General features: G+C 36.5%; 4 protein-coding genes across 5 annotated transcripts; 2 read left to right on the forward strand and 2 right to left on the reverse strand.

The window, feature by feature from the left end:
- Positions 1-2,468: 2,468 nt before the first annotated feature.
- LOC110453858 lies at positions 2,469-14,128 on the forward strand. Its single transcript, XM_021503042.1, has 11 exons — positions 2,469-2,573; positions 6,478-6,516; positions 7,630-7,709; positions 8,091-8,162; positions 8,790-8,886; positions 9,869-9,951; positions 10,236-10,307; positions 11,371-11,506; positions 12,482-12,637; positions 13,089-13,118; positions 13,849-14,128. Exons 1-11 carry the CDS (start codon positions 2,543-2,545, stop codon positions 14,046-14,048), a joined length of 996 nt encoding a protein of 331 aa, XP_021358717.1. The 5' UTR covers positions 2,469-2,542; the 3' UTR covers positions 14,049-14,128.
- Positions 14,129-18,342: 4,214 nt separating this feature from the next.
- LOC110453854 lies at positions 18,343-36,633 on the forward strand. Its single transcript, XM_021503038.1, has 15 exons — positions 18,343-18,426; positions 20,099-20,155; positions 20,952-21,034; positions 21,473-21,544; positions 22,619-22,712; positions 23,467-23,549; positions 24,579-24,650; positions 25,532-25,679; positions 26,142-26,297; positions 26,825-26,860; positions 28,407-28,442; positions 33,411-33,524; positions 34,134-34,151; positions 36,062-36,245; positions 36,527-36,633. The coding sequence occupies exons 1-15, from the start codon at positions 18,390-18,392 to the stop codon at positions 36,576-36,578; spliced, it is 1,242 nt and encodes a 413-aa protein (XP_021358713.1). The 5' UTR covers positions 18,343-18,389; the 3' UTR covers positions 36,579-36,633.
- Positions 36,634-42,823: 6,190 nt separating this feature from the next.
- On the reverse strand, positions 42,824-53,639 carry LOC110453855 (G patch domain-containing protein 4-like). Of its 2 annotated transcripts, XM_021503039.1 has the most exons (7): positions 53,541-53,639; positions 50,297-50,370; positions 49,462-49,554; positions 48,368-48,469; positions 47,261-47,352; positions 46,649-46,708; positions 42,824-43,659 (listed from the first exon to the last, which is right to left on the reverse strand). In XM_021503039.1, the coding sequence occupies exons 1-7, from the start codon at positions 53,593-53,595 to the stop codon at positions 42,966-42,968; spliced, it is 1,170 nt and encodes a 389-aa protein (XP_021358714.1). In that variant the 5' UTR covers positions 53,596-53,639; the 3' UTR covers positions 42,824-42,965. The 2 variants fall into 2 exon arrangements, with proteins under 2 accessions (XP_021358714.1, XP_021358715.1); XM_021503040.1 differs by lacking the exons at positions 48,368-48,469; positions 49,462-49,554; positions 50,297-50,370; positions 53,541-53,639 and adding an exon at positions 48,233-48,358.
- Positions 53,640-55,258: 1,619 nt separating this feature from the next.
- Positions 55,259-61,813, reverse strand: LOC110453837. The gene is made up of 3 exons (XM_021503008.1): positions 61,580-61,813; positions 58,916-58,972; positions 55,259-57,474 (listed from the first exon to the last, which is right to left on the reverse strand). The coding sequence occupies exons 1-3, from the start codon at positions 61,655-61,657 to the stop codon at positions 56,485-56,487; spliced, it is 1,125 nt and encodes a 374-aa protein (XP_021358683.1). The 5' UTR covers positions 61,658-61,813; the 3' UTR covers positions 55,259-56,484.
- Positions 61,814-63,906: the final 2,093 nt, after the last annotated feature.

The raw sequence follows: 63,906 nt of genomic DNA on the forward strand, positions 1-63,906 counted from the left end.
ATTTCTTTGACTTAGTGAGAGAAATAGTATGTTTCTTGGACTCTGTGAGAGAAATAGTATGTTTCTTGGACTCTGTGAGAGAAATAGTATGTTTCTTAGAATTTGAAGAGAAATATTGTAAGTTTATTTAATCCTGTTAGAGAAATAGTATATTTCTTTGATTTTGCTTTGCCCTATTCATTGTCACATCAGATATGTTTCTTCAATATTGTTTCTAACTATTTTATATCGTTTTATATCGTTTGTTTATGCTTGTTGTGGTAACAGAGGCATTGTTGGATACAGGGACAGTGGGATGTTTTGTTTCTTTTTAATGCCAAAACATGCAAAAAATACGTCGTTTTTGTGTCGCCTGCGAAAAGCTGGTGACACATAGGTATTGCTATGTCGGCGTCGGTGTAGTCGTCCGCACAGAGGTTTTCGTGCGATAACTTGAGTTTCCTTGGGCCGATCAAACTCAAACTTCATGCAGTTCTTCCTTACCAAAAGTGTTTGCTTGGGATTCCTTTTCAGGTCCGAAGGTCAAAGGTCAAGGTCACTGTTACTATAAATAGAAAATTTGTTTTCCTGCGATAACATGAGTTTCCTTGGGCTGATCAAACTCAAACTTCATGCAGTGCTAAGCACAATCTCCCAGCTTCCTGCGCAGGCGACACATCCACTTCCGTGGAATTCTTGTTTATAGAAATTGGCAACGTGTGTAGTGAGAGGTGGTCTGATAATGCTTTCAAAACCCCATCGATCCGCCTCCGTCACAGACTGTCATTGTGTAACATTAAGTAATTATAAGTCGGTATCAGAAAAGTTATATTGTTCCTGTTTCATTCCTGTATTGTCAGTCATTGTTTGAATATTTTGATGTTAAACAGTGTGTATTACATGTATGTTGTTGTTATAACGTATAGTGCTCTCGGAAATGTGAGAAGCGAGCTTTGCCCCTTAGAGAATAAAACCAAAATATGTCGTTTGTCTTTCGTCTTTGATATATTTATTACATTGGTTGAACACTAATGTGATGTAATGGTTTCCTCTATAATGTCTTTCCAAGATGCTTACACTTCTGTATACCGGAACATTTTCGCTGCAGTCTTATTTTCGCTTTTTTCGCCATCTGGAATGGGGGAGAATTTATCATTACAGCGAACATTAATCAACTACATAATATACATAGTGATTAAATATGAAAAGCGAAATTCACACTGAGCGAATTTGGATTTCACAGGCGAAGGGTGAAAGTTTGACTGGGCGAAAACATCCGTTATATAGTATATGGAAGGAATATTTTCTCTTATAAATCACTACGTTTCCTTCTGTATCAAATGCCGAAATAATTTAGGAGTGAGAATATATATTTTTGACTGAGAAGTTATAATTATTTATCATCCCGTTCCCGTTACATACCAAATTACATGTTCAATGATATGGTACGAACTTCTAAATAAATGTCATGTCCTCTTTTGTCATGTCTATGAAATTAGGAGAGATTCTTTTCCGATAAATCAGATTTACCATGGTAAAGCTTTATCTCGACTGAAGGTTATTTCCTATACTATGATTTTTGCGCAACTCAGATAAAAATGCTTTCTCCTATGGAGACAACTTATATACTATCATAAAACTTTGGCTAGACATCTTATAAGAAATACTACCAAACATCACCGGCAATTGAAAAGTGGTTGGTATTAGGAAAGAGAGAGGTAGGCTTAATGGACTATAAAAGATATTTAAATAGAGAGGAAACCTACATAGTTGCCTATATAACAGTGTAAGAAATACATTTGACACCAGCAATGTTCTCGAATGAAAATGATCATAACTGGTTGTTCAACGAACGAAATAAAATTAGAATGATAACAACGTTTTATTTCGTTTTGATTTTGAATTCGTTTAAAAATAATTTGCCCCAAAGGCTGTATTTGACGCACATATGATTTCAGTTGCGCCAAAATCGTGATGATAAATCTTTAAATGAGACGACATTGTGTCAATCTGAACGTCGAAAGGTCTAGATTACCCCAAAATAAAGAATAATGAAATAACACTAGTGATAATCATTCTGGGTGTTTTAAATTGTACATTTCCTCCGCAATACCAATTATGAGAAAATAATTTAAATCGATCGTTAATCATGACAAAGATTGTTTTGCCGAGAACAATACTGATGGGTAAGTTCAAATGAGACCATGTGACGTCATGCTGTTCATAAGACAAATGATAAATAATTTATCATTTAGTCATTCCCCCATTGCTGTTTGTTTTATGTATTGGAAATAAAAGTCGAGTAAAGATGAATTTCACTAGGAATATTTTATCATTATTTCAAGTACAAAAAGATGGTTCTTGCTGGATATATTTCTATTTTTACATTGTTACATCGTAACCAGCAGACGTAGAACAGGGAGTGTAGTGTCTCCTACTATATGTGGACTTATAGCTGTTCCGTACTCACTGCCCTTATCTTGATCACCTCTGATAAGAATGTCTGGACATTCCTGTACACACTATTGTCTATATATGTCTACCAACCAACGTTAAACAAGTCATGGATATCACCGTTATATATTATTATCAAGGTAACGTTATCTAAATTTCATTTTACTTGTAATTGATCAGGATCAAAGACTTTTAACGGTGTTTTTTTCACGCACCTGTAGGTGAACCAGAATGTATGTCGTTAGGGTAAGAATTTGTACTTTATTCTTATTGTTAAATGGCACTATTAGATATTTTACGGACAGTATTTCCCCACAGTATTGGCCACGATTTTTCATAATTTCATATTTTAATGTCATTTGATGCAATAATATGTGTAGTGATCGAGACCCCGTCTCTCTCGGTACTCAGATGATAGACAGGCCAGGTAACGCCTCATCTATATCAGCCTGTAGTGAATATGCATATTTTGAACGCGGTAGAGGTCACATGATCTGTGACGTCACAGTGGCACGAATTATACGACACGCACTACGTGTACCCATTCTGACAAGACCCCTATTTATATATTATCTGCAAAACAGTTAAAGTAATGACAGCAACCAATATAATAATGATGTTGTATCGGTAAAATCATCAATCAGCAAATAAAGACATCAATTCTCCGAAAGAGAAGTTATACATTCGAGTCTGAATCACGAAAATCTAATTCCGTATCTGCATCAACTACATTCAATGTACACTGTACCTTTTAGCCGAGAGATGGTAAAACACAGTTTACACCCTAATATCTTACATGTGTATCAAAAGGTATGTTATTTACCTGTAGTTCTTACCCACTTAATACTATAGCCAAGGGTCATTTACGATACCTACCTGTGAATTTACAGGTGAACTAACTACCTCAGAGGTTCTTTATTAGCCAAAAGCCCTAATGCTTATAGGTACATACATATATGCATATAACATTCTATAAACATAATTAGAATAGACAGGAGAGTGACATCACAGTATACATAAACCACCGTTCAATAATGTGCATATAACAATACTTAATTAACCATTAACTATTACAGTTATGAAACACCACAATACATAAACCTTGAATTAACGCCTCTTAAATGCTTAATATAAATATTTTCCTAAATTGGATAGCTCTCTAACATGTGTTACCTGAGGCTGTGAATGTCATGGCGTAATGTCATTTCTAACCGATCCTCCAACTATCACAGGTAGAATGGTGTGCCGGCGCGTTTCTTTATGCCCAAGTTCAAGCTTTTTATTTACCAAATGCAATACAGCATATAGGTTATAAAGTTAATCACGCATGGTTCGTAATAAAGTACAATATACAAGATGGCGGAGGATAATTCATGGTTCACATTTAACATATACATTTTACTGGCCCACAAGGGTTTTCTTTTGGCGGTTACATACAATAAATATTTACCAAGTTTACTTAAAGTTTTGACATTTTTATATGCAAATAATTCAATCAATTTATAGACACTAGGATGTCGATAATAATATTGTTTTAAATATGTATTTCTCAACTCAGAATATGCTGGACAAAGTAGTATAAAATGCATCTCATCTTCTACATCATTTTTGTTACAGACAGTACATATTCTTTGGCCTCTAGGGACGGCATTGTAACGTCCTGACTCAATATTAAGACAGTGTGTTTGCATGCTCAATTACTCAATGATTGTTTGATACTAGAAGTTAAGGGCTTTGTTAAACAACAACAGTTATTGAATAGTTTAAAATACCAACATTAACATTTGTTTAGCAGCTTTTTAACAAAAATGTACGTTCAGGAACTCGTGATGAGTTTACTTGTGGCAAACTATTTCAGAATAAACCTTCCAATATTAGCACAAATCCAAACTAATCCAGTTCTTGTTTATGAAAAGTGATCTTTAAAACAAACGTAAAACCAATGTTGTGGAGCCTAGTTGAATTGAATACCACCAACTAGAGCGAGCCCGGCAGATATTCTTTTCTATTTCGAGTTTGAATTTCACGTATAATTTGAAGCTAGCGATGAGTCGACATTTTGGAACCTGTTTCTTTTCTGAAAAAAATATGCAAATAATACACAATACAATACAATATATTTTATTAATCTGTCACATGTCAATATTACAGGTGTATACTATACATTCGAAGTCATAAAAACATAAGAAATTGTATTAACATATATTGACATCCAGCCATGAGTTTGACTTGTGAGATACATGCATAGAATATCAAGCAATATAATATTTGTTTGTGTTCGGGGTTTGGGTTATTACTTCAAGCCACACTTGAGTGACGAATCTGTTTAATTATTTATAAAGATGTTGTAAAAAAAACTGATCTTAATTGTTGTTGAACGGAGTAGGCAAAAACTGCCCCAATACGGTTCACTTTTTATATGTATATTTCAATACCCATTAGAGAGAGAAACACTTGCTGGTTTTAGTGAAATTCATGAAGTGGGGAAGGGCCATTTTCATTTTCGTATCCTGATTTCAGCTGACATCTAAAGCGATATTTCAACGAAACAAATATTTTAAACTATCATATTATTTATATTTAATTGTGACAGTCTGATTGACACTAGACATAAAATGGTTGTTCACGTATACCCGTGGATATACAATTAAGCTATACTGTCCGGTGTTTTTACTTTTCAAGTGATCAACGTTCGCGATTATGACAAAACCAAATTGAATGAAAGTTTATGTGTTCCGTCGACGTGCTCTAATACTACACCAAACTCAGATCTAAATAAAAGCTGTTTAGTAAAACTTTCACTTTTAGACGTTAATATGTGGATAAGTAACGTTACATATGGTATTAAGTATACATGTATACATATATAGGAGGAAAACACACGATTTATTAGCATATTTTTAGAACATGACAGTAGATTACATTGCAAATATATGAGTCTAAAAAGTCACATGATTAAACTGGCTCTTACGTCACATTGATTTGTTTTAAATCAAGTAATATATTGAGTTTTCATTCTGTGTAACCGCTGTGCTATATGCGTATCATATATACGTCTTACGTCCCTGCCATATCAGAATCGTCCTCCGATGTAATTTTTTACGTAAATTGTGATTTGTCTTCGTCCTTTCTCAAACCTAAATTGGTAGAGAATTGTATTAAGAATGTAGTTAATGTTAATAATCACACTGTCAGACGTGTCCATTGAAACAAATCATAAATATACAGAAGGGGTGCAGCTCCTGAACCCTAGCTACTGTGGACCAGTGACCAAAAACGTGCCACTTTGACGTCACAATGCAAGTACCACGTGACCTGTAACGGAGCGGTCACATTTGATTGCCTATATCTAGATAACGGGACACTTCTGAACGCGCGTTGATGGATGATTCGTTATTTATTTAAGAATATTACAGGTTTCGCTTTTTTTTACGAGATGTAAAAAATCATGGCAAAAACCCTTAAATGATAGTGATAAGGCTATTTTAGGAGATGAACGGAAGCCGTGCATATTTCATTTGGTGATGATACTTTCTCAGCTCATGATAAGGCAATGCTTTCCGGACAATAATAATAGTTATGAACGGATTAGATGAAACTTATGTGTTCATATAATAAACATGCTCCAATCACGATCGAATATGAGCTAGCGATCATGGGTTACTTTATACTTCCTCAGTTGCGGTTAGCCTATGCATTAAAGACAATGACTTGCCTAAAATTTCGGTGGATTCAGTCTAGGAATATCCAATTAGCTATACCAACATCCTTGTCTTTCCGTAATATAGAGTTCCTGTTATTGTATGGGTTGATAGCAGGTTTGATGTTTGGTTGTATACTTCCTATGTCCAGGCCAATTTTGAAGATGGCTGAGTAATATACATGTATGTATTTAATGACATTGCAGACAAAATACGTTGACAACACATGCTATAGCTAGTAATACTCCACAGTAGGGAACATTCTTTCCGCATATTGCTGGTAATGGTATACAGAAATATATTTTTTGGCTTCTGTTTCATATATTCCCGTTTTTATTTACAGCATGGGCGTCTATATTTATTGCATTTGTTGCAGCACAAAGTGAGTATAACTTAATTAGACATATGACCTTACCGATATCCAGAGGTTATACTCACATACGTTCTCTGCACCCTTGGAATATGTCATGAAAACATCAAAGGCTCAGTGTACGCTACCTTGTCGATGAGACAAGAATACTAGTTTGATGCTTTGTGGTACATCAACAGAATCCCGCGGCCATGTAACGGTAGAATTGACTGACGTTGTCGGGTGTTACTCCTCTGTAATCTTCAAAGAACATTGTCAGCCTAGCTGTTTGTCAGTTTTCTTTTATATGTGACCAATCAAATTGGTAGCCGCCTGCCGTCACTTTTGATATTCCACATTCCCGGAGTGCAGAGAGCGTAAGTGAGCACGACCCCTGACATTTCGAAGAACTGTCTGCAATTGTCGTATGCCTGCTTTGTGGATTTTCTCACAGACAATTTTCTTCTTCCTCCCATAGGCTGACGTGCTGTAACTATCAACGTACATATCTGATACTTTCTCACGAGAAGGTGAAATTTATCTTCCTATCAGTGGTAGCTGTACTGTGATATACGTGTTGATCTGACATGTATATAGGGAAATGTCACGTATTTTAATTCCTTTTAACAGAGGGGTCCATGGGTCAAACTTTGATATGCTATACCAGTTGTATTTCTTCTACTATATGTATCATTTATGTTTTAACCAGATCTAGAAATACCAGGTACAATATATTTGTAAAATTCATTGTCATTCTCATAGCCATATTATAAAATCATTATTGTGTGCTATGCACTTTGTAACAAAATGGTCAGTACAATAGATAATTAATGATAAAGAATCGAACCATCCTATATCATGTAAGATAGTGGGTATAAATAGGGAGCAACGCTTTGACGGGGGATGTGGAATTGTAGATATTGTTAAAGCGCTTTTTCATCTAGTGGCGACCAGGTCCGTCATTGATGACATAGAGACAGGAACGGGAGAGCGTTAACTCCCCAAAACAGACAGGGGTAACTGTCATTGCCATATTGTACATCTAGTATTATTGTTTCGGGAGGGGAAAATCTACGTGTGTTGTTCCGTGTGTTGTGTAACAAAAATGTCCACTACTGTAAGTAAATTTCCGTTCTTTTATCATAGGTGGCCCATTGTGCTATAATTGTGACAGACTTCCCAAACAACGTGACTGCAATACTATTGTCCAGTGTGGACCAAATGAGGTGAGACTTATAAACGTCACAAAGAAAACAATTTTATACACGCAAGGAATACATGTATAAAATATGATCAAATTTAAACGATTAGAATGTTCTTAATATTTTGGAGAATATCCTATTATTACATCGGCCGTATCGGAAAAAGATATATCAAATGAGAGAAATGTTCTTAAAAAACATATGTAATTATGAAGGAGTACAATGTAGTTTTGATTAACAGAGTTTCCACAGTTATAGAGTTAACAAATAAAATGCCACCATGGTATAGAAGAATGATACAAATAGCCATATCAGAGGATATTGTGTGTGAGGATGGGGTTGATATTGTTACCTTCAAGCTACAAAACACAATAAAAAACATCAAATGCTTTTGTTTTATTCCAGAGGTGTTATGGCGAACATTACGTCACTTCCGGTGCAGTCCAGATGTTCCGTTCAGGATGCAAGGATACGGCTGTAAATATTGGTCTATATATCAAAAGAGCGATTCTACTGACACAACATCAGTACAATAATTTACATATTGTTATATTTCTATTTTCTCATGCTTACAACAGCATTTCAATAAACCAAATTGCCATTAATGATATAAATTAATGATCTTACACTCAGTATCATGTAATATCAACTAATTGAACGAGTTTAATAAATTCAATGTAACATGGACACAAATGTAAGATTCTATTTATCACATACCATTCATAATTTGAAAAAGAGAACACATAAATGTGTTATCAGCCGACTTTATATAGGTAAAACCAAAGTACTTAGATCATAGTATTTTAGTTCCGCGCAGTGTGAAGTAGTTTAAATTGGTTTATAATAATGAATATCTTTAAATGTAATGAAAATAATGTTGACAAAATGAACATTTCAAACACATTTAAAGTAACAGTAACTGTATAATGTAGTATAGTTAATAAAAGTACTACCTAATATGGCGTAGTAATTTGTTCCCAAGGTTTCGACCAATCGCAAACTTTTAGATCTTATTTAACATGCGTATTACCACATTTGTGACATGGCTGTATGACATAGTTATATGTATCAGTTATGTGATAAACATTGTGTTCTACCACACAGCACTGTTCCAGGAAAAAGAAAAAGTCGGAATCAACTCTGTGCACGTCGTGTTGTACACGTGACTACTGTAACATACAACTCTGCGACAGACCAATACGTATGTATAGGGGAACATTGACGCTATTGAACTGGTTTATGAAGCAAAACAGAATATATACTGTATATCCGGAAAATTGCGATGCATTTTAATTTTTGCCTTTTTTGCCCTCCGTAATGAAGGTGAACTTATCAGTACAGCGAATTTAAATAAACAGCATAAACTATTTATTGAAGGACGAAATCTACACTGGTCGAAAACTGATTTCATGGGCGAAAATTTAGAATGGGCGAAAATTTCCGGGTATACAATATATGTGACGTGAAAATAAAATATACTACAGCGTCAACACACACGGTCAAAATATACTACAACGTCAGTCAATACATCAGGACCAATTTTACCACGGTGTCAACACATACGATCAAAATATACCACAGCATCAAAACACAAGGTCAAACTATAATGCAGTGTTTAAACACAAGGACAAAATTGACCATAGCGTCAACACACAAGGGAAAATATACTACAGCGTTAATATAACAACAAAATGTACCACAGCGTTAACAAGATCGAAACAAACTACAGCGTCAACACCAAAGATAAAACATAGCCGATCAATATAAGAAAATATGAACAGTAAAATGATTCTGTTATCATATTTAGAAATCAGTAGAAATGAGAATTTCCCTTGAAGAAGACCTGAAACTTCTTTTGTTGTTTGGTCTTGTAAATAGTGTTGGTAAGAGAACGCACAAAATTAAAGGATTGTTAAAAGGAAAACAATAACAAGGAAAGGTTTTCCATTGTATCTAGCAGTGTGCTCAGTAATAAAGTAGATGATTTGACAAAGATTACTGCCAGTTTACATAGATAACAATTGTTTTGTATATATTATGAGTATGTTAAAGACCCACGTGTAAATTCAACTTACTACTCCTACTAATAGATAATAAATATAATGACTCTACATATGTGCTCGCTCACGTGTTTGCTAATAAATAAATACTACAGACAATCTTCATGATGTTATCATTTCTAGAGTTGGGTAAAAGGTGTCTTGCATGTGATGACGTCATTGATCCACGAATGTGTACACGTGACATACAATGTGATGCCGATCAGGTATGATATAAATGGTCTTGTTTTGAAGTTTGAAGTTTTTAATCAACAATCGTCTGTATGTATGCTTTCCGGACGCTCGGTTTTCAGAATTGATATTTAACTGAAAAACACACTCATTGCAAATATGTCTGTATTTGTGCTTTATTTGTGTAAAATTGTCGATCACAAAGCCTATGTATATATAAATGATCAAATAGACTATACCTACTATTCAATGGCTTCAATGGTAAAAGTACATGTATTTTGAAAACAAATTTGGTATTGATATTCTTATTCTGTTGTAGATGTGTTACGCAGAAGAGATTTACAATGTTAACAAAGAGAAGCGCTATCGTCTAGGCTGTGCACCGAAATTGGTAACGTATCAACCTGTTGTTCAGGGCATTCTGCAAGCATATGACATAACAGATATAATTAAACTAGAGTTGATTGACTAATTCCTGTACATTTGACTTATTGAATGAATTCGTTTTCCATATGATATCCTTACTTTGTTATTCAGCGAGTTCACCGGTGTAACATATTTTGCGTATAAATTTAACTCTCCATCTGTGATGTCATACAATGAAAATGACGTCCAGACGTCCCTATTATATAACTGATTACAATAATGGCGATAAGTACAAGGACAATTTTGATCATGGAATGTAAAAGTGTTTCGAATTTGTTTCCTTTTCTTATGATATTTATAAAACATTTCATGATTAGTTTAGCTCTCATAACGGCTAGCCTAGCCTAATGAAACATGCTTAAACTGTTTTTTTAAATCTCACAAGAAAAGGAAACACGTAACTGTCTTGCTGCATCATATGTGGATTAATATGAAAATGAAAGAAGAGATTATGTTTCCTGGTAACTACAAATGTATGTTATTCCACTTAGACTTGAAGAATTTAACAAGATGCATCTATCCCGGAAAATCAAATCTGCAAATTAAAGTGTTTATAAGACTTATTGAAAGTGGAATACTATATTTAAATACGTACATTATTTCAACATATGTTAACAGTATGTGTATTAATATTTAAGATAGCGAGTTGGACACCATGTGCTTCTTTATCGGCTTTCGTTTCAATTTGAAAGTGTGGGGGAAAAAGGTGCGTTTCATCCAATGAAAGTGGACTAGTCGGATGGAGAGTATCGTTACTTAGGGATTATCCCTTAATCATATAGTGTTTACACTTCGTCATAAAGGAGTTATTCCCAAGTCATATACGGGTTATCTTTACGTCATATAGGGATATTCCCTCAGTCATATCGGGATTATTCTCAAGTCATATCGGGATTATCCTCAAGTCATATAGGGATTATCCTTAAGGGATATTCCCTAAGTCATATAGGGATATTCCCTAAGCCATATATATATACATGACTATTGCTGGTGTATGTCTTTGTGACTAACAGTACACATCACTTTAGAGTTGTGGATATTTCGGTGCTCCACAAATTGGCCGGCGACACGTGACGGGTTCGAGCCACTCACGGGCGACTACGTCATACTGTGGACAGTGCTGCGACACTGGGAAAAACTGTAACCGTGATCTGTGTCGCACAGGTTCGTATTGTTCATCTTTATATGTGATACCAATATCAATGTAAATAACTTCTCTTCAGGTAACTAGTATAACCACCAATATGCATTTGTATACTTCATACAATCCCTTAATGAACAATGGAGTAATCGATAAATTTGCTACTTTGTCTTTAATAATTGTTCCTTTCATTTTTGCTATTATAATTAATATCTTAAAGACATATTTACACAAACATGGATTTGTTATGGGTGGCTTTTGATTATACGACATGCATTTGTTGGTATTCGGATTTTTTTCTCTCTCAAACATATAAGTTGCGATCATGAGAAATCGACGGCAACCACTACATTTTTAGAATATAACAACCGTCATATCGATCTGTTGCCATGCACGTTGGACCAGCGAATGATTAACGTGACAGTGTTTTATTCCCAAAAAAACAAAAAATACATATTAAGTTATTAAGTTTACCATAACATATAGGTATGACCATATTTGAGTTTATAAGTAAAGTTTCATAATTTAACATCAATTTGATATCCCATGACCCGTCCTTAATAATGCTATTTTGCTAATTTGCTCCTCTTTTTCCGCACATTAAGTTCCATTATTTGCATATCCGCTGACATTTATGGCTGTTACGACTTCTTAACTAATCCTTAACTTGGAACATATCTATTTTATATGAAATGTTACTTTTTAAGGTTGTGAACCTAGTGTGTTTTCCTTTATATAGTACTATTGTACTTCATAAAATGTAACCAGCTGCAAATCTGGTATGCAAACTAGTTTGGCTTATAAAGCTAAAATCGGGCCATATTGTAAATTAAATGTAAATCTAAATATATTACCCTGTCTAAATAATTGATTGTATTATTATTATTATTCAACGTTATTGAAATAGATTCTAGTTAACATATTACTGATAAACCACTTTCGGCTGTATTACTTTTTGTTAGTTTTATGTAATGTTTATCGATTTGACTTCCCATTAGGTGCCGTCGGATATGACCTGTTGATGCCACCTCCTCTACAGAACTGTTTCGACTACGACAGTTCTTACTGCGCAGGTCTGATAGCGTCTGACCCGTTGGCATGTAACGAGCGTACGGTCCGCTATCTCATGTGTCCTAGGAGCTGTAGCGTCTGTTGTAAGTTCCTTCCACCAAAAATGCCAAGTTAACCACTTTAGCATTTTTGTCAAATTAACAGATTTGGGGAGTGAAGACAAATAAAATGAAAGAAAATTGATCTTATCTATTTTTTTGGCCGTGAATGTTAGACATTACAATTCTACTATGAAAGTCTAGTTTACCAAAACATTACAAGAATTGTGCAGATTAACATTATTTTTTTCGCAATCAATCATGATAAAAAATGAAAAATATATATCAAAAATAAGTAATCATTATGTTTGACAACAATAACTATATCGGATGAAAAAAGAAAAAAACACCAGGATGCGATATATTGTAATTGTGGCTAAACTTGATCATAGAAAACTAGTTCTAAACATTTAAATGTATCGGGACTGTATGCCTCTTTATGTTGTACTATACTTCCATGACACATGGTAACCTTGATGTTCACTTTACGTCTTAGCGGGAGCCGGAGGTATCCCTGGAAACCAGGGTAAGTAGCTGATTACTGCTCTGTATTTTATTTGTTTGTATATTATTTTCATTTTAATAACTTAATGGTTTTCATCTTTGAATGGCAGATGTTGCTAAGCGCGGTATATTTTCATTTACCAGTTTAATAAGGATTAATGTGATTAAGTCTTTCAAAAATAAACTGGAACAGAATAATAGTTAACAGTTGATCATGACTCGTACTGATTAGGATTTGTTTAACTTTAATCCTATTTTCTATGACGTTATATTTCACATGCAGGTTTTCTCGGTGTCAAACGATGTATCACGGAAGTCAATAAGACAATATTCTTTAAACAAAATTACCTGTGTGTAACCTAACTCATTCGAATTTATTTTGAATAAACAAACTATGCTATTATAAAACAACTCTTGTATATATTGTCAAAAATGGACAATAATGATTAACGGTGCGTTTAGTTGGCGTTTCTGATTTTACAATTAATTATAAGGACCGACAAACAGTTATTTACAGTTCCTTCCAATATATGCTCTATAACCTCTCTTTCTCTCAACCTACCCCCTAAGAAAACATATGGTAATTCCTGAAATAAAAACTAAGCCTACTTATAGTTGGAACCGTTAGTTCGGGGACGATACAAATGTTTAATATTTACAATGGTATTAATAGATAAAACTTACTATTTACTATTAATGGTGAAACGAAATATCTAACATTCTATAATATTATATTTTTTCTTTGTGTCAAGCAACCACTGCAGTCCAACCGAAAACGACAGCGACACCAAGCGGCCAATGTCCGCCAAAGTTCGAACTGCAACGTTGTCAGGTGATTGATTGTGCTATCGGCTTGTGTGCTGACCCTATCCTACGACCACTATGTCCGGAGTACTGTTCAGGCTTGTGTATAGCCGTGGATTGTTCAAATACTAAATTTGCTAATACCTAAAGTTAATTTCGATCAAAGGTTAATGCATACATTATGTTCTTTGTCCAAAGTTCTGTACATCCTTCCAATAAATTATTTGTCACAAAGGTGTTGTCGTAATTGTCTTTCATCAATTTCATAATAAGAAAATATCTGGCCTGTGTGAGCTGAATTATCATCATATTTTATGAAAAATATAAAAACTAGCGTTAGAGAAACTAACTGGTTTTTTTGTTCACACTATACCCTTTAAGTGCCAATTTACATAAAAAAATATTCACAATAGTACCCAGGTAAGTGTCTGTGTCTTTGGCTATATCGGTCAAATATGTTGATACGCGGGAAAATAAAGTATTTTTTTACATTCTGACGATAATTCTTACTTGTCTACTTACATGTCATAACATCAGCAGTAGAAACGTTTAACTGATTAACCAGAGATAGTAAAATATCGGGACACCCTAACATCCTCAACAATAAACAGAAAGTACAACATTAGGTAATCACCAATTACAGAAATATGTACAATACCGGGTCTTTACGACCTCATTTCGGAATGATAAATACAGTATCAACACCCTTTCAACAGAGAAAATACAATCGTTACTCCCATTCGGGTAATGACAAGTTCATGATATGATATGGTATCATTGGCGCATACAAGAAAAAATATAATATAAAGACCAATATAAATTCAATATTTGATATTTTTGTGACTTATTATTTCAAGATTATTACAAACCAACACGTGTTTCTATCCACTATAAAACAACATGAGAATACCGGAGTGTCAACAAAATAATAATTGCTACTCAAAATTGAAAAAGGCAATTGTGCTTAGGTAAAAAGGAAATGAAAAGACTTACATGGATAACCCTCGAATTCTCAAGAAGACCTGCTCTTCCGGAAGGGTCAGTGGGTTCTACTTCATCGACGACACCCATTAATTAAATATATGTCAATTCTAGGTAATGTCACGTCCTCACACCGCAAACACGAGCAGTGACAACAAACCTACAAGGCAAACTGTTGAGCATAATGAAAACCATCGACCTTCGTATCACACAAAGAAATACCATAGCTCTCTATGAGGTAATGATGGCGACCACAACACTTATTCATAGTTTTCATCTACCTGTGATGTGAGTTTGTCAGTCAGCATCCCACGTCCGTCACGAAAGTCGTGATCTTCAGAGTACGCTCTTGAATCCGAATCGACTGCAACAAGATCGAGGAAAGCAGCCAAGGAAGATGATATTGTAGTGTTCTAGATTTCAAGCTCACGAGAATATATACGATCAATGTTGACAATAAATTTCTTCTTATTCATAGACTGCAAAATCATCGACATATCTTCATGTGAAATTGAAGGGTTCGGCTGGATTTTGTTTACAGTCCTAAAAACCTCATCAATAAATTCAGTCTCAAACAAATCGGTCAAAAGAAGGTTTGTTCCCATAGAATGTTTACTGTCTGAAGATCTTGCCACCGAACTCGAGAAAAAATATTGTCAAACAGGACATAAATGATACTCACAACTTTATCCTCATTATATTTTATTTTGGTCTTTGATGTGCTATTCACAAAATATGCTCCGAAATAATTTACTGTCATGTATTTAAATCGCGTTTCGCTTTTTTTGGAAAGAAGGCTCCCATTATTAAATTCGTGACTGAATGTATGGCAGACGGTGCTTCGTGGCACAAACATGTTCGTCACTTCCGCTGACAATTACAACAAAATGACGTACTTGTTAATTTAAAACGTAAAATCCGTACACCGGCACTCGAGTCTTATCTTCACTATCATGTTTTTTTTTTTTTATAGAAGTAACTATTTAAAGGCGCCTACTGTTAGAAAGATCATCAGTACAACTACACAGAAAATAGCTTTTTAAATTCGAGGACGTTCATGCAGAAAGCAACACAAAGTTAACATTATACTGCACCCATTGGTAATCTCGTCCATCTTCTGCTCATTAGTGGAACGAAATGTCAAACGAATGGGGAATCAATATCCAACGTGTTTCGAAATGTATGCAGAGAATGACGAGATTGAAAAGGTGCTTTGGAACCTTTTATAGGGGTACGAATGAACGTCCTTTGGCAACTGTTTACATTTAAGAAGGTATTTACTAGGATATAGGACACACAATAACGAATGTAGATGACGGAGACACGAATAAAGAACTTATATAGGTACAATGGCCAGTGTGATCAGCACACAAGCACGAGACGCCTATATGTTGCTCGATGTCTCCCAACTTTTCCATTCAATTAAGGTTAAGTGTCCACCAAATATGAGACATTATTGTTAATGATTGGCAAAGTTCAAGAGGGACATCAAAAGGGACATCAAGTTCGAGAGGGACATCCAAACTCACCTCTTCACGTCTGCATTTTAGAATCCTTGCAAGGACGTCATGTACATTGCTTGTTTAAATGTATAAAAGTGACTGTAAGCCTTTTGTTTTTTGTTTTCCCAATTATAACCATTACTATTATCCATATGTTGTAAAGCGCTTTAGAGTAATTTTACAAATTATATAGGGCGATATATAAATGTTGTATATAACTATTATTATTATATAAGCAGGAAAAAACCATAGGGACTAGTATTAAATAATAAGTTATGGATGGTGTTACAGCAGTAAACCAAAAGTCGTACCCTGATACCCTCACCACAGCTCCGGTCGTAGAGTGAATGATACACCCCTAGATTTTGCCGGTTATACTTGGTTTGGTTTGATTTGTTTGTGTGTTACGTCCTATTATCAGCTATGGTCATTTAAGGACGTGCCATGTTTTCGTGGCGGAGGAAAGCCGGAGTTCCCCGGAAAAACCCCACCAACCTGCGTCCAGTACCTGGCGACTGCCTCACGTAGGCCTCGAACCCGCGACCCAGTGGTGGAGGGCTAGTGGTAGCAGAATGTCAGACGCCTGAACCACATGGCCACCGCGGCCCCGCCGGTTAAACAGTAAGGTGGGGGTTCAGTTAAAAACCAAATCTTCAAAATTCAAACTGCAAGCTTATCGTATTCAAAATATTATTCACTCGAATATATTGACAAATATAAAACAAACAGGAAGGGTTAATCACCCTTATGTACTGATGGTGCTCTTCACAGACTTAACTGTTAGGGTTATTCACTTAATTAACTTGTGTTGAAAACAGGCTTTCCTGGTAGAGTGGATCAGCTTAGTGTACTGATAGGGTTCGTCACACACTTAACTAATAGGGTTATGTACTTAGTCTTCTACTGGGATTATTTACAGACTATGCTTTTGGGGTTTATCAATTAAAGTACTGACGAGGCTCGTCGCAGAGATACTGATAGGGTTATTCACATGATGTACTGACGGGACTATTCACAGAGTTAACTGATAGGGTTATTCACTTGATGTACTGACGAGACTATCCACAGAGATAACTGATAGGGTTATTCACTTGATGTACAGACGGGACTATTCACAGAGTTAACTGATAGGGTTATTGACTTGATGTACAGACGGGACTATTCACAGAGATAACTGATAGGGTTATTCACTTGATGTACTGACGGGACTATTCACAGAGATAACTGATAGGGTTATTCACTTGATGTACAGACGGGACTATTCACAGAGTTAACTGATAGGGTTATTCACTCGAAGTACTGAAGGGAATATTCACAGAGATTACGGATAGGGTGGAACAGCTTAGTGTACTGATAGGGTTCTTCACTGACTTAACAGATTGGGTTATTTACTTAATATACTGATTGGACTATTCACCGACTTTACTGATATGGTTATTCACTTAGTTTACTGATAGGGTTGATCACTTTAATGCACTAATGGGACTATTCACAGGTTTGATTGAAATGGTTTAACAAACATATAAGCGATCTCGTGTCAATCGGTAGTGATTTTAAAGGGTCACCGATACAGTAGTAGTTATCCATCAGGTCAATGCCAACAGATGTATGAACATAGACAGGAATCATAAAGAACAAACAAATAAATCTCTCCGCAAATTACAGTGACTTTCAACCACCCTTAACACGAAATATTTTATATATTGTTCTGCTACATGAAACAATGTAGTATATTACAAATATTATAAGAAAGGTGGATGATCATGTTCCTATCATATGTCCCTAGAGTAAAAATAAAACAAACATGTTGGCGTATGTTTAATTGTATGGCTTATATGGTCAATATTTTACTTTTTTTAATGATGTCATGACTTGTTTTAAATTCGTGACTTCGATCCATATATATGTATGTCAGCGACAGGGTTACCAATCAACTTACACAATCAGAATGAGATAAGACTAACTCTTGACCCTTTCGTCGATAACGGTTGCCATTTTAAGACAATATGGCCTTTCTGGAAGAGACATACACCAAGCATTCAGGTATTTTATCAAGTCAAGAATTGATATTCGTATAAATCATTGTTTAATAAATAATATATTTTGTGGTCGTCTGGTAACTGCAGTACAACTATTGGTATTATTATCGTCAACACGTGTAGAATGAATTGCCATGGAGTTAACAATGGCTGGGACATGGCACAGATAATATCATATTTCTATAAACATTTAAGGACCACTGACCATAGCGGGCTAAACACATACAAATTCCACTGCAGTTTTCATACACACAGTAAAATCCTCTTAATTTCGTAATTGATATATAATGGCTTATAATGGAATTTAGTTGGTAAGAGCGAGAGATATTGTGATAAAAGGTTAAGGATTTGACCTGGCCTGATTAGCTTGTAATCTACGCTTAGAACAGTGTTGTCATATCTTTTTATCATTATTCTATTGATATTTTTTCCTAGTAGTCACGGCTCAAATGAAACGAGAATGTTAAGGCGACGATCTCAAAATATTCACTTGTGTTTCTGTTAAAATTCGCGAAATTCGCGAAATTAAGATCCTCGTGAATATTAGCAACTACGTACACAGTACTAAATCTATCACATGCAAGTAAAATATTTGCTTATTAAGTTTTGACAGTGATACGGGAACCCTTAAGGTTGATAGTTAATCGTTAAAACGAATTAGTAATGCTAAAGCATGATGCTCATTTGGTGTGTGTGGAAAACCACATATTCACCAAGAACCATATGTGTTTTTTTCTTGTTAAATGTGTACCTTATGTAGTCCGTATACTATGAAATAGAAACCAACATGGTGATCTAAACTACCGTTTATTTTATAAATTATTTAACCTCGTTAGCTTAGCTTGACGAGTCATTAACTGTAATTTTTAAAATGTCATTTTTTTTTTTTAAAAAAAGCTGAAATTAACAAGCTTTAATTATATCATGGTTTCATTAAAAGTCGATGAACAGTTGAAGTTGTGGATTTATATACATGCAAATTTTATTCCGAAATTCAATATTTTGTGAAGGTATACAACAAGAGATTCCCGAAAATATTACTTGAAACTAACCAGGCTTCAAACAGATAGATTCACGGCCCGGTAGTTCAAAGCAAGATTTGAGTATCTATTGTAATATTTTAATTCATAATTTCATTTTTTTTTACATAATAAGAACAACTTGGGCCAGAATGAACCCGAATTAACAAAGGATTGGCTAATTTGATTTTGAAATGTTTATCATGCTATCGACAACTAAGGTCATTTAAGGACGTGCTTCCACTTGTGTTGTGTAAGTACAGGGTATGTTGGCGTACTTGCCTCCTTGTGATAGCGCGGATCTGATGCCGACTTTATAGTGCTACGTCACTAAAACACCATGCCGAAGTCACCCAGCACAGTATTTCACCTGGTTACATTATACTGACAACGGGTGAACCAGTTGTTGCCATTACTGTAAATGCTGAACATTAAGCGGGGAATAACAACTACCATTTTCAGGACTTCAGTACGCAAAGCATGTATAAACATGTTTACCTTGTTTGACCCTGACATGCCTGTAATGTGAACGGGACATTAGAGATAGAATAACAATACATTAAACCATGATTCTCAGTTACACCAAGATAATCCAGGTATTCAATATTCCAAATATATAATACGGCGTTCGTCTTTACCATATGTTTTGTTTTGCAGGCCGACTCCTGATTTTGTGTCTGGTTGGTTTACAGTACGTCTATTATGTCAGTGCAGGTATGTAAAAGCAAAACATCTACTTAGGGCGATTAAAGACCTGACACCGTACATCCTTACTAACATGTGTCTCAGTGCACATTGTTACTGACTAAATGTCCTGTTCACTGCACATTACCTTACCGATTCCAAATTAATACAGTATACCCAGACATTTTCGCCGTGGTTAATTTTCTCCTTGTGTTTGCCTTCTGCAATTAGGGCTCATTTATCACGAAGGTGAATATAAGATTACAACATACTATAAATAGTAATAACGCGTGCAGGGCGAAACTAACACTCGGCGAATATTTATTTGACAACTGAAATGCGAATATTTTGGTAGGCGAAAGTTGCACGGTATACAGTTAATCAACTATACTTAATCTACTTTCCATCAGTGAATTTATTAAACATCACCCATTTCACTACATATTACTGAACTATTTTTTCCTGCATCACTTAATTTCCTTTAAATCCATCACATTTTTGTTCATTACTCAAATGTATTCAACTAATTTCTATCAATACTTAGTTCCGTTATCTTTTTTTAAGCGAATTATTAAAATTCAAAATATACGACAGTGCAATGGTGCAAACAAATTATCTCAAACGAATTTCATTAACACCTAAACAAAGAAACCAGTTTCCAAAACAGCAAATGAAATACGAACAAATTCTCCTTACAAAGAAACTTTTATCTCAAATACAAGTGTACCCGTATGTAATTTCATGACGCATTGTCGGTTTGCATTTTCTTGTGTATTAATGTGTATGATTTTATTACACAATTATTAAAATCATTATGTGTTGGTAGCGCTTGGCCCTCTATGTTACGAGTGTGACCACATGCCCCATCAGCGAGATTGTGGGAAAATTGTACGATGCGGAAGTCACGAGGTAAATTCTTCATCTTGCTTTAGTCAGATACAGCTGTCCCGTAGATCTTACCAATATTGGTGTTTCCTGAATAAGCCTTGGTTGAATCTATCAGTTCGGCATTTTAGCTTTCGAAGACATCGTCAAGGTAATCCTAAAGATAAGCATGGAGGACACGCACTGCGTGTTCGTAGGCCTTTTAGTGGTAACAGCAACTTTATCGTCGAGAAGTCTTTCGAAAAACATATTCAAGTGTAACGGCGGCGACGCGTTCGCCAGCAGCCATTGCGAAAAAAAACAAAAACATATAATAGCTAAAAAAATATTGTTTTCGGGTTATACGGTAAAATAGGTTATACGATACAGCCTGAAAATGAATCATTATGGAAACAGGCAAGGTTAAAACATATTTAATCGATTTGTCTTTGTTTTTATACTACTTGCTTTCACTTGTTGCAGAGTTGCTACGGGATGAAATACGTCACCACAGATTCCCACATCTTCTACAGGTCGGGCTGTAAGGATACATCGGTGGGTACAAAGATAATGCGCCGTTGACTCAAATTAAGAATACTAGTTATAGCCAGTCAAGTGTAATTTAAAACCAACATAGTACAGGTATCAGGGCTTTCAGTAAACCATTGAGAGTATTTTTTGTCTCTCTAAAATAAAATTTGCACAAAACAGCACATTGTGTCGTTATTAAATTGTAGTGCAACATCACTCAATCAGAATTTAGAATTACAACATCATTTTGGTGAACGACGTTATCAATATTTTACTGTTCAATTTGAAAGAACATGTGTATTTGACGTGTATTCGTCCTATTAGGTTTCAGAGAAAGTTGATTTCACATATATGCTTAATGTTCAGGGTCAACTGAAAGCCTCGACAATACTATCGAACACATTCATTATAACCGTTTGAAACCCTCATCTAGTAGATTCAAACGTAATACAAGCCATAACAACAGTGTGAATCGCGTAGGGAACAGTGCGAACTTACCGATGAGTCGAAACAGCTACATGATGCTGTGTAATTCATGTTAAGCATAACTGTTTCCACTTTCATTATTTAAAGGTGAAATCATCTGAGTTTGTTTCGTTCAACTTATTGTGCGTTTGATGAAATGTTTTAACACATTAACACGTAACACAATTACAGATGAATATTACAATTTACTACAGTCATATTCCGTCTTTTCGTATTGCAGAGTTATCTGCTCTTGTGAGCAGGTATTGCTTGTTACGTCATTTGTTTGTGAGAGTAACGTCATCAATTTTTGAGAAAACGACTAAATTTTCTCACACAAACCAATGACGTAACAATCAATCCCTGCTCACAAGATAAGATAACTCTGCAATACGCAAAGACGGAATATAAGGCAGGTGAAACTAAACCTTGCAGTTAAATATTGCTTTGATTAAATGATTCACTTGGGAATAAAATTATTGTTATGAGATCGGCATTTGAAGTTCTGATCAGGTGTCTACTGTATATCTCTTACACAGAGAAAATTTACAAGCTATAGCATGCACTCAATTCAATTGTTTATGAATCATCTTTGTGGATATTAAGATAATTAAATGTCCATTGATGTTGTAGACATGCGGCGTGGGAAAGCGTGATGATCGAACACTGTGTAGCTCATGTTGTACATCAGACTTCTGTAACATACAGACTTGTGACCAGCCAATAAGTAAGCGAGATCAGAAAAAAGTCATCTTGTTCACGAGTCAACAAGTTAGCAAGATATTTAATTTTATTTACCTTTTATTTAATCCAAACCCATGTCAGGTTTTATTTGAGCAAATTCTCAAAAACGCAATTGAAATATTGAAGGGTAAATAAAACAAAAATTCGAAATCAGAATCGATAAAGCTAGGGCAAAATATGAACAAAGGAATGATGAACATGGGGGTCCTGGAAAAATACAAGGAGAATGAGACCAGGTGTTCCGGAAGGATAGGCAAGACATGAAATATCATTTATCTTCCAAGCGGTCAACAAGATATGAAATATCAGTAGCTTTTCAAATCAATCAATAAGCAGGATATGAAATTTTCGAATGTTCAGTCAGTAATAACGTAAAACAAAATATAAAAATAAATCAACGATTATCACTGTTAATTAGAACATGAATACCGTTAAATTTCTGCTAATTGTCACATAGAAGTATGGTTTTATTAACCATATCCAAAGATAAGTGATCTTAGTTCAATTTTGATAAAATAATATTACACGTTAATTCTTACATCGTCATTATTCGATATACCATAAATGAGTATTTAAAAAAAACACTGTATCAGCCAGTTTTTGAAGGCTTTCACAAATTACTTCATATCTGGTTTGTTAAAGACAAAATTAGATAACGTTAGTCGATTACCTGATGGACATGCGATTCTGTGTCTATACTTCAATGTACAATTTTTATATTTTGTTTCCGGTTGCAGAACTAAAGCACAGATGTCTGGCTTGTGACTATGTGATAAGTCCAACGGACTGTGACCTGTCGAGACAGTGTGATGATGATGAGGTAAATAAAGCGTGCATTACAGATAAATACGGAGGACATGCAAGTGTAATTAAGGTTAATAGGTGCGGTAACAATAACCTGACGTCACAGAGCTATTTGAGAGCTATGTTTTTATTGCGAAAAAAACGTGTTATTGGTTGATATAATAAACAGATGCGGAGGATATGACAAACAGACACCTAAAAGAAAAACTCTTCTATATCCACATATAAATGTAGATTTTATATATATCGAACACATACATGTCATGGACATTGCTAATCCAAAAGTGTCAACACGGCCATAAGTCAGTTAAAAGACTCACATCGCGAAAATGCACACACGCGAAAATGTCCACAGTTACAGAATATAACTAGACGCTATCTGATCGGTTCCATTGTGACACACAAAAACGAACACGACGATAACGCCTACACTCGTTCGTCACTCATGTCTTGCTATGAATAAGTCTAAGATCTGTCAACACATACAGGGACAATGTTCCCTGTATATGATTTTTTTCTCTGTTGTCTGGAATCCTAGAATTTGTGCTCTGTTGACGAATGAGTAGCAACACCATCGACGTTCAGTAATTGGTAGGTGTATATCCTGGAAAAATGCGAAACATTTTGTTTGGTATTTGTATGGATTGTTAGTAGAAGTTTGCATTTATATTGCAAGTACATGCTTGTTATATTTACAAGCGGTTTGATATAGCAGGTAAACAGTTTATGAATGTATAGGTACATATATGCTAGATTTACAAGGGCTTTGTATTGATGTAGTACGTAAACAGTTATTCATTTTATATATGCATGTATGTTATATTTACGAAGGTGTTGTATTAAAATTTAAATTTGTATGGATGTGATATTTACGAGGTGTTTTAATTGATGTAGCATGTAAACAGATACTCACTTTATATGTGCATGTATGCTATATTTACGAGATGTTTTATTGATATCGAAACACTGTAAAATGTATTGAGATACAACATGATAACAGACTGTAACAGATGATGAGTAAATATATTTCGTGTTATTGTTATAGACATGCTACACGGAAGAAGTATACAACGTTAACGCTGAGAAACGGTTTCGTATGGGATGCACAAGAACAACAGTAAGACTATATGCTCTAGGACATGTGCTGATTTGTAAACTTTCATATCACAATAAGATGCATAATCAAGCCACATTACTTTATACAGAGTTACCACATTATTATAGCAAAGCGTGTACAGATGACAGCATTGTTTTAACAGTTAGAATTATGATGCGTACAAAAAAAACGTCAACATATACAAGTTCCCTACGAGTGATGGTTGGTACTCATGTTTATCTAACTCGAGTAAGTTAATTTTAAAATTGTATCAAGACACGAAGTTTACCGCGCGTCTTTTTCAATTTGAAAATTTACTATCGAGTCTTAGATAAACACGATGATCAACCATCACGAGTTTGGGAACCTTTTTCTCCCACAACGTTCAGACGTTGTATCTAGAAAACCATATGTTTCTCTTTGGAATACATTATTCTTTTTTTCGATCAGGGAAATGATTGCTATTGATTTTGACGTCACAATGAAAGATGACGTCGGAAAGCATTGTTACTTGACATCATAATTGAAAAATGACCAATGGAGTAACGTCCCGGATGTTACCCACTGGTGAGTTGTCAAAAAGTGGTCACCAACTCCAAGCAGGCTTATCCAATGAGTCAGGCATGATGAAACCTATAACTGTGGTGGGAGAAAAGATTTAAATGTGTTAACCTCGTAAAAGCCCCAGTTTAATAAGTTAAAAGTTTTACATACCGGTCTACATCGTGCATAATGATGAATGTAATTGGTAAGTATTTAAGTATCCGTTTTATCCGGTTCGTACTAGTGCTTAACTCATTCACCCCTGACATATCTGAATGAACTATTCCAACTTTTTAATTGGAATGGTTCAAATGTGTCTTCAGTGATGAATGAGTTAACACGGTTTTCATGTTTTTCAGAGCTGCAGATCACCACCTCCCACACTCGTCGGCAAACGTAGCGGTGTGTCGGTTCGTCAGATACCTTCCAACTCGCTTCCATTAACAACGTCCTACTGTGCCGAGTGTTGCTCGGGCGAGAACTGTAACAGAGCTCTCTGTAATGGAAGTAAGTCAAATACTAAATGTGCCACAGAAATTGTCGCGTCGAGTTATCTCCCATGTGACGTATATCTATAGATGTTGCCACATTTATATGCAGTTTCTGAAGCGACCACTCAAAGCTCAAAGCCAATTCCGTTTTTGCGTATTGTAGAGTTATCTTCTCTTGGGAGCAGGTATTGATTGTTACATCACTTGTTTGTGAGAGTAACGTCATCAATTTTTGAGAAAACGACGTAATTTTCTCACACAAACCAATGACGTAACAATCAACACCTGCTCCCAAGAGAATATAACTCTGCAATATGCAAAGACGGAATAGGAGATGACAAAGCAGAAACAGATCGTGAGTTTCGTTTATTTTCTGACGACTGCATAAGGTTTGACTTTTAACAGACTCAACAGTTTGTCAGCGGCTCTTAAATCCAAAGGATCATTCATATAGATTGAATATTAACATTAACTACAGGTAGCAGTGGGACCGACCTGCTGATCCCGCCGGCACTCTTGTTGTGTTTTGACTACGATGAGGTAGCCTGCCGTCTGCTGATTGCTGACGATCCCGCGCCGTGCTTTGACAGAAAAATTAAGAACATGCTGTGTCCGCGGACGTGCGGAACATGCAGTAAGTCTGTACTTGTTCAAGAGCAAAATGATTCCAAGCAATGTATTCAAGATTGTTCTAGATAGATAAATAATTTAAAAAAAGTGAGTGTGTTTTTTGGTTCCTCTCTGAATGTTCAAAAGACGATTAACTTTATCAGTGATTAGTGAAGATTTGAATTTTTGTGTATCTATAAAACACAACCATCGAATAAGTAACAACTTTCTAGATATCAAATGTTTGTGAGAGTTTACCTTGTGTATTGATGAAATTATTAAACGTTAACAAATGTCGTAAAACAGTGATTAAGCTAACTAACTTTTGAACAAATGAGCCCAGGAATTTAAATAGGTGATATGACGACGTGTTTCTTTGGCACATTGTTAGGGAAGAAATCTGCTACTGATTCTGTCGTATATTCAGGCCTGCTATTTTTGTTTTGCGTATTTTAAATCTTGTAAAGATGTCGTCTGATTAATAATTGTGGGTAGGGTACAATTATATGATATTTGACAAAACGTTTCACTATTGATCATGTGTTGTTTCAGCTGGAGGCGGTCCAGGGATAAGTGTTGGATCTACGCGTAAGTATGCAGTGTCATGAGGAATCCGGACATTTGAGCCAATTTTCACAAACGTTACGATTATTGGAGTTCAGGAAAAATCTTAAGTNGGGGGGGGGGGGGGGGGGGGGGGGGGGGGGGGGGGGGGTGTAAACTGGGATCAACTTGACCGTCTGTCCGGAGACAAACTTTGTCCGGCTATGCATTCGCTCATTTTTCAATAGATGTCTTAGAATGTGTTTCTGTAGTGACAATATCATATTTAGTTGTGTCCCCTGAAACAATTTGGCGTTCAGGACCTTTTTTTTTAGAGAGTTATGCCCCTTAACGTAAACAAAAAGGACAAAATTTTGTCCAGCTATGCAATTGCTAATTTTTTAATAGATTTCTTTGAAACCTTTTGTACCATATATAGTTGTGCCCCCTGAAATAAGTTTGCGTTTCGGACAGTTCTGCCCTTTTACATAAAAAATTGACAAAACGCTGCCCGGCTATGCATCTGTTATTTTTTTCAATAGATTTCTTTGAAACTTTTTGTGTAGTTGCAGTACCAAGGAGAGGTGCCAACCCTGCCTTTTTTAGCCTAATCAATACGATTTTGACATACAAAATACGCGTTTCAATTTCGCCTATTCGCTGTATGATTTTGTCTTATTACTGCCGATTCTGAAAATGTCTGTCCGTTTCCACGTTTTTTGTTAAAATATCGTGATCGCAATTTCTCGTTGTTTTGAATTAGCCTAGAAACTGAAGCGTATATGTGACTGTGATCCCATTGCCTCTTTCTTTACGAGTAAATGGCGGGAAAATGTACTCTAGACGAAAAAGATAAAATTGATAGTTCAGCGGGTAAACACCAAAAAATATATATAAAAAATATGGGATTGAAAATAAAAACCAGAACATATAAAGAATGACATTCTCTTTGTCATTATACAATTTACGTGAACGCGGAGGGTATACTTCTCACCACCTCGAGTTAAAAAACTTTAATAATGGTTTCTCTTTGGAAAATCATAAGTAGAGAGATTTTATTAAGTTTCTGAATGGTCGAAAAACTATGGCAAGGCAGAAAGTGTAAAAAAAAGTTTATTCATTTCTTGATATTTTTATACTACAGTTACATGCAAACATCCTCTACTTATAAAGAGGATATGAAATATTCTGATCTGGTCTCCATAGTAGTGTAGATTATTGTTCATTGTAAATGACATATAAAGCATCGGTAAATATGTCTCCTACTCTCACTTGTTCTCTATCACTTCCCTACGATGTATAATAACGGTAGGTCTATTCCAACGCACTGCAAGGGCGGGATGTCTGTTTGAAGAAAAGAATTCTATAATTTCATTGGAAATGTCAGATGTCATTAATAGTTGGGTTTAATATAACGTTTAAGAAGACATTGTATATTGATTGTAAGAGTGTCCAGGTAGGGCGAGATTATATTAAAGATCTTGTTCTTAAGGGCAGGACATATTAGTATTCATCTCCACAATATAACATAACGGTGAAAATATCTGTTAGTTATTACTGATGTATAGTTATGTTTGTTTTTATTTTTCAGTGATACCACAAGTAACTTTAGCCACATCGAAACCTGGTAAAGTATCTCTCGTTTAATACTGCATAACAAAACAATTTTCGTGATATTTTTTGTTCGTGGATTTAAGTTATTCTAGTCGTTTCGTTGTAAAAAACAATTCACGGATACCCCATGTAAACCAATAGTAGTCAAGATCATCAAATAAATTCGTCCTGGTTTTTTTTTGTAAATGTTTCCATAGCAACTACGAAACCATGACTGTAGGAAGCGATTTTTATATTTTGTGAATGTTTATACATAGCGAACATTTGTTATGTTTCAGACTGTACAAATATGCAAAAATGAGCTTGAATTGTCTCGTTGACGAAAAAATTTAGGAAAGTAAATAAGTAAGCGCAGGCCCTAGTTGGTTAAAAAGAGGATGTAGCATCAGTGCTGTTCTTGGGAGCTGACCACAAGTATAAAAGTCGATCGTTCCTCGAAAAACGCAGGGCTTTCCTCGTCTACTGAGAGGTGAAGGACCACGTTGAGACTACCGAGAGAAGGATTGTAAATCTGCAATGCTTCCTGACACGTTATATGGAATAATAATAATAACAATAATAAAGGCTTTATTCATTCTTGATAACATATTGAGCATGAAGCTCATCTTACATATGGTCAAGATACAATGAACGATAAAATGTAGAATATTTACAGCTTTAAGAAATATTCATGTATAAAATATAGGACAAGGGAGAAAAATCATATATCATTTAAAGTAAAATTGCTTTGCAGATCTCCTTAATTCTAAAAATGTCTAATATGACTAGGTAACAGATTCCATGTAAAGGGCCTCTGATATCTAAAAAAAAAAGGTTTCTAATATTCAGCTTAACCTACACTATAACACAGAAGTCTACGATAGATCAATCATTGTATGACACAATCAGCTCTATTGCTATTCCAGTCGAAATCCCTTTGAATCTATAAACAGGGTTTTTAACTAATTTTCCAATTCATATTGGAGATTTTCAGTGATTTGTACCTCGGCATGAAGGTTGATCCAACCCTGGCTATTACCTGTTTACCATGATTGTAATATTTCCTCTTGTAATCGCATTATATTGAGTGGTCGGGTTGCGCAGTGGATTGCGCACTTGCCGTTCACCAAGGCGGCCGGGGTTCGATTACCTGATCGGACTTGAAAAGGTATAGGGTCACCTGCCACGTGGGTTTTCTCCGGGTACTCCGGTTTCCTCCAACATTAAGACCCCCTAGAGCGCTTATATCCGGGCCAACAAGAGTGTTTAATAACAGGTGTAAAAACTTTTTTCATATTTGTTGTAAAACAAATGAGGTTTATATAATATGCTTTCATTCAATGACAGTTTAATCAGTTATCAAATATTTTGTAGAGTGAATTGTTAGACCTTGTATACTGACGAAATTATTAAAGGTTGAAAAATTTCGTTAAACAGTGATTTAGCTAACCACCTTTTGAACAACTGGGCCCTGGCATTTATTTCGATATTCTAGCTTCCTTTGAAGTCCAAGTTTAATCAGGTAAACTGCCTTTTCCTCTAATATTGAGTCGGGTCGGTTTGATTGCAGAGAGCGTATCCGTTTTATATATTTTATACCTTTCTTACAGTTAGACTTCTCAAGGTTATGTGCAATATCATTCTCCATTAAATATATAAACTTTATTTACTTAACAATAATTATGAAACAAGTTATTTCAACTTATTTTAATCACTCTTCTTGGCCAGGATGAGGTTGGATACCAGTTCGTACTAAGCTAGTGGTTGGATACCAGTTCGTACTAAGCTAGTGGAATAATACTAGTTCGTACTAAGCTAGTGGTTGGATACCAGTTCGTACTAAGCTAGTGGTTGGATACCAGTTCGTACTAAGCTAGTGGGTGGATACCAGTTCGTATTAAGCTAGTGGTTGGATACCAGTTCGTATTAAGCTATTGGTTTGATACCAGTTCGTACTAAACTAGTGGTTGGATACCAGTTCGTACTAAGCTATTGGTGTGATACCAGTTCGAACTAAGCTAGTGGTTGGATACCAGTTCGTACTAAGCTAGTGGTTGGATACCAGTTCGTACTAAGCTAGTGGTTGGATAACAGTTCGTACTAAGCTAGTGGTTGGATACCAGTTCGTACTAAGCTAGTGGTTGGATACCAGTTCGTACTAAGCTATTGGTTTGATACCAGTTCGTACTAAGCTAGTGGTTGGATACCAATTCGTATTAAGCTAGTGGTTGGATACCAGTTCGTACTAAGATATTGGTTGGATACCAGTTCGTACTAAGCTAGTGGTTGGATACAAGTTCTTAACAAGCTAGCGGTTGGATACCAGTTCGTAATAAACTAGTGGTTAGATACCAGTTCGTACTAAGCTAGTGGTTGGATACCAGTTCGTATTAAGCTAGTGGTTGGATACCAGTTCGTACTAAGATATTGGTTGGATACCAGTTCGTACTAAACTAGTGGTTGGATACCAGTTCGTACTAAACTAGTGGTTGGATACCAGTTCGTAATAAACTAGTGGTTGGATACCAGTTCGTATTTAGCTAGTGGTTGGATACCAGTTCTTACTAAGATATTGGTTGGATACCAGTTCGTACTAAGCTAGTGGTTGGATACCAGTTTGTACTAAGCAAGTGGTTGGATACCAGTTCGTACTAAGATGGTGGTTGGATACGAGTTCGTACTAAGCTAGTGGTTGGATACGAGTTCGTAATAAACTAGTGGTTGGATACCAGTTTGAAATATGCAATTGGTTGGATACCAGTTCGTACTAAGCTGGTGGTTGGATACCAGTTCGTACTAAGCTGGTGGTTGGATACCAGTTTTTAACAAGCAAGTGATAGAATACTAGTTCTCACTAAGCTGGTGGTTGGATACTAGTTTGTACTACCAGTTTGTACTTAGCTAGTGGTTGGATACCAGTTTTTAACAAGCAAGTGATAGAATACTAGTTCTCACTAAGCTGGTGGTTGGATACTAGTTTGTACTACCAGTTTGTACTTAGCTAGTGGTTGGATACCAGTTCGTACCAAGCAAATGTTTGGATACGAGTTCGTTATAAACTAGTGGTTGGATAACAGTTTTATCTAAGCAATCGGTTAGATACCAGTTCGTACTAAGCTAGTGGTTTGATACCACTTCTTAACAAGCAAGTGGTTGGATACCAGTTCGTATTAATTGCGATAATGGTTGGATACCAGTTTGTTCTAAGTTAGTGGTTGGGTACCAGTTCGTACTAAACTAATGGTTGGATACCAGTTCGTACTAAACTAGTGTTTGGATACCAGTTCGTACTAAGCTAGTGGTATGATACCGGTGACCGGTGAGGTGTTAAACATGTGTTTCCTGTAGTTTCTTGTGGTTATTAGACTCTTGAGCGGATGGCAGTGACCGGTGTGAGACAGTTTAAGGGTTCCTGTTCTTACTAGACTAATGTTTCCATGTGTTTCCCGTGTAACTAGGTGTAGTATACTAATGTGTTTATTTTACTTACTAGCTTCCTATGAGAAAAGATAGATCAACTGATATATTAAATGCGCTGTCTTTCCTTTCTATGTTAGTGCGTGTATAGTGTATAGCTGTGACTGGTGTAGTATATTTATGTGTCTTTTACTTACTAGGCTCGTGTGTGGACTATATTTACCGTTGTGATGTAGTACACATGTTTATGTTACTTACCAGGCTCGTGTGTGGACTATTTTGACCGTTGTGATGTAGTACACATGTTTATGCTACTTACCAGGTTCAGGTTTGTGTGTGGACTATGTTGACCGTTGTGATGAAGTACACATGTTTATGCTACTTACCAGGGTGTGGACTATTTTGACCGTTGTGATGTAGTACTCATGTTTATGCTACTTACCAGGTTCGAGTGTGGACTATGTTGACCGTTGTGTTGTAGTACACATGTTTATGCTACTTACTAGGTTCGAGTGTGGACTATGTTGACCGTTGTGATGAAGTACACATGTTTATGCTACTTACCAGGTTCGTGTGTGGACTATTTTTACCGTTGTGATGTAGTACACATGTTTATGTTACTTACCAGGTTTGAGTGTGGACTATGTTTACCGTTGTGATGTAGTACACATGTTTATGTTACTTACCAGGTTCGTGTGTGGACTATGTTGACCGTTGTGATGTAGTACGCATGTTTATGCTACTTACTAGGTTCGTGTGTGGACTATGTTGACCGTTGTGATGTAGTACGCATGTTTATGCTACTTACTAGGTTCGTGTGTGAACTATGTTGACCGTTGTGATGTAGTACACATGTTTATGCTACTTACTTGGTTCGTGTGTGGACTATGTTTACCGTTGTGATGTAGTACACATGTTTATGCTACTTACCAGGTTCAGGTTTGTGGGTGGACTATGTTGACCGTTGTGATGTAGTACATATGTTTATGCTACTTACCAGGTTCAGGTTTGTGGGTGGACTATGTTGACCGTTGTGATGTAGTACGCATGTTTATGCTACTTACTAGGTTCGTGTGTGAACTATGTTTACCATTGTGATGTAGTACACATGTTTATGTTACTTACCAGGTTCAGGTTCGTGTGTGGACTATGTTGACAGTTGTGATGTAGTACACATGTTTATGCTACTTACTAGGTTCGTGTGTGAACTATGTTTACCATTGTGATGTAGTACACATGTTTATGTTACTTACCAGGTTCAGGTTCGTGTGTGGACTATGTTGACAGTTGTGATGTAGTACACATGTTTATGCTACTTACCATGTTCAGGTTTGTGTGTGGCCTATGTTGACCGTTGTGATGTAGTACACATGTTTATGCTACTTACTAGGTTCGTGTGTGAACTATGTTGCCCGTTGTGATGTAGTACACATGTTTATGTTACTTACCAGGTTCAGGTTCGTGTGTGGACTATTTTTACCGTTGTGATGTAGTACACATGTTTATGCTACTTTCCAGGTTCAGGTTTGTGTGTGGACTATGTTGACTGTTGTGATGTAGTACACATGTTTATGCTACTTACCAGGTTCAGGGTGTGTGGACTCCGGCGACCGCTGTGCTGTTGATGCAGGTACCACTAGTCTGATATGTAACATACAACCGCAACTCTGCCAAAAGACATGTGGACTGTGTGGGGGAGGTATGTGATGCTTTAGGTACTTGTATAAACACGTTCATTCCTTTCATCCGACTTTATTTCGAGGCGCAAGCTACTTGCTTAAGTAGGGAAGTTTTCTTATAGTAATTAAGTAACTCATGTAACTTAGCTTCGAGCTAGAGGAAATTTCCCTAGAGCGTCCGACTAAGAACCTGGATAATTTGACCGTGCGCACGTGGTAGTAAGTTAAGTGCACGAGAGAGTATTGGTTAATTGATAGCAAGTCACCCTTGATCCAGCTTAAGGCTTTGTCATGAATGACTAAATGTTCCTCACCCTGGATGTGAGGAGAGAGTCTTGGTAAATAGATAGCAAGTCACCCTTTGTTCAAGCTTTCGGGCTCTGCCTTTCATCAGGAATTAAATGTTCCCCACCCTGGATGAGACTTAAGGGTTATAACTATTCAGTCACTGATGAAAGGCTAGGCCTGACTGCTTGGAATAGGAGTAACTGGTGCTGTTCATTTTATTACATTCCTGGTAGAAATTTGTGATAGACGTTTACTTTATGTAAATCGATTTGCTTAAATCTGGTAAATATGTATTTGACATTATTCAAACGTGGTAACATTGCTGCTTATCATTTCAACAGGTACTACGGCACCGCCAGGTAAGTACATTTTCTATCCTTTTTTTCATCCAGTCTTTGACGACACAGTGACTGCAGATTTCTATTTATATACCCGGNNNGGGGGGGGCACTACAATCGGGAGCCGTCGGCACTTTCCGTTCTCGTTTACAGAAAGTGCCGACGATTCCCGATTGATACCGGCTATCGTTAAACGATGTTAAAGCTGACAGTGCAAGTAAAAAAACTTTCAATTGAGATTTTTTTTTTAAAGTTTTTTTTTCTGATTTTGAGATCTGCCCCATCTCTTCCGACTATCATTTCTAAGGAAGTGCTGACATTATATTTGTTTTCCTTGTTTGGTATAAAAAGCGCATAGCCTGTCACACCGGTTATCATTCTACAACTGACTTGCGAGTTAATGCACCGCGCACCCTGATCGGCAACCGATATCAAAAATCAAACACACTCACCTGAAGACTTTGAAACACTACCAAGCTGGTTGTTACTTATGGCACATTCTTGAAAATTGTGTATCCAAAATAAAAGGTACATTAGTAAACATACTACCATAAATTATATATATAACATCGGTCTTTCTCGTGCATAGAATTGCACCAACACACAAACACTTTATTACGAACTCTTAGTCTATTTCGTGTAGACACTTTACTAGCAAAACACGTGCAAAATGCGACATCCCCAGGTGTGTAGTCAACAATGTGAAATTTGATAATTGAACCGTTCTCGTGGAAATTATTAGAATAAGTATTGTTTTCACCCAGGAGGTTATTTGGATATATAAAAGGTAATAATTAGCGTTCGTCGTATGTTTGCTTCTTTCAGGGCAATTGTTTTGGGAGGGGGGCATGGCAGGGTTTATGCATTAGATATTTTAATTGGTTGTATTTTACTACTATTTCATCTTTTCTTAGATAAATGTTATCTTTGATGTGTTCCATTTCAATTTTGTTCAACTGATCTGATACCAAATGTTGGTATAAATCGTGCGTGAAAGTGTTCTATCGGAGACGTATATAGTAAGTAACGTCACCTTGTGCACATATTAAACAAATTATATCCGGTCTGACAGGTAATGCGCTTTTTATACCCAGCGAGACCCATACTCGTTACAAGCAAGGACAAACTAAAATGTCGGCACTTCCTTAGAAACGGTAAAAGGAAGAGATGGGGAAGATCTCTAAACCAGAAAAACATAAACTTTAAACAGAATACCTTCATTGAAAGCTTTTTATCTTGCACTGTCAGCTTTTACTGTCCATCGGATGATGTTCAAATACAATGCGAGTCGTCAGTTATGTAACCTATGTAATTATGTTATTCTACCACTAAAAATGTTGGTGCTATTTTTACCTAATTATGTTCATACGCACTGACTTATCACTCAATTAATGTGTTTTGGAAGACATGCCTGACTGTAGTTAGCGATGTAAATCAGTAGCACAAAAAGTATCTATGTTTTGTATAAACTAGATGAGCATGTCATTATATATATATTCTTTATCGAGAAACGTTTTCCAATTTGACTGTGGGTTTTGTAGTAAGAACAGTGTAACAGGTGACACAGCACAGTAACTAAACTTACTGTAGGAGAGAGTCTTGGTAAATAAATAACAAGTCACCCTTGGTTCAAGCTTTCGGACTCTGCCCTTCATCAGGAATTAACCCTGGATGTGACCTAAGAGTTGGGACCATTCATTCACTGATGGAAGGCCAGGCCAGAATGCTTGGGACAGGAGTTACTGATAATATTGATTGTATTACGTCCTTTATAGGAAATTTGTGATAGAAGTTTGCTCTTGCTACATGTTAATGCTTTAGGGAAATAGTTGTTGTATTGTGCTACATAAAATTTTCGTTTCGTTTGTTTTTGTCCGCCGGTGATTCTTAACATTCAACATCAGCTACACAATACTGATTCTCTTCCACAGCTCCCACTTGTCACGACCCCATCAGTGAGTGCCAGTGCCGTTATCTAGACCAACAAGTCCATATCTGTGACGACACAGACCGAGATGTGAAGATGTTTTGTTGTTATTACTGTAATAAGAAACGGGGGCCCTATTCTTGTCCAGACCGCGTATGTGACGCTATAGAACAACAGGAGTTTGACAGGTATTTTATACTTCTAACTATAGAAAAGGAGGTTGACAGGTATTTATACTTCTAACTATAGAAAAGGAGGTTGACAGGTATTTATACACGTTCAACTACAGAACAAGAACGTGACAAGCATTCACACACTAGTAACTGTAGAAGAACGATTATACGTATGTTCTTGGATCTAAAGAATAACAACAGTTTGACAGCTATTCACAGATTGAAATATATTTCCTGTTTGTTTTCAACAGATGACCTGAATACTTTATTTATATAATGTTACTTCATTATTTCAGAATCCAGAAGCTCGGTATCAGTATCACTTGTCACAGCGATATCAGTTACTAGAAATACATTATTTAGTGTCTGAAAACACGAAATATAAATAGTTTTATATACTTGGTTTCGTTGTCTTCTGTTTTATTCTATCATTCAACCACTCAGAACATAAGACCATTATATGACACCTATCTACAAATGTCTATTACTTATGACATTACTTATAAGAACGCTTCTTAGATTTGTGTTCACCACGGGTGCCACAAGTGGTCCTGAAAGCGATTATTCTTCCAAATGTAACCTGTGCTGTAATAATGACATTGGTCTGTGACCATCTATTTGAATTACGTCCCTTGATGTGGCTCTTCTGTTTAAAAAAAAGGGGAAAAACACAACCCGCCATTTGCTTTCAAATGTAGAACATACATAAAATGTACGACTGGCTTGTTTTTTTCCGTTTTTTTTTAACAGAAGATCTACATCAAGGGACGTAATTCACATTAATGTGCCATTTGGGGAAAGAATAGTCCAGAGCCCGTTTTCATGAAACCGTGCTCAATCATTGATTTTGTGCTCAAGTCTAATTTCTTGAGGAAGCATTATAAACTCGGCATCAGTTCCGCGCTATCACAAGGAGACAAACACGAACATATCGCAGCCTCCCACAGCACGCATGCATCTTACACACAGGGGAGGCCGTCCTTAAATGACCATACCTGTTGATAGGACGGTAAACAATACTAAACCAAACCAAACTAATTTCTTGTTTCAGTTATAAATTAATTACAAAGATCTTATTTTTTCTCAATGATCAGGAAAAAAATTAAGAGACTAAAAGCTGAAGTCTGTTTACAAAGTGCTAAAAGAAAGCTGGTTTGAGCACAGAATTTATGCTTGAGCGTGAGAGGAAATCAAAATTGGTCCAATGCCACAATTATAACACTGATTTTGGATGTCTGTTTTTTCTTTCATCGCCGTTTCCTATTTAAAGTGTGGCAGGTTTTAATTGCACATAGGATTAAGGTCGCCTTCTAGCTTCGAGCTAGAGGGAATTTCCCTTTAGCTCAGTGGTAGAGCGTTCGACTAGGAACCTAGGGATCGCGGGTTCGATCCAAGGTGGAAGGACATTTCCTCTTTCCTGTAACAATGGTATCGCCTTAGGCATACGTCGTCATATGGCTTTAGCCTTGGGAAAGGATGTTAAAAGCTGTACATTCCACAAGTGCCGGTTTCATTATTTTAGCACAGGTTCATATTATATATATTCCTTTTCGTTTTTGGTATCTCTGTTTATAGCAATTCTGAATTTAAATTGTGCCCTTTGTCATGACGTAGTAAGCACGTGTATTATGTATCCCTCTTCCTAGGTCATTTACATGTGTCTACAAAGTCTTTCACGACCAGCATGCCTAAACGTTTGTTATAGTTGCATTTTATCCTCGTGTATTAAGACGAACAGCTTGTCTAGTGTGACTGATTACGGTTGGACAAAGAAAAGAACAAAATACCAAATCATACTTTAAACGCAAATCGATGGATTTAGGCCAAATATTGACACTTGATTATATTAGAGACGCCCGAAGGACTAAAAGTAGAATAAGACCAGATGTTCCTGAAGAGTAAACATATACTGCTTCATCTTGACGACACCCATCATGACAATCCCTGGAAAATAATGGCTAAAACTGGGACATATTTTACTAGAATGACTTTGCCCGAAATACAACCACTATCAACCATTTATTTATAATACCTTTACTTTTCAATCAGCTTCCTCAAAACAGGAAATACATGTAACAGGTAGCACCGGTTTGGTTTTTGAAAAAGACATCAAATATCAAACTTGTGTAGAGCTTATAACGGTGGGCATCAACACACCTTTTGGAGCTCATGTTGATTTTTGTGTCTTTTTCAATTAATTCATTTATTATTTTGAAAAGGAATTGGTAGCATGGAATACTGGTTTACTTAACTGAAACATGCACCGTTTGCAGCAAATACATGCACAATGGAGGATCAGAGATCAGGATCAAATGAATCAAGAGTACAATATCCATACATCAAGTTGCTCCAAAATGATTTTCAGTTACTGTGTGAAAAAATAAGTCATTAGTCACTGCCCTATACCGAAACGTGATTAGTTCTGCCTGATACAGCTTCGTTACTTATCACTATCTGAATCAGTTACGTTAATAATCACTGCCTGATACAGCAATGTCATTAGTTACTGCTTGATACAAACGTTACTAGTCACTGCCTGATACAGTAACGTTACTAGTCACTGCCTGATACAGTAACATAACTAGTCACTGCCCGATACAGTAACGTTACTAGTCACTGCCTGATACAGCAATATCATTAGTCACTGCCTGATACAGTAATGTTACTAGTCACTGCCTGATACAGCAATGTCACTAGCCATTGCCTGATACAGTAACGTTACTAGTCACTGCCTGATACAGCAATGTCACTAGTCACTGCCTGATACAGCAATGTCATAAGTCACTGCCTGATACAGTAACGTTACTAGTCACTGTCTAATACAATAATGTTATTAATCACTATCTGATACAGCAACGTTGCTAGTCACTGCCTGATACGATAACGTTGCTAGTCACTGCCCGATACAGTAACGTTATTAGTCACTGTCTGATACAGTAACATTACTAGTCACTGCCTGAAACAGTAGCGTTACTAGTCACTGTCTGATACAGTAACGTTGCTAGTCACTGCCTGATACAGTCACGTTACTAGTCACTGCCTGATACAGTAACGTTACTAGTCACTGTCTAATACAATAACGTTATTAATCACTATCTGATACAGCAACGTTGCTAGTCACTGCCTGATACGATAACGTTGCTAGTCACTGCCCGATACAGTAACGTTATGAGTCACTGTCTCATACAGTAACGTTGCTAGTCACTTCCTGATACAGTAACGTTACTAGTCACTGCCTGAAACAGTAACGTTACTACTCCCTGCCCGATACAGTAACGTTACTAGTCACTGACTGATACAGTAACGTTACTAGTCTCTATCTGATACAGTAACGTTACTAGTCACTACCTTATACAGTAACGTCACTGGTCACTGTCTGATAAGTAACGTTATTAGTCACTGTCTCATACAGTAACGTTGCTAGTCACTGCCTGATACAGTAACGTTACTAGTCAGTGTCTGATACCGTAACGTTACTAATCCCTGCCTGATACAGTAACGTTACTAGTCACCGTCTGATACAGTAACGTTACTAATCACTGACTGATACAGTAACGTTACTAGTCTCTATCTGATACAGTAACGTTACTAGTCACTACCTTATACAGTAACGTCACTGGTCACTGTCTGATAAGTAACGTTATTAGTCACTGTCTCATACAGTAACGTTGCTAGTCACTGCCTGATACAGTAACGTTACTAGCCACTGTCTGATACAGTAACGTTACTAATCATTGCCTGATACAGTAACGTTACTAGTCACTGACTGATACAGTAACGTTACTAGTCACTGCCCGATACAGTAACGTTATGAGTCACTGTCTCATACAGTACCGTTGCTAGTCACTTCCTGATACAGTAACATTACTAGTCACTGCCTGAAACAGTAGCGTTACTAGTCACTGTCTGATACAGTAACGTTACTAATCATTGCCTGATACAGTAACGTTACTAGTCACTGACTGATACAGTAACGTTCCTAGTCACTGCCTGAAACAGTAACGTTACTAGTCACTGCCTGATACTGTAACGTTGCTAGTCACTACCTGATAGAGCAATATCATTAGTCACTGTCTGATACAGTAACTTTACTAGTCACTGCCTGCTACAGTAACGTTACTAGTCACTGCCTGATACTGTAACGTTGCTAGTCACTACCTGATAGAGCAATATCATTAGTCACTGTCTGATACAGTAACTTTACTAGTCACTGCCTGATACAGTAACGTTAATAGTCACTACCTGATACAGTAACGTTTACTAGGCACTGCCCGATACAGTAACGTTACTAGTCACTACCTGATACAGCAACGTCACTGGTCACTGTCTGATACAGTAACGTTGCTAGTCACTGTCTGATACAGTAACGTAACTAGTCACTGTCTGATACAGTAACGTTACGAGTCACTGCCTGATATAGTAACGTTACTAGTCACTGCCTGATACTGTAACGTTGCTAGTCACTACCTGATAGAGCAATATCATTAGTCACTGTCTGATACAGTAACTTTACTAGTCACTGCCTGATACAGTAACGTCACTGGTCACTGTTTGATACAGTAACGTTGCTAGTCACTGTCTGATACAGTAACGTAACTAGTCACTGCCCGATACAGTAACGTCACTAGTCACTGTCTGATACAGTACCGTTGCTACTCACTGTCTGATACAGTAACGTTACTAGTCACTGCCCGATACAGTAACGTCACTAGTCACTGTCTGATACAGTAACGTTACTAACCACTGCCTGATACAGTAACGTTACTAGTCATTGTCTGATACAGTAACGTTACTAATCACTGCCTGGTACAGTAACGTTACTAGTCACTGTCTGATACGGTAACGTTACTAATCACTGCCTGATACAGTAACGTTAATAGTCACTACCTGATACAGTAACGTTTACTAGGCACTGCCCGATACAGTAACGTTACTAGTCACTGCCCTATACAGTAATGTTACTAGTCACTGCCTGATACAGTAACGTTAATAGTCACTACCTGATACAGTAACGTTTACTAGGCACTGCCCGATACAGTAACGTTACTAGTCACTACCTGATACAGTAACGTTACTAGTTACTGCTTGATACAGTAACGTTACTAGTCACTGTCTGCTACAGTAACGTTACTAGTCACTGCCTGATATAGTAACGTTACTAGTCACTGCCTGATACGTTGCTAGTCACTGCCCGATACAGTAAAGTTATGAGTCACTGTCTCATACAGTAACGTTGCTAGTCACTGCCTGATACAGTCACGTTACTAGTCACTGCCTGATACTGTAACGTTGCTAGTCACTACCTGATAGAGCAATATCATTAGTCACTGTCTGATACAGTAACGTTACTAGTCACTATCTGATACAGTAACGTTACTAGTCACTACCTGATACAGTAACGTCACTGGTCACTGTCTGATACAGTAACGTTGCTAGTCACTGTCTGATACAGTAACGTAACTAGTCACTGTCTGATACAGTAACGTTACTAGTCACTGTCTGATACAGTAACGTCACTAGTCACTGTCTGATACAGTAACGTTGCTAGTCACTGTCTGATACAGTAACGTTCCTAGTCACTGCCCGATACAGTAACGTTACTAGTCACTGCCTGCTACAGTAACGTTACTAGTCACTGCCTGATATAGTAACGTTACTAGTCACTGCCTGATACAGTAACGCTACTAGTCACTGCCTGATACAGTAACGTTACTGGTCACTACCTGATACAGTAACGTCACTGGTCACTGTCCGATACAGTAACGTTGCTAGTCACTGTCTGATACAGTAACGTATCTAGTCTCTGTCTGATACAGTAACGTTACTAGTCACTATCTGATACAGTAACGTTACTAGTCACTCCCTGATACAGTAACGTTACTAGTCCCTGCTTGATACAGTAACGTTACTAGTCACTGCCTGATACAGTAACTTTACTAGTCACTGCCTGATACAGTAACGTTGCTAGTCACTGCCTGATACAGCAATATCATTAGTCACTGTCTGATACAGTAACGTTACTAGTCACTATCTGATACAGTAACGTTACTAGTCACTCCCTGATACAGTAACGTCACTGGTCACTGTCCGATACAGTAACGTTGCTAGTCACTGTCTGATACAGTAACGTTCCTAGTCACTGCCCGATACAGTAACGTTACTAGTCACTGCCTGCTACAGTAACGTTACTAGTCACTGCCTGATACAGAAACGTTACTAGTCACTACCCGATACAGTAACGTTACTAGGCACTGCCTGATACAGTAACGTTACTAGTCACTGCCTGATACAGTAACGTTGCTAGTCACTGCCTGATACGGCAATGTCATTAGTCACTGCCCGATACAGGATCCTTTTTTCAGTTACTGGCTGATACAGCAACATAATATCAGTCACTGCCAGATACAGCAACAAGATATAAAGTCACTTCAAATGGTTATTACTTCTGTGTAAGTTGATATTAATGGCTCTCACAATTACAATGGAACTGCAAATATTAGTACATAATATAAATATACAACTTTACTAACCCAAGGTTATAATGTCTCGGACTATGATGGTTGGTTAACAATTACAAAAGAATGTTTCACTATACAAAAGATAAATATGGAAAAGACAGGAAACATTTCTTTATTAAATCCATTGTTATAAATATTTTGGCATAATCTATGTACAATGAATATCATTCGACAATAATTCAGCAATTTATTTCAATATTAATTTCATTGTCTCATATCAATCACATGATTTTTCTTTCTTTTGTTTTTTGCTTTTCTTCTTTTTTGTCGCTCCGCTATCCTGCACTGCACATTCATCACTGTGTTTTGATAATGATGTCTCGCTATCATCACAAGGATGTGTTTTTAATTTGTCTTTCCTTTTCTTCTTTTTTGAATCTGTCACACTACTAACACTATCTGTTGTTAACACTTCACTCTTTCGTTTTTTGTTTTTCTTCTTCTTTCTATTTGACTCCTCATCACAAACGATGTCTTCTGGCACATTTTCAGATTTTTCTTTATTTTTCCGCTTCTTTTCTTTCCTTTTCTTTTTTGTTGTGTATGTATCTTGCCCCTCAGACTCGGAACTCTCCTCACACCTATGTTTTGTAGGTATACCAATGTTATCCGTATCTATGGTATCTTCTTCTTTGTTACACTGTGATTCTTCCATTTCCCTCTTTCGTTTTTTCCTTTCGGATTTGTCTTTTTTCTTTTCTTTTCTCTTTTCCTTTATGTCGGCAGTATCATCAGTTTGTAAAATGTCATCACCTTTCTCGTTTTGTTTAACCAAAGGATTTCCTTGTTCAGTAACCTTGTTCTGATCTTTTATGACTGTTTTCTGGGATTTGTATTTAGCAAGAAGTAAAGCCTCTTGTTCCTGAATTCGTGCTAGTTTACCATTCAGCTTGTGACCGTGCCGGGCAGCCCTGTAATATACAAATCATCAGTGGGCAGAGTGCTTATATACAAATCATCAATGGGCAGAGTGCTTATATACAAATATACACATCAATGGGCAGAGTGCTTATATAAAAATATACACATCAATGGGCAGAGGGCTTATATACAAATATACACATCAATGGGTAGAGAGCTTATATACAAATATACCCATCAATGGGCAGAGAGCTTATAAACAAATATACACATCAATGGGCAGAGAGTTTATATACAAATATACACATCAATGGGTAGAGAGCTTATATACAAATATACCCATCAATGGGCAGAGAGCTTATAAACAAATATACACATCAATGGGCAGAGCGCTTATAACCAAATATACACATCAACGGGAAGAGAGCTTATAACCAAATATCCGCATCAATGGGCAGAGAGCTTATAAACAAATATACACATCAATGGGCAGAGTGATTATATACAAATATACACATCAATGGGCAGAGCGCTTATAACCAAATATACACATCAATGGTAAGAGAGCTTATAACCAAATATCCGCATCAATGGGCAGAGAGCTTATAAACAAATATACACATCAATGGGCAGAGAGTTTATATACAAATATACACATCAATGGGCAGAGTGATTATATACAAATATACACATCAATGGGAAGATAGCTTATATCCAAATATCCGCATCAATGGGCAGAGAGCTTATAAACAAATATACACATCAATGGGCAGAGTGCTTATATAAAAATATACACATCAATGGGCAGAGCGCTTATAACCAAATATACACATCAATGGGAAGATAGCTTATATCCAAATATCCGCATCAATGGGCAGAGAGCTTATAAACAAATATACACATCAATGGGCAGAGTGCTTATATACAAACCATCAATGGGCAGAGTGCTTATATGCAAATATACGCATCAATGGGCAGAGTGCTTATATACAAACCATCAATGGGCAGAGTGCTTATATAAAAATATACACATCAATGGGCAGAGAGTTTATATACAAATATACACATCAATGGGCAGAGTGCTTATATAAAAATATACACATCAATGGGCAGAGTGCTTATATAAAAATATACACATCAATGGGCAGAGTGATTATATACAAATATACACATCAATGGGCAGAGTGCTTATATACAAACCATCAATGGGCAGAGTGCTTATATACAAACCATCAATGGGCAGAGTGCTTATATACAAACCATCAATGGGCAGAGTGCTTATATAAAAATATACACATCAATGGGCAGAGCGCTTATAACCAAATATACACATCAATGGGAAGATAGCTTATATCCAAATATCCGCATCAATGGGCAGAGAGCTTATATACAAATATACACATCAATGGGCTGAGTGCTTAGTACAGATTTCATTCAATGGAAAAAGTATTGTGATTTTAGGGCATTTCCCTTGTATTATATATGAAAACTCATAACTGGGTTTTGTAAGATGTGTGAAAATTCGAAACTATGAAAATGCTCAGAAATAGTTTGCTTTAATAGAATGTGGGATACACAACTTTGTCAACACACTAGTACTGTTAAAGTTCTAGACTAGTTTGATGCACACTTGGTCTGTAAAATTATAACAATAATAAGTATTTTACTTGTCATTTGAGTGATACAGGTTACTGTCTGATGGGGCTGTAGTATAGGCTTGTGTCTCGCATATACATGGCATGGTTAAGTATCACACAATACAAAATAAGTTAACGATAGGTGACATATTCATGGCAAAGACACTAGTGTTGAATCCATGACACTAGTGTTGAATCCATGACACTACTGTTGAATCTATGACACGAGTGTTGAATCCATGACACTAGTTTTGACTCTATGACACTAGTGTTGGATCCATGACACTAGTGTCAAAGATTCAACACTAGTGGCATGGATTCAACACTAGAGTCATAGGATTCAACACTCGTGTCATAGATTCAACACAAGTGTCATAGATTCAACTCTAGTGTCATGGATTCAACACTATTGTCATAGATTCAACACAAGTGTCATGGATTCAACACTAGTGTCGTAGATTCAACACTAGTGTCGTAGATTCAACACTAGTGACATAGATTCAACACTAGGGTCATGGATTCAACACTATTGTCATTGATTCAACACTAGTGTCTGTGCCATGAATATGTCACCTATAGTTAACTTATTTTGTATTGTGTGATACTTAACCATGCCATGTATAGGCTTGTGTCTCGCATATACATGGCATAGTTAAGTATCACACAATACAAAATAAGTTAACGATAGGTGACATATTCATGGCACAGACACTAGTGTTGAATCTACGACACTAGTGTTGAATCTATCACACTAGTGTTGAATCCTATGACTCTAGTGTTGAATCTATGGCACTAGTGTTGAATCCATGACACTAGTGTTGAATCTTTGACACTAGTGTTGAATCTTTGACACTAGTGTTGAATCTATGACACTAGTGTTGAATCTATGACACTAGTGTTGAATCCATGACATTTGTGTTGAATCTATCTAGGCTAAACTTTTCACTCTCTGAACATTCTACATCATAGCTGTCAATCCTCCCTCATTTTGACCAAAATTTACCAATCTCCCTCGAAACTCTCTCATTCAAATCCAGACTCACACAAAATCTAAATCTACATCCTGTGGTCAAATGATCTCCTAGTTACTTCAGGGTGTGTCTAATGACCATAACAGGTGTGTGTGAATCAAATTAATGCTTTTTTTCTGAGTTATTTTGATACATAAGAAGGGAAAGATAAATTGAGCTAAGCAGTTTCAGTCGCGTTTCACACACTTTCTCTCTCATTGGAAATGTAGACGGAGGGAGATTTCCCTCATTGGAAGTTTCAGAGGTTGACACCGATGCTACATGTTAACCATTTCACCCCTATGTAACTTTAGTAGACTCTGCCATACATTGATATGGATGAGTCCATTATGGTCTACAGTGGTGAAAGGGTTAACAGTCAGTCTACTTACTTGTGCCCAGTCATTCCACCACATGCCTTCAGAAGAACAGCATCATCTAAGTCTTGAATCCTAAATAAAGAAAAACACATTTTTTTAAAATCCTTAAAATCCAAGTTGGATGCAGCAAGAAGCCATCTTGTTCCTCTGATCAGTCTCAAAAGTTAACATGCACAACTAAGGACCAAAGGGAACATACAAAACTAATTTGAGGAAGATCCAACCTGTGCTGTCTTAGAGAATTGCAATAACAAACCTTAAATGTCAAAATCCAGGATGGCCACCTGTCGGCCATTTTGATTATTCCATCAGTCTCAAAATTAAACATGTATAATAAAGGACAAAGGATAGACAACGAATGAAGTGGGATCTTAATAGCCCACCAGCTGATGATGGTGGGCTAAAAAAACAGTTTTATCCTGTTTATAAAAAAAGATCAAAGGTTAGCGGCAAAGTATCTTTAACTTCTTGTATTCTAATATTTTCTAATTTACCTTAAATCATATACCCCTGAAGACACATTTGAACTCTTCCAATTCAAAGGTTGGAATAGCTCATTATGAAATTTCAAGGGTAAATGAGGTAAGAAAATATTTACAAAGATATGAATTCTGTTCTTCTAACCTTGCAGGTTTTGTATCCTCTTGATGTTCCTCTTCATCATCAGAATCCCCCTCATTGGTCGCCTCATAATTTCCACCGGATAGTGTTGCTCCCTATACAGAAACAAACATGTTTATGACCAAACTAGCCGATAATATAGAAACAGGACAGCATCAGAGGCACTATACTGTCCATACGACAAACAATCATGGGTTTGTAATAATATGAATATCTATGTACTACTATGTTACTATGTATCCTTACTGTTTTTAATAGGAGAGTGAGAATGGGACCAAGGCTTGGATTTGAACCCACAACCTCAAGTTCTTGACTGACCTTCTAACCAAATAGTCTTGAGGTCTAGTTCAACTACAGTAAAACGCATTTTGTACAAACACACTTATTGCCATTTCGTGTGTATTGTGAATTGATTCGGATTCCCAAGCCCATCTCCCTCTTACTTCTACTTGTATGTAGGTATAGGATCATATTGCTAATTTCACATAGGGAATTATTGTCTATTAAGAATCGAAGCAGATCATGGGCCCATATTTATGAAACCGTTCTCATGCTCAAGCATGTATTCTGTGCTCAAACCAACTTTCTTGTAACTCACTTAAATCATTTCAAATGATCAAAAAGTAAAATGTAAACATTGAAACAGCATTTAGCTTCAAGTCTCTTCAAAATGTTTCCAAATCATTGAGAAAACAAGATCTATTTATTAAGTTACAACAAGAACAAGAATTTAGGCTTGAGCACAGAATCCATGCTTGAGCATGAGAATGGTTTCATGAATACGGGCCCAGCTATCCCCTCAGGTGAAATTCAGTGTTATTTTAACACTGTAGTAAAAAAAATCAAAATTTGGTACACATAATTCAAACTACCTTTATAACAAACTGGTTTAAAGGGTCCTTTGGGATTTTTTATAACCGTGTATTTGTGTTCATCTGATATAACAAATATCACTCGTTCATTGCCCCGACATACCTTGAGAAATTTGCCGTACAGCATGGCCTTGTTGCTCTGACATACCTTGAGAAATTTGCCGTACAGCATGGCCTTGTTGCTCTGACATACCTTGAGAAATTTGCCGTACAACATGGCCTTGTTGCTCTGACATACCTTGAGAAATTTGCCGTACAGCATGGCCTTGTTGTCGTAGGTTTTCGAGGTAGTGGTGGATACCTTATTACTGTCCTTCATTTTACTCAGCTCGACACCGTCCTACAGAACAAAAGACAAAATAAACTCACTTATATCTGGCAACTATAGAACCATGTCTCTGACAGTATCTTCCAATAAGATTCATCAGTCACTCAACCCTGGATGTTTCGCCTATCGGTAGAGAGCATATACATACTACATCGTAAAGGCTACATGTAGGGTGTTGAACTAGCCCCTCCCCCAGTTTGTCAGTGTGTATCGCTATCCATAGGTGAAACATCCTGGGTCAAGTGACATAAAAAATACTCAATTCCCTTTGCCCAAAGATTCTCTAGAATAAGTTTGGTTAAAATCCCTTCAACGGTACAGAAAGAGAAGGATCTTTAATGTTTTCCTCTATTTCCCCTAATGGGCCCCACCCATCTGCCCCAAAGAAGGGGGTCCACACACCTCAGTTTAAACAAAATTTATTCTTCTGTTCCTAAGCATGCTTCAGACTGCATTTGGTTTAAATCCCTTCACTTGTATGGTAGGAGAAAAAAATCCTCTATTTCCCCTATTGGGCTCCACCCCTATGCCCCCAGAGGGGCCACACCCTCCGTTTATACAAACTTGAGTCTCCTTTGTCCAAAGATGCTCTAGGACAAATTTGGTCAAAATCCTTCTATTGGTTGAGAAAAATATTTTTAAAGATTTACCTATTTTCCGCCTATTTGGCCCCGCACCTCTGCCCCCAGGTGGACCATACCCTCCGTTTATACAAAACTGAGAACCCTTTGGCCAATGATGCTCCAGACCAAATTTGGTCAAAATCCTTTGAGCCGTTCAGGACTAGAAGCATTTTAAAGGAAGACGGACGACGGATGCTGCGCCATGGGATAAGCTCACTTGGTCCTTCTGGCCAGGTGAGCTAATAATACTTGGTCAGGATAATTTTTGGCAGAATTTTCCGAGTGAAAGTTGAAAAGTCTCAGCCAATCACAAGGTGGCTATCTTTGATTCAAATAATGGGTTTCAGCGAGACTAAAGAACGAGTAGGGTGTAATTTTTACCTCTGTGGAACTAACACTGATGTTACTCGCTGCCTTGTTGAACACATGGTCCCACCAGTGGAAGGCAAACTCGTCTCCTTTCTTATGTCCAACCTGAAAGAGCAGAACTCGAGATCATAGCACCCTAGCTTTTCGGTAGAGTCATTTAACCCTTACATCCCTATGTAACTTCAGAAGACTCTACCATGCACTAATCTGGATGAGTTCATTATGGTCTACAGTGGTGAAAGGGTTAGGAATGTTAAGTACACAGCTATGTCAGACTCAAACCCACATACTCTGCAGTTTATCTTTTCAACTTTATATAGATTTTCAACAATTCCCAGTTCATTCCTAATTAACAATTTTCTGGCTGCATTGTTTTACTATCAATTACAGATACATTCTCAAGGTCAAAACATGCCTTATTTTAGCCAAATGATGACAAATTCGGGAAAAATTTATCAAAATTCTTTTTCAACAAAATATTTAATATTTCCCCAATTTATGATTCATGCATGGACAAGTTGCTGGAAACTGTAATCTGAAAACACAGTTTGTACAATATCGGTAAGTGTTAAAACATAATGTGCCGATATTGGAAACATTACCCAATTAATAGCCTCTGTCACTAAGCATTCTGTTCAGTGTTAAAGCATTGAGCATTATCTCTGTATTGTAAGGAAACAGTTTGACATAAATTTTATAACTTGTTTCTGGAGCCTTTATCATATTTACATATTTAATATCTTATCCCATGTGAATCATGTTTGATTGTATTATAATAAGTAGTTTAAAATTAATTTTATAACTTGTTTCTGGATCCTTTATCATATTTACATATTTGATATCTTACCCCGTGTGAATCATGTTTGAGTTTCACTTTAATTGCTTCTGTAATACCATCCTCACTCTTTCCGAGTCCAGAACCTGTAACAAATCAGTTAAATATACCAGAGGGGTGATGACCATGATGTTTCAAATGATGTTAATTAAACTAGGGCCATCCATAAAAGAAATTGCAATTACTGTCTCACTTATTTTGGGAACTTTTTTTTTCTTTTGTGAAAAATCACTGAAAACTAGTGCTTTATAGAAATATGATATTTCTGGAATTGAAATATATCCCTAACTGCAGTACCCACAATAGAAAATATGAAAAGAGAAACTGCAAACAAAGATTTGTATGGATGGCCCAGAATAGATCATGTATGATCGATGGCCCAGAATAGATCATGTATGATCGATGGCCCAGAATAGATCATGTATGATTGATGGCCCAGAATAGATCACGTATGATCGATGGCCCAGAATAGAGCATGTATGATCGAAGGCCCAGAATAGATGGCCCAGAATAGATCATGTATGATCGATGGCCCAGAATAGATCATGTATGATCGATGGCCCAGTATAGATCCAAATGTCCAGAACTAATTGAGAACTTGACTGGTTTTATAAGTTGATATACCCAGGATTTGATACTAGCATTAGTCCTCTAGTCCTGGGACTAGTAGATTGTAGCTACCACTAGTTAATCACCGAAACTTAATTACCTCGTCCTTTGGACTGTGAAAAAAATATGTAATCCCAATATAATTTGATAGAAATGTTATAGAATAAAAGATATTTGTTTTGGAAAACTGCTTAAAATACAGATACATAGTCTTATATTTGTCCAAATTTTCCAATAAATTAAACACCAATTTATGGCAGTATTTATTTTATGTCCCCTACAGTCAATTACTTTTTGTTTCGAGATGGAGATGTTTTCCTAATGGACTAGTTACATTGATGTAGGATTTGCAGAGAATCTGTTCAACTAGATTTTGTGTGTGTCAACTTTGATAAAATTGATGTATGCTCCTTCATGACGAGTAGGTTGCCGACAGCTATGGAATAATTTCCCAATCTAAATCCCAATCTCACATGAGGTGGCACCTGAGTCTTACTGGTGATTCAGGGGTTGATGTCCACAACACTTTTTTACAAGCTTCTGGATTTGGTGCTAGCTACAATGTACATGTATATAGCTTACTTGAAGAAGTTCTGCAGTCATTTTCATCTGGCTTGTATATAAAGTATCTTACCCTAATCCTATGTATACCCTATTGAATTGACACAGTAACCAGTATAACACTCCCCATTCTGGAACAAGGAGAGTGATGGAGAAGGGTGTGTGTGTGTGTTAGCTGGTTAAATTTCAGTTAAATCCAACAGTACTATCAAATAGTTGTATGTTTATGTAAAAGTGTTTCATTAGAATCCCTTTAACCATGAATGCACCCTTTTATCACGGTACAAATTTGGTTTCAATAACATTTTAATTTTTAACTAAATGTTCTTATGGTAGGGCACGACCCTAAACAAGCCTGTAACCTCGGGGGTTTGTTACAAATGTCTGAAATACACATATGCTATACCGATACGGGTCACAATAAACATGGTGCTGTGACCCATATAAGTGTGGTGGAGTCGGATTATTGTCGTACAAGTTTTATGGTTATATGCACCTTTGCATACTGTGACACAGTGTCACTGGGCTAGCTGGAATAGTTTTCACCGTTATAGATTCCATTTTGTAATACTGTGCATTATTGGGGAAGCTCATAATGCCTGTATTTTGTACAGAGTACTTTGTACAGTGTTTGTTGTCCTATTTCTTCGCCATGTTGGCGGAAGTGGTTCAATTATGTTAACAGCTTTTTGATTGGTCACCCATTCCGGGTTGAGCCAATCGTTTGCTTCGTAGGATTTTGTTAGTGGAATCTCCTGTTTTAGAGACTATTTTTTGTCTGCTGAACATGTATAAAAGCCGGTAGTTTTGGGGTGTTCGAGCTATGTACTTCTAGTCAGTCGCCAACGTTGTTAGGCCTTTCTACAGGTGAGGTTAGCCTCTCTATTACCCATCCTGTCAGCAGGATGTTCTGTTTTACCTAATCTATCTCGCTAATTCCGTCCTGTCAGCGGGATATACTCTCTGATATTTTATTAGTGTCTCACTAGAAGCGTCCTGACAGCAGGATATTCTGACCTTACTTTCACCTAGAGTTCCTGTAGTCTAATTAGTTAAAGGGGTTGGGCGAAATTATGTAGGGAGTTAGATATTTTTATAGCAGTCCGGGTGGTCTTAAGCATACACGTAACCTCTGCTGAGTAATGTAGTGGAAACAACTTTACAGTGGTTTCTAGATATATTCTTATATCATTAGGGCTTGTTGACTTACATTTAGTACTCTTGTATAATACTCCTCGGTTGTATGTATATTTGGGGACACTAGTCCAGTAGCTATTTCCCTGGGGCACACCAGTTGTCAAACTTATCCCATAGCGTTATATTTTTGCTATGTTACCAGCTTTAGCTGGAATTTCATCTCAGATTTACACAACATTTAAGCAATTTGATAGATGAATTTACAGTAAACTTTAGGGTTCATTTTGACCCATTTCTTTATAATGTCCATCTTATAGGCTATGCCTACAGGACTAGTACATATTATTTCATTGTAAATATCATCGTTTATATATATATTAAATTGTTGAAATTTAACCTCTTTTGGTGATCTTTTCACTCTATGCCATTGGCACAATGAACCTGGCGTAGTAGGAGCGAACATAACTGGGTGTCGCCTGTTTGTCAACATTTGACTGAGAACACAACGCAAGTTGAGGCGACATCCTCTTGTGTCATTGCCCTTAACCCTACTTCATCAGTATATCATATTTGTATCTCAGACATTTGTAACGAACCCGTTCTGTAACCAACACATTGTTTCTCATTATCGGAGTTTAATATCTACCATTACGCGGCCACCATCAATAAACTGATTATTCTAATGCAGCAGTTTCCTGTTTTGTTGTTATGTTTTGGGGGTCGTCAGGTTTTACACTATAACATTAACATGAAACTTTGTTACGGTTCGGTAACCTCAGTATCGCCCTGTAGACCCGAGCTCGTTTGATATGTACATGTAGACGTTCCTGACTTCCACCGTTTCTCGGGCTACATTTTTGTTGTTTCCCTTTTGTCTGATATCAAACTACTCAATAGTTAACAACAAAAAACGATGATTTATCATATAAGCTAATCATTCCTAGTATACCTTCCTTCCAGCCATGTTTAGAGAGCTGTTGTAGAGCGAATTTAGAGCTGGACATTTTGGAAAATGACACAACACGTGTGTCAGTTTCAACCGGAAGTAAACGATGCAGTTGTCGAATTAGTAGCACGAAGCGAGTGTAGTGTTTCCGGTTTGACCTGAACACTGTACTAAATTGTAGGTCTATCTATACCCGACCCATGGCGAAGCAGATAACATATCGTAAGAAACAAACACGACATTTTATCGAATGAAGTAGGAACAGTTTTTATTACTGTAATTATGGGAGCATCATAACAGCATATTAAGCTTTTATATTGTTTATGAAATATCTTGGTTTAGACAGACATAATCTCTGGTTTAAAACTTAAATTAATCACTTTTGTTGGCCCGGATACCCACGTGGTCGGGCAGGTGACCCCATACCTTTTTACGTCCGATCGGGGAACCGACGGGGAATCGAACCCTGGGCCGCCTTCGTGAAGGCAAGTGCGCTATCCACTGCACCACCCTACCAACGGTTCAGATTAATATTTCTTACGGTATTTTATGGTGGTTATTTTTTTCTTCTTTCTTCATTTTGTTGTGGAGTTGTTGAATCTTTGACATTTACTCAGAGATTGTTGGCTCGTTGCACTTTCCGGAATGCTATCCCTAGATGTTTAACTGGTTGAAAGTATTGATAGGTATACGGTTTGGTGTTTGACACGTAGAGATTACTATTTGACAATCTCCTTATATCCGCTAACTGATATGTGCAGCCTGTGGGTGGCGGACGCCCCAGAGTTTATGTGCGTGTGTAAATCAAGGTTGGTTTTTAACCTTTCTTCGTGCAAAATATAGTATATATTTGAATCAGAGACGTAAAAGGATACCCATGTTTTACCTTTTGGTTTCTACAGCTCAGTTTTCAAACGGCAATGTATCAATTGGTCCTCATTTTTCGTCGCGTTTCTTGAAGCGTTGTTTTTCAATGTTAAATTCATACGATTTGTTCTTAGTTCAACAGTGCTATGCTAATTTACTGAACCTGATAGGCCTATCATATATATTTTAAAAAATATACTTCTATTTTGAAAAGTATATCACGACGACCCAATTAGGTCAGACGGCAGGTCTTGGTTAATTTTAAACCCGATGATAATTTTTGTGGTGGTCGGTCAACTTTGAAAAAGTAGGTCACGGTGATCAAATTTGGTCAAACAACAGTTCTATGTATTTTTTTTAACCCGATAACAATGTTTGAAAATGAAGGTCAATGTAAGTCACAATGACATTACTGGATTAAATCTAGGTTATTCTTTCTACCCAATACCAATTCCTCGTAAAGCATATTTTCATTCGGTTTACTTTTTCAACGGAATCCATTTTCAACGGATGCATAAAAAAATAATTTTGAAATCAAATTTCCATTTTCAATCGCTAACCAGTTCATTTGCAGCCATGCACACTAGCCCACGTTCCATTTTCCACACGGGTCCATTTTAAGTTTTACATCAAAATTAACACACATAAGACAAACTCGGCTATGTCATTTATTGGCTTTTATTTATAGACAAACAGCAATGTTTGAAACACAGAAGATAAAGCGAATAACGTGAAAGTCGCCAAACACATTACCGATACACGTAGCGTCGTTATTCCGTCTTTGTGTATTGCAGAGTTATCTTTTCTTGTGAGCAGGTATTGATTGTTACGTCATTAGTTTGTGTTTGATAATTACGTCGTTTTCTCAAAAATTGATGACGTAACTCTCACAAACAAATGACGGAACAATCAATACCTGCTCACAAGAGCAAATACCTCTGCGATACGAGAAGACGGAATAATGCCTTGGAGTAAGATCACAGTCAAATCTCACAAGGATGTTGATTAATTCATATTTATTCATTTTTTTAAAAATCATGACTGATAGTCTCGCAGGCTGTTACTTTGATAGAGATTTCTAATAATAATAAAAAAAGACAAATCCCAAGTATTGGAAGCTTGAGAATATGCTACGAGCTTCAATTTCTAGGTTTAAATATTTGTTTACCATTTATATCTTTTTAGGTAATCTACCCACATATAATGTATTCAATAAATACACTGTAGGTTTTTTGCCGTTTTCAAGAAAAATAAATAATTCTACCAACTAGCACTTCGACCCGTTCACACCTATATATGTTTACATCATTTTAATCAATAACTGTAAAAACAAATATTTCTATTTTACTCAAACATGAAACATCCATAATCAAACGAACATTTAAAGCTGTACGGTACCTTGTACCTTGAAGTCACCTCCATTTTAAAAGAATTCTACCTTGAGAATACTCCGGTAATTTACACATCGTTAATCAGAGGATGTATGAAATAAAAGAACAGATGTGACAAGTTGTTCAAACTAAGGTCAGCTTAACGCAAAATTCTAAACCAATGCATTTTCCAAAAATATTGAAATTCAAAACTTAAGTTGAATAAGAAATATTTTTGACCATCTAATGCCAAAGAATTTAAAAATGGTCGTAGATTTTCTCGAATATTTTTTTTAACTATTCGTCTTTGGCCTATTTGTTGAAAGCTTGCCAAGCTTTCTTGGTCATAAACCTTAAATTCTAAAATTGAAAATTCACGAATTTCTTGAATATTTTGAAATATTTTAATACTTCTTGCCAAACTTCTCAAACGAGTCCCATTTTTCAATACATAAAAAATCTTATCATTGGTTCAAATATTATTTTAGAAATGTGAAGTAAAATATTTCTATCAAATTTGTGTGAAGCTAACCATGCTTTGATAACTGGCCAGCATGCACGCATTGGTAATTCTGAGGTAAACATGAAGCATTCAATTTAATTGGTTCCATAGGAACCACGTGTTTGGTAGTACGTAACCCTGAAACCGATTTTTTTTCAGTTTCACGATATTACAACTCAGAGTTATGACGTCATAAACCACTGACCTATCAAACTCTCGCCATCAATTTGCGCATGAGCATTTCCTCCAGTTCAAGAGGTTCCTCTGTTGGGCGGGGAAACCTGGGATCACGAATATCAATGGACTCCGCGAGCGACATTAAAATGTCCTGAAGGGCGGAACTTGCTGGCGACTGCGCACTAACTATGTGGCTGTTTGAAACTGAAGTGTGCGACCCCCTGTCTGCAACATTTGTACTAGTGGTACTCTGGCTTACCATGGTATTACTTCCGCCTGGATTGACATGCGCAGATGTTTGGATAAGTATATCCGGTGAACGTGTGCCTGTATTTGTGGGTGGGTTTTGGTCTCTAAAGATGGAGGTAGTTGGTGTGTGGTTGTTGCTAAAAGAATCGACTCCTACGTTCAGTTGTGGAACAGTCATTTCCTGCCAACTTGCACTTGGAGCTATGTTTCGTGACGAAGAACTGACAGGGTCGGTATTCAAGCGAGCATCCTGGGAAGGACGGGAACTACGTATGAACTCGGATCGAGACAAAACTTGGTCACGTGCTCGAACGACGACCGGTTGTGAGGAACTTGGCATTCCGATATCGTTAAAGTGACCCACGTTGTCTGTTCTCCCTCGCCTATCAGATGACGGCAAACGGGAACTGATCATAATTATATCTGGAGAAGACCTCGAACTGAAGCTATCGAAAGATGATCTTGATGAGGACTGTCCACCGGAAGTTCTGAAACTGCGTGAGTCACCCCGTAATCCAGAATCAGCAAATCTCGTGGAACCCCGAGAACTACTGCGTGACTGTGAACGCCCTCTACTGTCAAATTCTATGGCGATTTGCGATCCACGACCCCATGACCTACTTCCGGGTCCTGCATTTCGGTTTCTGCTAATAACCCTGTCCCCAAGGGAACCAAGGTCAAGAAGCCGCAGCATTTGTCGATCTTCCCTACTCAGACCGCTTCGGAGGTTGGAGAACGGATCGCCCCATTCATTCATTCCCAATGCACTTCCCTGTAAAGAAATAGATCCCATGATTAAAACGTATATTTTAACTTTATTATTTATTTCATATGAGTGTGTATATGTTGAAAAACTGTTAATGATTGCATAACTTCTGCTTTTTTAAAATTAAAACTGTTTTTTGCGCATTGATAGATTAGATGTATTTGGAAGTGATGCAGCGCTGAACGGACTCGGTTGTTTCCTCGGAAACGCTATGTTTCCATCGACTGGAATAATACGTTATTTTCAGAAGCATATATACTCGGAATTTTTAATTAAAGTGGTCCTTTCAGCAGGTTATAACGATTCCAAGGACATTTCGTTTGAAATATAGTTCATGTCTAATCGGTCAGATTAGCATCGCTAGCAGACGACGTTCACAGGGGCTCGGTTTCGTGACTTTGAGTAATGGATGACATCACTGAAGATACACATTCTAAAACCTTGTCGATACCTTCGACTTTTACAAGGTTTTATGTTCTCAAAATCTCGAAACCGAGCCCCTGTGTGATGACGTTGACAAACTTGGTTATTTCGTATCTAGAATAGCGCTTACAATATTTTGTGGTACCTGTCAAGTTGCTTAATTTTTGCGATGACCTACAGTGCTAAATGCAAACGAACCCAGAACGTTCTCTGACTATGGGCCTGTTGATACCGAAAGTATCTGGTGGCCATGTTTGTTTACCTAGGACATCTGGAGCTGTATTCCTACACTGACCGAATCACTGTAAATTGCAGTATACAGTGTCATATACTGGAATTTGGTTTACTAACAACATATAGGCAAATGCAACACAGAATGTAAATATTAACTCATATGTATGCTATCTAAATAATCTATTTATATCTTTTTGGCTTTTCATATTTTTTATAATTATTACTAAGACGTACAACACATTCTATATAACATGAAATGTAAACACAAGTCGTTCTACATTACGTTAACTTTTAAACATGTTCTAAGTGTCACATGGCCTTAAACACACATTGTACATGATAAAGACGTATAGTACAATATATTTTGTAGAAACACACACCCAATACTGTAATAAATATACATATACCACATTTTCTATTTAATGTTACTTTAATGAAGGACATAGCATCTACATTTGTTTTTACATAACACGAAGAGAGGGAGGAAAAATAATCCGGATTTTAACGTGTTACGATTACACTTAATTTTGTCTGAAGACCATGCTCTACATATGGTCGGCGAATTTTCATATTTTCGGTTATACTTTAGTTAAGTAGGTGTGATATTACATCCGTTCGGATCGGTGCCATAGGGGAAAGTCGGGTGAATTCGATCAGTTGATATATTGCACGCCTACCAAGATTGGTGTATAATAATATAGAATTCTACTTTCTAAAAATATCTTAGTTGCGTTGTGATGTATAATAAGTACACATTGTTATCCCANCCCCGCACAACTTTAGTACATACCTGGATTGAGGAGGGAGCTGGACGTCTAAATCGCGGGTCAAACCGGGACTCGTGGTTCTACAAAATAAGATCAACAAGAAATACAATATAAGCAAGGCGTTTAAAGATGGTTTTACGACACAGACGGGCCTGTTCGTTTATACGGAAAAAAACGGTACGTCTGTTTTTAAATGTTACATTTTCTGGTACAGGCCATGCCATAGTAATCTTATGCTGCTTTAAGGCGAGCCTTGACAAAACAGCATCAGATTACTAGGTGTAACCTTATTTCATAATCGAACAACTCAGGTCCAACCGCTCCATCCGGTCCAACCGTTTGGATCGCGATAAACAAAAACGGCCCTAGAGCATATGTTACAAACAAGTACTATAGATTTTACCATTCTAAGGTAAAATGTTTCCGAACATTACCTGAGATTAGTGCAAGAGAAATGTCCATTAATTTTAAGTGCAAATTTATCGCATAATGCAGAAGGGCCAGGTAAAGCCAAATATATATAATAAACATTGTATTCTGTACAACAAATGGCTACGGATAGGACAATCTAAAGCATCGCGCCAAAAGTATTCGCGGTTCAAAAAACTTGTTCTAAATATCATGGATTTTCCTTTGTCCCCCCTATAAATTCTTCTCTGAGACTTATTAAAGCGCTACTGAAATACAATTTCGTGTACTAAATGATTACTCTATAATAATCTGCAGTTTTTAAATATATTTGTGTTGACTTGTTTTTGAGGTATCGATGAAATCGGTTTTACTAGGCCATTTGGCAGTGAAATGATATTTCCGAGAATATCTCACCATATTCGGCAAATCATTCCACCGAAAAAAATTTGAAAAGATTGTCATAAAAAAAAAAATGGCTTTCAAGGTGTCGAAATTCATTTCAGTGGCGCAATAATTGACTCCAGGAGATACGTGAAATATAGAGTAAACACGATGCTGTAGTTTATTTTACTCTGCATTGTTATACGGTTAATTTACAAAGGAATGCTCCCTGTACATATTCCAAAGAAGGATTACAAAGTAATACACGGTAAACGTTTATTCCGTAGCGTTATATAGTAATATATAAGTGATATGCACGTACTATGAACTCGTATGATATTGTCTAAATATCATATTCACTGTGCCGAACAGTGAGAAACGATGGAGACGGGTGATATGAGGCTATACGACCCGCATAAATCATACCTTACAACACACAAGGCCAACTTGAGTTAGCTCCCCTATCACAGGCTTTGACGTACGCGGCTCCATTAAATACTAGCGGAGTAATAATTAGTTCGATTTCAAATGTAACAAATGTATTTACAATCCCTACCCAATCAAAAAGTATGGAACTAAGAGTTTTCTATGGTGTTCTGCTCGGATAAGTTTCTATTTGTTATAACTAACTGCAAGGAATATCGTCTGTTTGCGCTTGTGATGCTGATACTATTCTATTCTTTGTTAAATTTAAGCTTTCCAGCTCGTCAGTGTACATGTAACAGTATAAATACATTGGCAGACACTGCAAAACGCAGTGGAGAATGGACAAAAGATTTGACACATTTAAATGTCATTATATCATAGTCTTCCTCAATTTAGTGGCATCATATATATATATATTTGCTAAACCTGGTTAGTTCTTTTACATTTGTTGAGCACAGTAATTGTGTTAACTTAAGAACAGATGGTTTTCTCCAGTAATACATTTTAAACACTTTGATCCGAGCTCTTGGTTTATAGGACAAATAAGCAAAAAATGATATTCGTCCTCTTTATCTACAGAATTACATATTTTACAATAGCGTTCATTCCTTACAATATTTCTATATCGTCCTGTTTCAATATGGACGCACCTTATTGCGCTATGAACAGTTTCATTGTAATAAACACGTTCGAGCAAATTCAAAGATACTTCTTGAATTTAGAGTTGTTTAATGGAAAATAAACGATATCGTATACTACTGTGAAAAATTACAAAAGAGGTAGGAAAAGAAATCAGTCTGAATACAGATCTGATTACGTAAATTGTCTTGTTGTAATTACTACGACTTACACTTAAACTGACATTAATATAATTATAATATAGAACGTTACATATAATTGGGTAGTGTTCGATGGAAATTGGTTGATGTGCATTTATTAAAGTTATTAAAATGTTTGTTGAACCTGGAATAAAACATGCATACTTTCATAGATAAATAGATAGATAGAGATAGATAGATAGATATGAAGATAGATAGATAAACAGAAAGATAGAAAGATAGATAGATAGATAGATAGATAGATAGATCGATAGAAAGATAGATAGATAGATAGATAGATAGATAGATAGATAGAGATAGATAGATAGATAGATAGATAGAAAGATAGATAGATACGGGTCAAAGAAGTAAAATCAGCGGTAGCTTCCAAAATAACACTGGATCGGAATTAATTAGAATTTGTATAAGGCACAAGGAAGTAATTTTAACAGTATAGACAATATAGAGAGATAGATCATATATCGGCAAGGCGGATTTAAAATAAATGTACCAATGTAACCAATGTTAAGCTGCTGGACTATAGAATATGTAGGTAAATAATTTTAAGAATTAATAGTGAAAGAAGAAAGAAAAGAAAAATCCAAACGAATGATTTTCTTTTCAAACACAATGTCTGTCGAATGTACTCACCCGCATCACAAACCTCTGTCCAACGGAAACCTGTATTAAACAGACAAAACACAGCACAATCGCTAGTGCAGCTTTCATATTTACGTAGGTATGGATTCCGGTAAAAGGTTTCTTAAACTTGACAGCTTTTTGTTAAAACGTTCGAACAAATAACCGTAATCATTCAGTCTAAAGTCAGGAACCATCAGAGGACCGATCTAATCGCCTTGGCTATTCAGCTGACCACTAACATGGTTAGATGAGTCCGGCCACTCCCGGTCATCTTGTCTGTCCGGAATGCCGTTGCGTAATCCGTAAAGGTTTTTACGAGATCCCTCGGCAGCAGGGATCTCGTTAACCTGTCGTGTCGATGTCTGGTGTCAGACCTAGCTGATTCTGTGTTCAGGTACTGATCGAACTTAATACTGAGAGGTTTTCAATTCCTCCCATTTTTAATTACAGAACAACAGAAATCTACTTAAAGAAGAAAACGAAGGAGGTAAATGATTAATTAAACGACTAAATACATTTTATTTTGCAAAACAAATACCAACAAATCTGTTTGGAGAGAACGAATGAAGATAACTTATTAATTAAGCTTAATTTTGATTCAATTATAAAAAAAAAAATTACCAACTTATATAAATCACTCCAGATGACCCGTATGAAAGCTCACAGAGGGTTCTAATATTGGAGGAAACCGGAGTGTCCGGAGGGACCCATGTTTTCGGGCAGGTATCGAGGCAGGGTAGTTTTTCGACGACAGGGTAGGGTTTATACTTAAGTGAGATATTCGCCTCCTTATTTTACATCTAAAAAGTAATTCAAATCACCGCTAGTTTTTATTATTAAACATCAGTTAATTAAAAACAATGAGGTATTCATAATCATGTTAAGTAAATTTCAAACATTTTCCGAGCTACTCAAAAACTATATTGGTTGGAATGCTAGACACGTTTGATCATCGACATTAGAAAGAATGTTTATAACAGATATGCGCTTTGCGGGGCTAGCTTTTGTTTAAGTAAAACGTGTAGTTTTTTTGCAATATGACAAACGTCATTTGTTGAAAAATACAAGCATTCTGAATTAAACATTGGTGTAAAGAGGTACATTACAAAAACAAAACACACACATTTCACAACGTTATAAGTGCATTGCTTCTACAATTAATATTCTTTAAGTGACAATCTTATAGTAAAAGTATTTTACAACATACCGAATAATAGTTCCATATATTAAAAAAATCAGCATTTATTAAATTTATATACATTAATGCAATACTTATCTATGTCAGTATCATTGTTATTGACATTGTTTTGCAAAAATTGTGTCTTTAATATTTTTCTTCAAAATTCACTCCCTTTTACGTACTTAAAAATCCTTAAAATTGTGACAATCTATATTTTTTTGTGGCAGATTTTTTTAAAACTTCAAAGCAATATAACTACAATTTAAAAAAAAAATCTACTGAGAAATGGTGACACAATCCTATTACCTTAACACACTTGGGCAGTAGAGAGTGTTACAGGTAGGTAAGGAAACGTGCACAAATCGGAGAATTACGTGTTCATATATAATATGCATGCATTTTCCTGATAACACAAGTAATTCGTTCTAGGGCGTTTACTTGTACTATTTTGGATGCGACTCTTTCTTAAATTTCTGAATAAACGTATCTTGTCGAACTCGTCCCGACGGAAAGACTAAAGCCGTTACCTATAGCGATTATATTATAGCCAACCCGAGACACTGTTACACCGACTATCCACACTGTGATGTATAACAGTTTAAACACATGTGTAACAAATAACCAAATCCCACAATCTGGAGAAAGAATTAACCAATGGAAAACAGAGAAAACACATGATTACATTAATAATATTGATGATGATTTAGTAAAGGATATTACTGAAATGATTGACAATTGTACAGATCCATATGTATTGAATGTTGACGAACTTGTTGATCATAAATAAGGCACGGGTGACGTAAACATGCACATCAATATAATTTATATAAATGTCTATTTATGTATTATTGACATTTGTATCGTTACGGATTACATGTTGTTGTAGTTAATGTCAGATGTTAATGATGCTGATGATGATGATGATGATGATGATGATGATGAAGAGGATGGTGATGATGATGATGATGATGATGATGATGTGAGAGCGTTAATGATTGTTGAATGCACAATAATGATGTGGGAGTGATAATGAGTGTTGATTGCACAATACATATACGTAATTTGTAATTTATTGTAAAGTATAGTTATCCAATAAGTTGTCAAATAAAAGTTGAATTGTGTATGTGTGTGTGTGTGTGTGTGTGTGTGTGTGTGT

The sequence above is a fragment of the Mizuhopecten yessoensis genome, unplaced genomic scaffold (assembly GCF_002113885.1).
Source record: "Mizuhopecten yessoensis strain PY_sf001 unplaced genomic scaffold, ASM211388v2 scaffold7521, whole genome shotgun sequence".
In the NCBI taxonomy this organism is placed as follows: Eukaryota; Metazoa; Mollusca; class Bivalvia; order Pectinida; family Pectinidae; genus Mizuhopecten; species Mizuhopecten yessoensis.

Coding starts and splice junctions, on each gene's coding strand:
- LOC110453855 (XM_021503039.1), bottom strand. CDS start 53,595: ATGTCCAGCTCTAAATTCGCTCTACAACAGCTCTCTAAACATGGCTGG. Junction 49,555..50,296: donor TCAAACATGATTCACACGGG/GTAAGATATCAA, acceptor CTGCTCTTTCAG/GTTGGACATAAGAAAGGAGA. Junction 48,470..49,461: donor TCAGTGTTAGTTCCACAGAG/GTAAAAATTACA, acceptor TTTGTTCTGTAG/GACGGTGTCGAGCTGAGTAA.
- LOC110453858 (XM_021503042.1), top strand. CDS start 2,543: ATGGATATCACCGTTATATATTATTATCAAG. Junction 8,163..8,789: donor CAGGATGCAAGGATACGGCT/GTAAATATTGGT, acceptor TCTACCACACAG/CACTGTTCCAGGAAAAAGAA. Junction 9,952..10,235: donor TACAATGTGATGCCGATCAG/GTATGATATAAA, acceptor ATTCTGTTGTAG/ATGTGTTACGCAGAAGAGAT.
- LOC110453854 (XM_021503038.1), top strand. CDS start 18,390: ATGGCCTTTCTGGAAGAGACATACACCAAGCATTCAG. Junction 25,680..26,141: donor CAGAGCTCTCTGTAATGGAA/GTAAGTCAAATA, acceptor CATTAACTACAG/GTAGCAGTGGGACCGACCTG. Junction 26,861..28,406: donor GATAAGTGTTGGATCTACGC/GTAAGTATGCAG, acceptor TTTATTTTTCAG/TGATACCACAAGTAACTTTA.
- LOC110453837 (XM_021503008.1), bottom strand. CDS start 61,657: ATGAAAGCTGCACTAGCGATTGTGCTGTGTTTTGTCTGTTTAATACAG. Junction 58,973..61,579: donor GACAGAGGTTTGTGATGCGG/GTGAGTACATTC, acceptor CTTATTTTGTAG/AACCACGAGTCCCGGTTTGA. Junction 57,475..58,915: donor CAGCTCCCTCCTCAATCCAG/GTATGTACTAAA, acceptor ATTTCTTTACAG/GGAAGTGCATTGGGAATGAA.